A 72,089-nucleotide genomic window follows, 5' to 3' on the forward strand; every position below is an offset into this window, starting at 1 on the left:
TAGACGAGATATGCAACTAGGATATATTAAAATACTTTCAAAAATGTGATCTGAGTAAAACACAGATAAATCGAATCTTAGAATAAAGGTGAGCTCTAATTTACAAACATTCACGATGACAGCAATTAATGAAAATAAAGAACGATGCTCTAGGACAATTTTACCAAGTACGCAACAGTCAATTGTACCATCGAATTCTGAGGCTGAAATGTTCCAAAACTAAAATTCGTTTTCCGCATGAATTCAGTTACCCAAAATGGTTATTGAATTGGATCTTTTTTGAACGAAATTTCGGCCTCAAAATAAGTACTTAGCTTTTTCATCGCTTTGTTTTTAAATCTATCTTCAGATGCCGCTCTTTTACCCAAACTTCAGCAATAATATGCAATCATGGCTGCAAAAATATTAAGATGTGTGTTGATGTTTCAGCTAAGTACAGATGGATTTTTTCAATAATCATTTGTAGGACACACATTTGCTTGCATTTCAGGCGAATCATCCTCTTCGTTCGGTATCTGCAAGGATATAGTCGGGTTGTTTGTCGGACTTTCCAGAAAACTCTCAAATGTGGGCAACTCCGAGCCATTCGAAGTCACACTTCCTTGATGGTTGCTGACGACTTTTAAAGACAGTGGGGGAGTGTGATTGCTAAAATTTTATATTTTTAATGCTAAAATTTTATATTTTTTTCGAGTTTATATTTCTTATTTGATTTTTATTTTTCAAAACAAAGACAACGGACAGTTGGAAAAACACAAACATAAAAAACATGAGAACTCGGAAACATGTTGAAAAAACTAGTTCCATCAAAAATTAAATTTTCGTATGTCTCGATATAAGTTCATTCTAGGCAAACATGCCACAAATTTGAAAATTAAATTATCAACAGAACAAAACTTACCAAGAGAAAATAAAGCCGGCAACCTTGAGCAGACACAAACTGAGAAGAAAAAAAATAGATTTTTTATGAGATCTAATTTTTTTCTGCTCAAGTTGTGTCGGCTCAAAGATTGCCGGCTTTATTTCCTCTACTAAGTTTTGCTCTGTTGATAATTTAATTTTCAAATATCTGGTATCTTTGCCTGAATTGGAATTCCATCGCGACTTCGGAAATTTCATTATCCTTCGACCTATCTTTTTAAATTTTAATGGTTAATTACAAGTGATGCGAAGCTCCGCTTCGCCTCTGTTTTATGAAATATGTACTTATTTTAAAATCCAACCTGACAATAGAAAGAAAAACACTTGCATAGTCAACTAAAAAGGAAGTTGCCTACAGCACAAGAAAAAAGTCAATGAAATGACAGCTAAGCCGATAATCTTAAAGACACCCTTTGAGCCGAAAAACAAATTGATTTCATATTTTTAAAAAAAGTTCCTAGTCCACCTCCCTGAACCTACAGAAAACACTTGCGCTTGCCTTGAAAATTGCTTACAGGACAAACAAGATTTGGGATGTGGCAACAAAGCCGACAAAACTTTAGCAGAATAAGGGAAGTCCGATAACTAAATTTTTAATCAATTTTTTTCAACTGCATGTATGCTGAAAAAAAACAAGGTCCGGTCGAGAGTCGAACCTCAGACCTTAGGATACAAAAAAGACGGCGTTAACTCTAGGCCAAATGGGAAGAAGGAACCTGGTGAATGTGAAGGTTTAATATAAAAAGTTATTGGAAAAAGTCTTAATCCCGATTTCAAGACACTTGCTCTCGTAAGTGGTATAATACCTCATTTTGTCGAACACGATTTTTTCCCCACGAAACAACGTAATATATAGTCATTATGCCATAAAATACAAGCTGAAAACGTTTAAATGAAAAAAAAACTATAGAAAAAAAACTATTAAAGTTCAGACTTGGCAAAAGGACACAAGTTACAAACTTTCAGCGGGAGCGAAAAATTCAAAATCAAACGAAAAAACAAGGCCATACAAAAAACGGTAAATGAACTGATGGAAACTAGGCCGAACACCACGAATCCGAATAAAATCAAAGTTTTATCAAGAAAATTATTTGAAAACAAACTAACACCGGAAATGGAATCCACCTATTCCATTTCCGGTGTTATTGAGCATGTCTTAAATTTACCATTCCTACACATTTGACTATTCTGTCGCTAAAGCTATTTCCGGAAAAAAAGTTTAGTACCCGATTGCAATACCCTTGCTTATCGCAAGGGTAATAAATGCAAGGAAACAGAAAAAAAAAAGAGTTCAATTTTCGAAACCAAAGAAAAAAAATATATGGCCTGACACTCATTGAATTTCAACAAGAAATAGTGATTGATAAAATTAACAAAACTTGCGAAAAATAAATCAATGTGTTAATTTTCATTCCTTTGGGAAGTCTCAAAACTTAATTCCACCTTCAAAACTGGAAGTCTTTCACGTTCTTCGCGCCAGTTCCGCCATCGTATTTGGAGAAGGCGTGTGGCCTACCTTTTAGGAAAGAACTGAAATTGAGCTCAGAAAGTGCAAATATACTTATGTGCAGTCAAAAAACATTAATACGTACGAATGAACTTCGGTAGATATTAGAGTAGTTAATCCTTTTAACTGAAAAAAAAACAATAGACAAATCACAACGTTAACCGACTAACGAAATTAAATGACATCTATACAGTGCAAAAAAAACATAGTAATGAATGCAAGTAAGCATAAAAAACATACTTTATTGAAAAAATCTCAAATTTCAGAGAAAAAAATAGATGAGATTTAAGCTATTTGATTGTCTAGAACAATGGCGCTTTTTCGATAACATGAACATAACTAGAAAACTGGATCAATAGATAAAGTTTTTATTCTGCTGGAAATCTAAAGATTAAATTCCACTTTCGAAACTAGAAATTGTTCACGTTTATCGCGCAATTTCCACGTTCGTTTTTGGAGAGCGCTATTTACGTCACTTTCAGCAGATGAATTTCAATTGAACTCAAAAAGTGCATATATACATAAGTGCATTCATAAAATCACAAAAATGTATGAATGCACATCTGTAGTTATTAGAGACTTTTAAGACTTTTCCTGAAAAAAATCAGCAAGACCTAGATAAGAGTATTCACTAAGTTCATTACTCTTAAAAGAAGAAAAACGCCTCGAGGTTAAAAAAGATGCCTACGTATCAATCGAATTCAATCTTCGACCTAAGGATTATGAGTCTCACGCACTAACCACTCAGCCACGGACGCTTAATAAATCAAAAACAATAGCCATAAACAAAGCAGAGATTAGATGCTATGAAATTTCTAATGCTACAGATTGTGATTATAACAACAGTGCCACCAAACAAAAGAATAATTTTATCAACATTTTTATTTGCGAGTTAGCTTAGAAAAAAGAAGGCTCGTACTAATACACTTCGCTCGCAAGTATAAACAGGCTCATTGAACAGTCAAGTTAAAAAAACGAAGGAAAACGAAAAGCGGAGCTTTTAAAATTACCACAGACGCAAAACCGAGCTTCTCACTAAATGCGAAACAAACTTGAAGGATTAACATAAAAAAAAACAGCCAACAGACAGTTGAAAAGAATCAATGACGGCAAAGAAATAAGAAAAACACTGAGTTTAAATTCCTCTACCGAAATCAGAAATCGAACACGTTCTTTGTGACCTGTAAACGTCTGCTATTTGATAGTGGAGTTTGCCGTCCTTTCAATAGAAACATTTAAAAATATCAAAAATTAAACCGCGACAAGAGTGTGAACTACGCTCATCGCCTCTTATTTAAAACAATCTGAAGGCTTCCACAATAAAACTGCCTGTAATGCACTGAAAACCATAAAACCAAAACATGTTTAAATTATGCATTTTAAAAAATGCGAGATATATTGAGTTTGAAAATTTGTTAAATCGAGTTTTTTATTTTGTACTGTTGTTTGAAACAGCTTTTTCGCGGTTCATTTGATGATTGAAAAATGCATCAACTGTATAAACTTATTACTAATCGAATTTCCAAGCACATTCTATCAAAAAGTTGCGAAAGTGGCACCAAAATTTGCGACGTAGATTGGAATAAAGAATAACCGTACAATTACACAACGCTCACTAAATCTGGCCAGTGTAAGCAATAAATTTTTAAAATATTTAATCTTTCCTTTATTCCCTGTTTCCTTTTCGAAATTAGAAATGAGTCACATTTTTTGTGACCTTTACACTTTTCTTATTCGATAGTGGAGTTTGATTTCCTTTTAATAAAGTAGATTAAACGTCAACTCATAAATAAATTGAGCTTGAGCGTGAAAACTTTTCAAGACTTATCCTGAAAAAAAAAACAAAAAAAAAAATCAACAAAACCTATATAAGAGTCTGAACTACGTTCATCGACTCTTAATAATGTGCATTTTACAATTTGGTCTTTTGGTTCTTTGCTCCTAATAACCAATTAGATGAGATTGACAAAAACAAGAGCCTAAACATTTCATCACAGACTCGCAAGCAAGACGACAGCTTTTACAAACAGGACCTGTTGAATTTAGGGTGTTGGTGAATCTGATCGTTAAACAGAAAGTATTTTTTAAACGCATACATGCCTAACCATTTACATAAAACTCTACTCCAAATCACACACCCCAACTTAAAGTTGGATCAGGATCACAATCCTGAAGATCAGGAGGGACATTTGATTGGTTATCCATTAAGACGCCCAACACTTGAGTGACTGGTCCGCTTTGGTGTGAAAGAGCCATCAAACCCGATAAAGACTGTAGATTTGAATACTCGTTTCCTCCAACGCCCATTTGATTGCCATTGAAGTTATCCTGTTGGTCAATTAGCGAGCTCATGAATACATCTTCATGCCCTATCAACTGCACGCCTAACGAAAAAAAAAACAGCAGACAGTTAACAATTGCCAATGATCTCAAGAAAATCAAAACAACTGCAGCTGCTGAAAAATGCATAATCTTTCAATGAACAATTTTTGGTAAAAACTAGCTTGAGCTTGAACAACTCGAAAAGCGTGAAAAAAGCGAAAAAAAATCACTGTCTTCACTTGGTTCATTGAAAATTGACTAACATGAATTTAAAACTACGTTACAATTACATATAAAATAACCAGCTAACATATTCATTACCAATTGAATCCAGCCAGGGGCGGATTTAGGGGGGCGGACGCCTCCCCCCTCTTCAGGGATTCGACCCCCAGCCGACCCAAAGGGTCCCCCCTTTGGTACTTTTTAAGAAATCCATTTTTTGCCGACCGACCCTAGAATTTTTCTAAAGGCGCCTTTGGCGCCAATATATACTAACTTTGAGGGGGAGCGCGCGCCAAAAAAACGCGATTTTTTTCTCAAAACTTTTCAAAAAACGGCTTTTTTTACCTATTTTTTTCACAAAATTTCCTGTTTTTGCTAAAAAAAAAGGCGTCAAAATTTTCGAAACTTTTTTGAAAATAAGCCCCCCCTCGAAAAAATCCTAGATCCGCCCCTGAACCCAGCAGAAATTAATCTTTTAAACTGTTCACAGCCGATATCACTAACCTCCAGTTGGGCTAAGCATTTGCGATCCGACAGAACCATTGACACTACTTGTCGATGGAGTGGGGCCTCTGCTTAGATTCATTCTGGCAAGTGTGAGAGATAGCTGATTTCCGTCTTGATAAGTCGGTTGCATTTTAGATCCTGTCGGTTTGGTTTCAGCAGAATAATTTTTCAGAACTGATATTGGCGATATCGCAAATTCGTCTGATTTTCGTGACAATACTAATCAAAAAATTTACAAATGAGAACCTTAAATCATTGAGCCTACGAGCGGGTGAAATGCTTTCGTGGATGGTCTTACGTTCAAATACGAAAAGCTAATTTTCAGAAGCTGATTGATTTTACAATGATTTAACAGAAAACTTAAGCGAAAGTATTTTTTTCAACAGACATCTGTGGTTCGCAAACAAAAGCAAAAAGATGAAGCACGTTGAAGTGCTTGATTTTAAAGAGTTGTTTATGACTGGCACTCTTCTTTTCAAACTATCCCGTCAAAAGAAAAGTGGAACAATAGGCAATTTGTTCATCCCGCTGGGAATTTAGTAAGTTTAAGTCCATTTTTGAAATACATTTTCCAGAAAAAGGGGAAAGAATTATAACAACCTACATAGGTGACAATAATTTTGTTCTTTTACACTTAAAAATACAAAAACAAAGCTTGGACGAAAAATCTCACGTACAGGATTCGAACCACCAAACCCTGAGTTCGAATCTAAGGTCTCCACATTTGCACTGATCGCTTTCCAGCCACCAAAAAAAGCGGATATAACACATGCTATTAAATTACCGAACAATAAGAGCAATATACAGATAATGAAGTCGATAACTAATTATTCGTGCTCTAAACTGTGCAACTCAAGTTTGAAATCAAAAGTTTTTTTTTGGCAAATTTATTAGAAGAACTTACTGTTGAAAAGGCAAATAACTTTGATTTATACGTGCACCAGTAGCCGTTCAAAAGAAGTCCAAAATAGTAATGCTCATACCAGAAAACCGCTTGATTCAGAGAATGACAAACCCAAGAACCGCTCCTATATTTGTCATAATTACTTAGAATGGATGCTGTAGTTTAGCGCTGTGATAACACGTCATATTTGAAGTCCAAAAACTAATATTGAAACTGTACTAGCACTCGGCCAATTATGTAGGAAAGTTTAAAAAATTGCCTCGTACTACAACACAAACACTCGCAGATATTCTCAAAATTTTTGATTACATTGTTTTCTAACTTTCTCCTTAGTTTCTGGTTGAAAAAATCTATTTAATACTGTTCCCGCGATATTGAACTAGTCCCGGAAACTGCCAGATGCAAACGCACCGTCTCTAGAACGTTCACAAGTCCAAAGATTCATAAAACACAACTTTTGTTGCAATTAACAAACTTTTTACCCTTATTGATGTCGGTAAGCGAATCAGTATTTGTCCAAAATTTTTACCGCAAATTTGTAAAATTAAGAACTGTACCATACATTGACAGTGCTGAATCATCTATTTGCAAATCAAAGGTAAGTTGATTAAAACTCAGCGCCCAGTTCATAGTTCTGCAATTGAAGTGTGCGCTTTTCAAACATACCTCCGATAAATCTTATACACAATACGAGAACAAGGACTCAGTGAGACAAATCTGCGTGGTAACATTGCTAAGATTTTGAAAAAATTGTAAAACGAAATGATTCATCAAATTATTTTCAGTTTGACTCGGATCACCAATGTTTCGTACTATAAAAATGGTCACACTGTGTGACTGTTGATGTTTAAGTCATACATCTGTGGCTTTTTGCTGAAGTAATTTTAAGGATTCTAAATCAGATATAAAATATATCTGGAAACTAAAAAGCTCATTGTTATTTTAATAGGGTGGTGAATCCTGATGCGCTATGCACAAACAATACGTTTTTATAGAAACTTTGTAAATTAATACACCAATTTCTGAACTTACATCCACTAGTACTACTAAAGCTTTCCATCTTATTTAGAATGCGAAGAGCAACATTTTCCTGGTTTTCACCCGACTGTGATTGTACCACTGGGAACGAGAAATGTTCAATATCTGCTTCTGCTACAAGCGACAAAACAACCCAGCACTCTTCGTGACACGAGGTACTGAACCGCAGGAGGAATACTCCCGCCTAAAACAAAAGGTACACGTGAGCACTTCGCCAACCTAAATATCTTGTTCCCGCCTAAATTAATGCTACACTCGTTATCAAAATTTACAAAGATGAGTTAGACGTGAGCACAGTGTTAAATTAAAATGAAAAATACCATGCACCTTGAGTCAAGTTTTTACTTTCGTTCTATTTATTATTATGAAAACATTCCAATCACGGATTTATTTTGGGCCAATTCTTATTTAGATTGTTGAGCGTATTAGACGCTCCGAGCGGAAATGAATTTGTAAGCTGAAATTCAAAAAATCTACACAAACAAACATTACCAACAGACCGTTGGAAAAGAGTCAATGAATCCAATTAAACATTTACAAAAACTCAACTTTCGAGGTTCAAAAAAAAGATACCTTTGAAGCCCTTGGTAGAACAAATTATGATTGGTACTTTTTCGATAAAAAATTAACCAAATTTGAGAAAACTGGAGGGTTAATTCTAAAAATTAAATTCCAATTTCGAGACTAGAAATCATTCACGAATTTTGCGCCATTTGCACGTTCGTATTTGGAGAGTGCTAGTAACGTCACTTTCAGCAGATGAATTTCAATTGAACTCAAAATGTGTATATATACCTAATTTCAACAATATTTTAAGAAGGTTTCATGGAAAAAAATCAGCAAGACCTATATAAAAGTCTTCACTACGAACATTACTCTTAAAAATGCATCATCTGTGTTGACTTATTAATATTCGAATGTCAAAGCACATGCTATCAGAAAACTATAACGGTGCCCCAAAAGTGGCACCAAGATTTGTGACTTAGATTAGAAAAAAAAGGTTCTTTAGTGTAATAACTTTATTACAAGCATGCTCGCCTCGCTCGCCTAATCGCGCGAAATTAGAACAAATGAAAAATTTCTAACGGGCTTTTCTCGATATTGGAACAAATTTTTGAAAATTTTTTGATGTTCAAATCATATGATATACGACTCGACCCATTTCAATGGTTATTTGTGGGACCTGATTTGCGTAGTAAGCAAAAACTAAACACACCCGATGACAAAGTTCCACCCCCAATTTCAATGGTCAAAACAAAATACAAAAGCTTGAAAACTTGAGAACAAACATTTGCTATGAGACAAAAAAACACACTCACCTTAAAATGCGCAATTTTGTTCATTAACACTTAAAATCATCAGAACATAGCCAGTGTCAATGAACAAGGAAATGAGAAAAAAACATGATTAAACAACGAAAAGAAATGATTGAATGTTTTTAAATTTCGAAGAAAAAAAACCCTTCATATTAAAGCCTTTTGAGTTTCAACAATCTTTTAAGATAGAACTAGAAATAGGACTAACCCAATTAGAGAAAAGTGGGTCATTTTTTTTTATTCAGGGAAATCTCAAAACTGAAGTCTACGTTCGAAACAAAGTCATTCAATATTTTAGCGCGATTTGTTCTTTCGGTACAGGAAATTTAAAAAATTATTATATTGACCGCAAAAACACAACTTGACCGCGGACTTTTTCCTGAAAATAAATAAATTAAAAAGTGGGCCTAAAAAGAGTAATATCACTGCGTTTATTATCACATTAAAAAAACATAAAAACTCAGAAACATCGGAAAAAAACTGAACAAAAAACTGAAAGCGTCACCCTGAATTCGCAAACTAATGACTAAAACAATTCAGAAATCAAAATGAAATCAATTTTTGAAAAAAAAGCAAGAGCCATATACACACTTACTGGTTGTTCAGAGAGAACTCTTTCGGATTGGTCTTTCGTCATTATTCCCATGTGAACTCCGTCTTTGATCATCCTTCCGAAGTTTTCTCGCTTCACTATAGTATCCTTGGTGCTCTCTCGACCCCTAAAAATACCGCATTCAAATAAAATTTAAACACCTCACATCAGCCAATCCTGCAGATTTCACAGCTATTATTATATTCTCTTACAGATAGAGGCAAAATTGAGCTTCGCGCCACTTGCGATACAAAAATGGGCGACTATGATTAGATGTTTCTGATTTTGACTATGATTACAAGCAAATGAAAAAAAAAATCAAAATTTGGAAGAAAAAACTGGAAGAAAATAACTTTACCATTAAATAAAGCAACACGCTTCCTGGAACAAAATAACCTGCACCATTTGAAACTTTACAGAGCTTTCAAAACGCTAACAAATAACCGATTTTTCTGCTGAACTGAGCCGACAAAAGTTAGCAGACATGAAAGTCTAAATTGGCCGAAAATTTTCAGTTTCAGCAAAAAAAACAGATCCCGACTGAAATCGAACTTCCAAGATTTGCCGCCTCAAGCATGGGTGTTACCATTCCATCAAATGCACTGAACACTCCTTGAATTTTTAAAGAAAAAAACTTCCATAATTTTATCATAAACAACATAAAAAAATCAAAAATAGTAAAAAAAACTTCTTTGAACTTTACTTTCCCTAATTCAAAATACAATGAGCTCCCTTTCAATTAAAGAAAAAAGCCAAAATATCAGGCAAATTTGGTGCTGCGGTAACTAAGCCGATAAAAAACAAGCAGACACGCGTTTCTATTTCAAACGTTTTCTATCATTTTCTAATTCAAACATTTTGTCAGGAACGAAAAAATATGAAAAAGATTTGATTTCATATTGCTTCCAAACAAATTTTAGCCGACCAATTTATCGGAAAAATTGACCACAAGAAGCTTATAAATAACCGTAAGCTTATGCTTTTCGCTTGAAATAAAAAAAAATTTTCAGCTAAAATGTCAATCAATATTTGAATTGACAACTTGACTAATGTTCTCACATTTTTCACGAAGAATTTTTTTAATGCAACTTTTGCATGAAGTTTATGCCATTTGAGAAATTTTCAATATCTTTGACACTGAGATTAATGCCATTTGAGACCTAACCAATTTTTTGACGCGCGGACAATTTTTCGTTTGCAAAAAAAAAACAGGTCCTGGCCGGATTCGAACATAAGACCTTTGTCTATACAGGTAGGGCTGTTAGCTCTTCGCCACATGCGCAAATTAACGTCAAACTTGTTATTTCATATAAATAGAAGGTAAAATAAATTCAAGTGATTCTGTTAAGCTAGTTGTTAACCCAAAAAAAATTCTATATTCCGATTTGATAACGCTTGCTAATCGCAAGTGTGGTAATCCATCAAACTCCAAAAATACCGTTCAAAACTTCAGAAAAACGCTACCCATAATAGCAAAAAAATAATAATAATTTAAGCTCTATAACAATTAACCCTGAAAGACGTATGTATTCACTCACGATCTCTGCAAGTCAATGGAGTCACAGATGTCTTGAAACCAACTCCAGATTCTTTTTTTACTTTTTTCTCCTACACTTAGAGGCCCCCCCACTAACTCGTCTGCTGTCATTGAATTTGGATCAAAACTTGTCCGAATATTGGGAGTTCGTCGCTTTCGATCACCTGAAACAATATTGACGTAGGCAGGGGAAGTTTTAGGATTTTTGAAAAATCTGGTCAAGTGACATTTCGAGCAATATTTTTGTCTTTCACAAAAAGTCCCCCTCATCTCAATTTGAGTATAGACTGACGCCTAACTTCACCTTGAGAAAATTTTGTCAATTTAGAGTCGGTTATTCTTATATTGATGACGTTAATCAACGCCTACGGGGGCCCTTTAGGTCGCCAGCGGTTTGAACTATTGCGGGTTTGTGTGCGTGTGTGTGTCGGAGGGGTATTTTAATTGTTATACGATTTTACTTTCAATTGTTCTAGGGCATAATTGAATTGAAAATTCAAAAATAAAAATTTGAAGAAAAACTCAATTTAAACTATAGCCAAAAACTTCCAGGTGAAACCAAACTATTTTTCACCTCGGGATAACATCTAAACATTTCAACCTTTTGGTATTTTTCTCAACTCTTGTAGTAAAGACTTAATGGCGTGGAAGATAGCATCTCTAGTGGACATCGTTATCAAATCATCAGCTTCATCTGGCGTGCACGCTTTCGGCGTTTCATGGCTTCCTGAGCTTTTTATCGCCTGAAAAATTTACATTTAACTTAAATTCAACTTTCAAAATTTCAACTTACAAATTTCAAACAGAGATTCAATTGCCAACATGATCCATTACATCAATTCAAGTTTTTTTAAGATTGAAAAATATAAAAATTTATAACGAAAATCTTCAGACGGCAGTCAGCTTATTTAGATTACGATGATTAACGCGCCATTACTTATTATCAAATCATTTAAAACTCTAAAAAAACAAATTTAAAAACCGGAATTTATGAGCAATTTGGTAGCACCTCAAACGGATTTTTAAACTAGCAACTTCTAAAACGAAGGAAAAACTATATTGACCAGCTGTAACACAAATAAATCAAAGACAGTATGTCGAATTGCATAATCAAAACCAACCTCCAACGCATTTACCAGAACTCCTTTGAATCTGGGCATCAGCATTTTGTCCACAATATCCGAGACAGTCTGGGCCCGATCGAAAGAGCCGAAAGCTAATTTCCACAGATAAAAACCATCAGGATCTATATCTTGTCTGGAGTGAGTTTCAAACACAAACTCGGGAGAGACTGCGTATACTGGATGGTTGTCAAAAACAGCTAAAACCCAAATTAATGAATTGAGTAGATTCAGTATTCACATAATCAAATACAGCTAAATGAAAAACTTGATCTGTAGATTAAAGACGCTTTTGAGAATGTCAAACAAAATTATCTGGCGCCAAAAATAATACCCAATTCTCCTTCATCTGACCAAGGTAGCAAGTTAATTGTATCGTACAATACAACCAGGCATTTGTATTTCATTCATTTGCTACAAAACTTTCATTCATTTGCTACATTCAACTAGCTTATTCTGTGCAATCTCAAGATAGAAAGAAATATCGGCATCATCGGTAGATAAAAAAATTGCCTCGTAAATAAATACGAAGCGGTGGAAATGAATCTCCAACCTGGAGATTAGGAGTCTTTATCACAACGGTATCCAAAACAACGCAGATAAACACATGTTAATAATTTAGCATGGCTTTTGTTCAAGCTAAGCAGCAAACTTACCGCCAAATTTAACCCTTCTACTTGCAAGTTGGATTAGATAAAATCGAAATTTGTATTAAAACAAAAAAATCGCAAGCTTGTTTTGTTTGCGTTACAAATCGAGTTGGTAAAATTACCATCGACATAAAAACCAAGGTTTGCATATTCCGGATGATTAATATGCTTTCATGCTCAGATTTTGACTGTTCGCGTATTTTCAACAGAAGATACCAGGAGATGAGTCCTGTGAACTACGTTTCTTACGGGAAAAAATCAAGTGTAAATATCATTACGAATTACGACTGAAACGGCTCGAGTATGATATATCACCCTGATACAGGTATTCTGATACCGCAGAAAGCTTTTCATGATACCGCATGTTGCCGCCTAAACATAGCTACAACCTTCGCAGACCAGGAAAAATTGAAATTAGCCAAGAGACAGTTCAAAGAGAGTCACTGAGCGCAAGGCAAGGTCGTTTTTTGAAGAAAAAAAATCAAACTTTGAAAAAAAAGTTCGAAAATATATACAACTTTTATACAAAGCGCTACAAACGGCAGCAGCAGAAAAGAAAAAAATGCTGGATATATTTCGTTCTTCCTCTCGCTTGGAGTAATGATTCACCTGTTCCTTCACAGCGCAACAGCGGCAACAACTTAATGCAGAGATTACTTGCTTGTTTTAATCTCCTAGAATTCGGAAAACAAGCGTTGCAATTTTTAAAATAAGTAAAGACTTAATCGGCAGCCAATCTAGTTCAATTAGTCGGGTTAATATGAAAGTCGTTCCAAAGCAGATAACAAAACGAGCAGCTGCATTCTGAGCGCGCTGAAGGTTGTAAATTTGATCAGCAGTCGATTCAAATTAGAGGCTGTTACAGTAATCCTGCATATAAACAACAAAAAATTGAGCTAGATGAGCAGCGTTTTTGATTGATACCTCCTTATTTTTCGGAGGTGCCTAAATTGCCAGTAACATAGTCCACCAACACAATTGATCTGCTCGTTCATTGAAAAATTTTCAGCACAAAACCCTAATTTTCTGGGTTTATTTTCATATAAATATTTTTACCTGAAAATGTTACAATCTGCGGCCAAACAATCCGTCTTGATTTCTTTGATATGACAAGCAACTCAATTATCTTCTCATTATGGGCTGGTGCTAAAGAGCCTAAACATCTTTTAACCCTTAAGCTTTTTCGATCATCACCATTGCGAGCCTCAAAAATCAAAAGAAGGCTGTCGTCAGCATTTTTGTTGTATAGCCGATTCAATTCTCTCGAAACATTGCCAACAACGAGAAGATCAATAATGAACTGAAGAGCTCCCATCACGGTGCCTGATGGCGCCTCTTTTCATTTTTCGCCTGGACGATTTGTCGCCTTCATGTCACTACGTCAGTTCTGTCAGTCAAATAACAAACTTTCCCTTTCATGCCCAATCTCTTTTGCAAAATTGCAAGCAGAGAACTGTGATGCAGAGTATCAAAGGAACTGCTGAGGTTAATATGCACTAAAAGAACAATTTTGCCATTATGAATCACTGCAGCTACATCAGATTTGAATTTCAGCAGTGCAAATTCAGTTGAATGTTAAGATAAATAAGCAGACTGATTTGAGTCTAACAGACAACTACCATGGAGATAAATTATGAAAGGTTTAGCTACATGGTTCTCTAGAATCTTGCTGAGTATAGGAACGTTCCAGACATTTTTTTGAAAATGGCTGAACTTAACGCCTATCAATGATGCATCCTTCAACAATGGGGATGACTGGCCAACCATCAGGAGTTCAGCAACTCCGCCGATGTCAAGTTAAAATTCAAACAAATCATCTGCAAAGGATAGCTTTGAAAATTTTTCAGTCAAAATGAACATCTGCCGCTGTCGACCAGCAAGTCAAGTTTATTTTAAGGTAACTAGCAGACACTTGTTTATACGGCAGATAATTTTTGTGACAAAAATAACCCTATAAGTCTACGAGTCAAAGAAACATAGAAACTATAATGTTAAATTTCCTGAGATGGACTCTCGACCATACCTCCTGGTGTTACCGTTCAATCACATGCTTTATTGACTGGTAGAACAGCTTGGAATCACTGCCGACACTAAACTTTGAAGAAAAGAGCTGCGCTTGTATTTTGACAAAATCTGAGTGCAGCAAACGATTTTCATCGGCCGTTCTCTCTTCCTGTTACTCTCTGAACAACTACATCATCATCAAATAAAAACTGTCTTTCTTAGCAACCGTTTTAACGCAGGACAGTGGACAATCTAAGAACTACAGCATGCCTTCAGTTCCATTTTGAGTGCAATGGCGCTACAAACACATTCGTCTCCACGAAGCACTGATGGTCATCATTGTCTTTTCGAAAATCGTGAAAAAACAAGAGCAGTGATCGCTGAGATTACAATTACCAGCGGAAACATCAGTTATCCTCACACTTAGCGAAAAAAAACTTTGATCAAGTTAATCTCCACGGTGATGGATGAAAAAACCATTTGTTCAATTAGTGTCTCAAGCATGGCGTCGAGGAGCCTCGCTGTTTCATAATCAGGAGAATTGTTGGAATGGATGTTAAAATGAAGAATAATAACTCGCTCGATACACGAGCGCTAAGATTTCACGTGATTCAGAAACTCCAAGAAAACCATGAAAGATTCCGGCGGGGTCGATAAAGGAGGCAAATGATGATCGAATCTCTACCTATGATTTCAAATAGAAGAATCTCTATATGTCATTTCCATAACTCTCGATCTCGGTTTCTTGGTGATTCTGGGAATAGCCCACCTCATCTTTTATCCTTCATATTAGCACAAATAAGTTTACTATTTCTTTTGGGCTACAGCCAACTAAAACATTTTGATCGATCTCTTTATCTATTGCCCATGTCTCGGTGAGAAATAAAAAGTAAGGATCGGAACTCCATGCATGCGAAAATCTTTTCGGAGAGATCTGACGTTTCACAGACAACAGTTGACATTTTGCAGGTTTCAGCTTTTTAGTCAACATTTTCTCCAAAATTTCAACCGTCTTCGCATCTTCACTGTTTCTAAATTTTTGGTATATTACTTTCTCGGGCCCGATAAAACAAGCTTCAACCTTATCTTAAGAGTATTCAGCAAAAACGCAGTGAAAAGCGATTGCTCTTGAGTTCTCTTTTGATACCAATAGAACTCGTATGGGATTCACTCGCTTAAATTTGCAATGTTCCATCACTAATTAACAAGCTAATCCATTATTTCCTTTACCAACATACATACATCTCCTGGACGTAGCTACTCAGTTGACGAGAATTAATTGCTGGTCTTCTCCGTTCCTTGCTTAACTTGGTTCATTCTCAGCTGCTCAAAACCGCAAATAGTTTCGCCTATATCTTTTTTCTCTCCGGTCTTATCTGACAATTATGCAGCATTTGAATTCCTGCGTAAATTTACAGCAGACTTCCGCCGTATAATTTCTCTGAAAAAGGGCTGTTTCTCTGCACTACCCTGGTTTTCATCTTAAACACTGAACCGCTATCTGCTTTTGTTTTATTTCCTCAACATTGATTGCTAGACTTTCAAGCTTTGACAGTCGCTTGTTGATATTATCAAGAAAACCAATGAAGTTGCCGTAAAGCAGATCGTTGATGACCGAGGGTCAATCCATACAAGAAGATTAAAGAAGACCATAATTAAGCAAACTAGAGGATGGCAACATAACTTCAACACATTTCAAATTCACTGACCGACAAGGAAACTGTAAAAGTCCCATTGCATAACATCCATTCGGTATAAAAAGCATCAGCTATATTCACTTGATCTGCCATATTGAGCAAAAACTCCTAAAATCTGACGGACTAAAAGCTTGATAAGGTTGAATAATCTGGCCGCCAGAAAACTTGATAAGGTTGAACAATCTAATGTTATCAAAATAATCAAGAAAATAAACTGTTTCTTGTAACTACAAAATATAAGTTCTACGATGAGAACTACAAGTTATAAGTTTGATGCAGGCTGAATATTCAAAATCAAGAGTCGTTTTAGGGTCAGGTACATACACAGGATCTCTAAAATCCCTTAGTAGAGAAAGGCTGCCAAGTTGAAATATCTAGTTTGTCGAAACAACATCTATTTTTCTTAAGTTTATCACTACAATTAGGCTTGGTTACGAACTGTTAAGATTACAATCAACATTAAAAGCAGGAATCAAACAGGCCTGATAACCACTTTTAAGATCAAAACTTGTCCTTTCTAATACTTACATTCAGAAGATGAGTCCTGTGAACAAAAATTTTTAAGGCATAAAGTCGAATGTTAAAATCATTACGAACTATGACTAAAGCTCTCGCGCATAATAGATCACTCTGGTACAAGACTTTTCATGATATCTCTCGAAAAATGCTAAAACCATCGTGGATAAAAATATTAACCCACAGCTAATAGACGTTTGGAAAAGAGTCAATGAACGCAAATCGACAAAAAAAGAGTCCATTTTTTTTAAATTTTCTATTGTCGAAAATTAAAGTTGAAAGAAAAATGCTCCTAAAGCTTTTTAAATTTCAAGAACAAATTTGGATTGATAATTTTTTTGATAAGTTTAAATCAAATTGAAAAGAGGAACAATAGATTTTTTTACCTCACACAAAAAATCCAAAATTTCAAATCCTTTTTTTTTAATTAGAAGTCAATCACGTTTTTCTCGATCTTTTTGCTGTTCGATAGTGGAAATAGTATCCTTTCAACGAAAAAATTGAACTGAACTTAAACTGAAATCGAAAGTCAATCCCCAACTTCCTGAACAAAACAAAATCATCACAATCTATATAACATTCTTGACTACGTTCACCAAATCAGAAAAAAATACAAAACTGAAAAACGATAGGCACACATGAGCTAATCACCGCGCTTTTGTATGAAACACAGATAATCGGAGATGTGACCTGATAAAAGACCTATAGACCTAACTAAAATGATTTTCAATTCGATTTTTTGGTTGACATTGATATTTGAAAATTAGATTATATTTAAGTGCTGCTGTAGTACATACAATTGCAAGAACTGAAAAAGGTTTCCTTTTTCAATCAAGTTGTCAGCCCAAACATAGCCAACAAAGGCAACATAGACAACATATTTTATCGTAACAATATTTGCGACTTAGGTTGGAAAAAAAGATAGTTCATACAATAACATAAACATTGCTTGTGTAAACGTAAAAAAAATGGTGAAACTTTAAGTTGTTTGATTAGACAGAGGAAGCTTCTTGAAATTTACTCGACTGAATGAAGGAGTTGAAGTCGTCTGCGCACGATTGTAAATTAACTTCACGTGTTTTCGCGCCAATTCGTAATTGAGCGCGCAGTTTGCCTACCTTTTGAAAAATGAACTTGAACTGAACACAAATTGCATATACACCTAAGTGCATTATTATGGACTGCATTGTTATGGACATACTTGCATTATTATGTAGAATGCAATTCTTTATTATTATATTAGATCATTTTAAGACTTTCTCCTGAAAACAACAAACACACAAATAATCAAGACCTATATAAATGAAATCACTCCGTTCTTTTACACATAAAAACCGATTTGATAAAATTTTTTGCATTTAAATAAATAGATTATTTACCTTTCTCAACATTCGGCTCCATTTGATTCGTATAAATGAATTCCTTCCATGGCAAGGTGAACTTGAAAACGAGGTTGTAGTATCTTTTAGCGACCAAATCATCCGTCCTTTTTCGACCGTCATCTTTGAAACTTTCAAAAGCTGAATTGCACTGAACCTGCAGGTCGAGCCATTCTAACCACTCCATAAGGATATTTTGGCCATCATCACAAAGAGAACAAAGCTGTGGATGAAAGCTGCTTTCAGGTACTCCAACTGTACCGTCATTAGCTTTGACCTTCTTCGCTGTTTTTGGTTTTAATTTTGTGGGCTCAAGTTTAAGAACTTCAGTTTCGTTTGACAGAAATGTTTCATACTGTGCTTTAAATGAAAGCAGGCCATATTCATTTTTTTCAAACTGTTTCTTGAAGGAAGGTGGGCCTTTTTCGCTGTAGTATCTTGATGTCATCAAAAATATGTCGCATGATTTGCAGAAATTATCTCTCTCTAAAACAAAAAAAACGTTTTATATCACTTTATTCCAAAGGAACCGTTAATTTTTCAAGTGGTAACGGAATTGAAGATAGTCAACAGATAAATCAAGATTGACAGTAAAACCAAAAATACAATTTTTCTTGCCTGGATCTTTCTAGATCTAACTTAATCACCCAATTTTTTCAATTGCTAGAACGTTTTATGAAAACCACATTTATGCTCAGAAGTTCACACAACACAATTATCCCAGACTGAAAGTTTCACATTAAGTGGTGAAAGAAGGGCTATAACAAAGCAATCTTTAGTTTCCAGTCAATTAAATCTTTGCATTAATATGCATATGTAAGCATGAAGATTTTTTCAATTTACAGATAACTTACCCTTTTTTTCATCCATAGACAGTCCTTCTGTCAGCAGAGGTTTGTATTTTAGTTGAAACACTTTCTAGTATTTTCCAAGTTCGCCAAAAAGTTTATTTACACAATGAAAGTAAGAGTACAATTTCATATCTAATTTGCTAATTATGCTTGATGATAGCCAATTATTTGACTTTCGTCTATTCTTTTTACTGTTAATCCAATATTTTTTTTTACTTCATGATGCATTTAATTAGCATTTCTTTGTAAACCCTCAGTTTTTAAAATTTATTTGCGTCCGAAAGATCACAGCTGACTTTATCATCTTTTCTCATTTCTTTGTAGTGATGATTATATTCAAACTAAAATTTATTTCAGAAAAACTCAACTTTATTCAAACAGTTTTATTTATCTAGTAACTATTATATTCCGGACTTTCTTCAAATTAAATATTCGTAGCCAAAGACTACTCTTCATGGTCATCAGATATCAAAAAGTTCTTAATTAATAGACCGAAACTGAAGTGTAATTATTCATTAGACGTATGCCATCAACACCGATAGCAGGTAGATTGTTCTTAAATCGCAGGCACTAAAATCTCAACTGACTAAAATTGGTATAAGAACATGACATTACTAATTGGTGACAGAAAACGTGGGTACAAGTATGATAGTTGGGTCCCCAGGTTTAAAAAAAACGGCAATTTTGTGAAATTACACAAGTAAACAAATGCGAACCATGTTTTCGAAAATTTTAAGGCCTGGAAATTTTCTTTCAGGGACTCATCTAAATTTAAGGGACCCAACTATCATACTTGTACCGAAAACTTGAATCAAATTATCACTTATCCTTAACTTGTTGTACTGATTTAGTGACAATACAAACCCCTGACACAAAGATTGAAAGCCATTTTAACTTTTCCAAATGAATACAATTTCCCGGCATTACTTGTCTGCTGAGCAGTGAATCTCATTTCGGGCATATTCAAGCTAGTTGATTTCAACCATTTCATGCGGTCCAAAAGTGCTTCCACACACATCTGTCTAGCAGGGTGCTGTTCAGTTGTCAAATTTCTCCTGAGTTGTGTCCTTGAAATATTTGTCAGGGTCTTAATCAGGACATTCAAATCATCTAAACATCACTCATATGACTGAAGACTGTGACCTAATTTTTTATGAATTGAGGACAGGAGTGCTTACCTGATTTCTTTTTCTTAATATCAAAGACGTCAGGTACTGATACTGGTCGGCGGCTTTTCAGAGCCTCCTGAAGTTTGAAGTAATCTGCGGCGTGATGCTGATTTAGAAACTTTTTATCGAAACTTTCAATGAATGATTTTGTCCCATTTTTCAGTTCATCAAAAGAGAGAATATCAGCGCACATTGCGATGAGTATTCTGCAAATGAGATCACTTCATGAGCATCTGAAGAACAAATTCAACTGATATTTCTCCTCGAATCTACTACTCATCATAGCGTTAGGGTAGGGGGTATAATGCAAATTACTCCTTTTGTAGTAACATGTTAGTTTGTACGGATAGGCCAAATATCAACACCCGCGAAGAGTTCAGTAGCCGGGAACCACACTATAGGACGAAATTAAACGCAACTTCTAGATTTTACTCTGTAAAATGACTGTTTTCAGTGTACATTTATTTTGGACATTTCCTATATTCAGTAAAAATTTTACATTGGCCGAAAGCAAATTATTTTTGTTTTTTAAGTTTTCTTATATGATCAGAAGGTCGAAAACATCATAGTAACCGAGGTTACAGTCTTTGACATTCGACCAGAATTTGCCAAAATGCAGATTCGGCGATTTCGAGTTTTTAGCAGCGAACCTTCCGAATTGGCGATTTAGAAGGAACAAGAACGTTATTCGAACGATTGGACAAATCGTGAAGGCCGAGGGATTCGAAAAATCCTAAATTTTAAATTTTCGAAGTGATGACGTTGTAACATTCGCCCGGAAGATACATATCGACGGAAAACAAAACTTAGTCTTAAGACGACTGGCTAACGTCTAAACAGAGCTTTGCATGCTTTTCACCGTCTCTACCAAGCCAGTACTTTTCGGTGGTCTTTTCCAACATCGGGTCGACAAAAACGTTACTGCTTTCGACTTCGTCAAAACACTCAAATTAATAAGATTACATGCAGAAAAAGTGAGCTCATGGCTGGGTCTCAGTATCCTCAGACCACGAGGTCACTCCTAAAAACAGGGCTACTACTATTTATTATATTACTATTGTTTTTGTTCAGTAGATAAAAATCATCATCTCCATCGAAGATGGATCAACCCTTTCCCCCCAACTCCTAGCTTCTCATCCTTATCAAAATGGATCTAGTTGTTAATTAAATTCAAATCAGGACATGACAAGAAGCTAAAAGTTTATATAAAAGGCTAAAATTTTCAGCCCCGAAACCCTTCCGGATTCTTGAATCCGCTGAATCAAGCTCGTTAATCTTGATTTCTTCTTAATCCGGAAGGCTGTTCTCCACCCTTCACCGTTGTCTGCAACGGCCTTGCAACTATTGTAGCGACACAATAGTTGCAACTCGGAACGTTCAGTGCTATTCCTGCAATCTGCTGTTGTTTTTTATCACGATTCTCGTAGTTATCGTCCGCGCAACTAATGCTGTTGTGTTGTTTTCTAGCTTTTCTGCCAAAATGGCCGTTTTTGACGTTTCTCAGAAATGTTACAGAATCACTTCGAAAATTTGAAAATTAGCAATTTCCGAATCCTTTAACCTTCACGTTTTGTTCAATCGTTCAAATAACGTCCTTAATTCTTAATAATCACCAATCCGGAAGGCTCGCTGCTAAAAATTCGAATTCTGCAGAGATCGCATTTTTCACATTCTGGTCGAATGTCACATACTCCCCGGACAGTCCGGTCAATGTCCTCATTGAATCACGCAATGTTCGTAAAATAGATACAGTGTCATCGAACAGAATTTACAAAATGCACGAAATTACTTTTATCCACGTCGCATCGACTCACTGCAGAATGTAAATGGCATCATACTACATCACTATAGCCTTCAAATTCTTCATTAATCTGCACCTTGAGGATATGACCTAAGATAAAACATATTTTCTGACTTCCAATGTCAATTTCCTGATTAAAACTTTTTCTCTTAGATTTGAAAGGTGTTGGCTTGCAGGACAGTCCTGCCAACCAACAAGCTAAAATTATCCTACTATGCTTTCCCTTTGGAAATCTTGCTTGTTATTGTCCTGAATAATAAAACTAAGAAACTCTGTGGTTAGAAAGAACAATGAAACAATCTCCCTCTTCGAGAGATTACTCAAGCTTTCCATGTCACCACAAAGTGATCAGTTCTAGCTGATTAAAAACAGTCACGTAGGCTGGAATATTTAAATATACTCCTTCACTTAAGCCTTCCTAAATAAATAGTAAGTGAGTGTCTCTAAAGCCACTTCAACTAAAATCAAAATGCAAATTTATAAATGCAACAATTTCAAAACTCAACTAAATATTTCAGTTTTCCATTACAACTTGGTTGCTTGGTTTCTCACTTGAGTTTTTTCACACACATAAAACAAATCTGAGTTTTAACTTTTCTTCATCACTCCTTTGTTTTCTTCTTTTTTCGTCGTGTAGAAGTTCTAAAACTTCTAAATTCTTCTAATTTCATCTTGCTTTTCGGTCATTCGTCAATGCTCCAGTTCTTCCTCCTGTGATACTGACTCTGCACTCTCAGTTTCCGTATCTTGTAACACGTCGTTAGCTATCCTGACGCTGCTGGAAGTCGTCCTCCAACACTTCTGCTCTTCTACCCTCTGTTTGCAGCAAGGTACGGGATCCACGTTAGATTCTCTGTTCCTGCAGAAGCTGTTGTGGAGACACAACGTCACGTTTCTCTCCAAATCTTCTTTCAGCATCTCTGCCTTCTCCTTTCCACTACGTTCACTCGTCCTGGAAATTCTTTTCACAGCGGTGGTCACTGCATTCCGATGAGTCACGAGAGCTCGCTTGAAAACTCCTGCTCCAATGTCCAGCTGATATTCACTGTACACTCTGCCATGCTTCGACATATGCTTTTTCGCATACTCGTACAACCATGCAGTCATGTTAGCTCTGAACCATGGCATCAATCGTTTTCTTGCCCATATCTTCTTCACTTCCATCGGAATATTTAGAACTTTGCACATTGTCTCAAAAAGATCTAAATCTTTTAGACAATCTAACTTCCGCAATTGTTCTCTCGTCGGTGCCTCCTGTCTGTTATTTTCTCTCACATGAGCTTCCAGCCATCGTATCGCCATCTTAACTCCCACTATCACTATTGTTACGGGCTGTGATGAATCTGGTAAACCCATGGAGAGCAGCTCTCCAGAGTCCCAGATCAACATCAGATTACTACGCTTGCGATATTACCAGGTCTGCAGCAAGCAGTGGCAAGGAAACTCGTCATGCGTCAACATGATGCTCCTCCAATTACGTTTTCCCGAAGCTTCCAGCAATGGTTCCACTTCCATCATCACTCGGTGGACTTCATCATTCTCATCTACTGCATTGTAATATGTGACAGTTGATCCTCTCTGTTTCTGTCTCTCGAAGTCACTGAAGTTCCCGCTCACATATCCCATGAACTTCTTTCCTAATATTGAATTCAATTCTTCTTTGGTTCTCTCTGAAACTGCTGAGAACATCTTACATAGTAACTCGTAAGACTTCTCGGACATTCTCGCTAGTCTCACATACTTCGGCACTGAGAAGGCTTGATCCACAATCGTTCTTGTACTCTTCACGTCCACAGCTACGAAATGTACACGGTATCTGCTTTTGCACATTGGAGCCAAAGTTGAGCCCACCAAATATCGTGCTCCTGATGGTCTACAATAAGTCTCACTGTGTCTAATGTTCATTTCCGTCTCGATTGCTTCCCTCCATTTTCCTATGTATTTCTGCTCAGTCTGCAGAACTCCTGTGAATACTTCTACACTGATGGCTGTGACCATCTCATGTTTCTGTTCTAGATTCAACAGTGACTCTAAAGAACCAAACATGCTGTAGAATCCTAGTGCAGTCACTAGATTCACCTCGGTTCCTCCATGGCAATCTGCTATCAGTTCCGTTTCTGTTCTTGCTTTCATCACTACGTTTCCAAACAATACCGTCAATTGCTTGTGTTGTTTCTCCAGGGTCTTCACACAGTCCAGACCTCCACAAACGTGACCCTCCAGTCCACATACTTCCGCCAGACAGCTACCGGGTTTGACCCAGTCTTCTGGTCCCCAGCCAGGCAACTCCACTTTATCTTCTCCGTTGCTCTTAGAGGCTGTTATCATCACATTATATATGATGTTGAGGTCACGCAGGTTACAGTCTGCATTCAGTTCCCTCTGTACGTCTTGCGTCGCCCGTAATATTGAGTCAGCGTTGGGACTAGCACACCATGATAGCCTCATCGATTCCCACACTGCCATCAAGCTCGTTCTCAGTAATTCATCTGAGAATCCCAACCCCAACTCCACTCTTTTGTCGGATTTTGGTACTGAAGGTGCAGTCACCTCTTCTTCCAAGACCAGTCCCAATTTGGCCTGTGTATTGTTAACGCTCTTAATCGTTACAATTTTGGACGTCCAGAATCTTAGCAACACCGCCTCGTCATAATCGAAGAAGCAATCGCGTATGTCTTCACTCAGGAAAGGATTGTACGCTATCCCCATGATCCCGGATACGTAGCTATACGATTTCTTCTTGATCGGTCCACAGTATTCACTGGATTTCGGCAAGGCTCCCATAGATTCTTTAGTGAGTCTCAGCTCCTTGTTTGAGAATCTCCTGATCTCGTCTATCTTTTTCATGGGTTCCAATTCCTCGGGTTCTTTCATGTTCACCCTCATGGGTTTACTTTGCTGCATATCCAGCAGTGCTAGCAAGAATAAGGCTTTCGTTCGCTCATCGCCTTCCCTCAACTTTTTAACACAAGTGTTTAATGCAGGTACTGAAATCTGCTCTATCAGGAATCGAATGAAACAGAGAGCGTCTCTCCGCTTCGCACACGCTACTGCTGCTCCCTCCTGGACTATCAGATTCCTCAGGTTCGTCATAAGGAAAACTTTTTCCTCTTTTGATATCTTCCTTTCTTCTGAATCATATTCTTCGCGAGTCAGTCCCATCATGCACCAGGCGAACTTGAGTTGTAACTCTGTTCTTACGTAAGGCACTGCCACGAGAGCATGTATTCTTGGCGTAGTCCTCATTTCTTCTTCGAAATACCTTAATACTACTGCTTTCCTTGGAAGGCTCACCACTTGCTCTATCGTTTCTGCCTGTATGTCAGACGACGCCAAAGTCCCGTACGCCTTCTGCTTGAGGGTGGTGCCTTGCAACATCGTTTCCAGATAACCCTCCATGGCTTTTTCGTCTTCCAGGGCCATTACATACCCTCTAGCCGAGTTTCTGTATTCTAACATCTCCATGTATCCACCGGTGGGTTCATCTATCGACACAGTCTCCGACACTGTTAGTCGGTTGTATTCCACTGGTGTTAGTTGTCCTGCGACACTTCCCTTTCCATGATTCATGGGAGATGGCTTGAAGTCTTTCATTTTGCTCTCTCCACATTGGCTGAGTATTTCCATTTCTAAGGTTGCTCTAGTCAGAGTGCGGTCACTCCTTTTGGATTTATAACCGGTTGAATTTATCCCCGCCATGAGAATGGGTGGCACCATCGCTATATCAGTTAACATTCTATCTGTGCCAGACAATTGATAATCACCTTGCCCCAAATCCATGACCTCCTCAACTCGTTTCCTTTTCGCTGAGTTACCAGCTTTCATCGATATTTCTGAATCCACCTTCGTCTTTCCAACTCTCCTCGGCATCACTCTGCTGCCTAACTTCATTTTCATCGCATTGATTTTATCAATCACCAATTTTGATCGCATGGTCCCTCTCCTGGTTGTTGACAGATACACCACCTCTCCTTCATCGTCCTGCGGTGTCATCTTGATGGGAGAATTCGCTTCACTCTCATCAGTGGCTGAGTCGATCAACAACTCACTCAGTCTCCCTTCACACTCATCAAGCTTGTCAAGTACTTCTCTCATCAAGGGTTGGTTGAGACCCGTTTTCAGAAAAGCCTGGGTCCCATAGCTTTGAACCACGGTCCAGACTTCTTCCATAAACGCCACTCTGTCCAGCTTGCATCCCGTCCTACTCTCGTGGTCGCGGTGATGTACTTCCCATTCTTCTTCGGGCAGCGTTCCCAAGAAATGTATTCTGGCTGAGGCCTCTATTCTTCTCCTCCGAGGTGATTCCATGAGGATTCTCTGGTCGTTATTTCTTGAATTGCCAGGAGAGCTGCTCTCCGGCAAATTCCGTTTCATTTCCATAAAGGCTGACGGAGGTTCCAGCGTCGAGATGCCTTCAACCGCTGGCTCAGTCGTTTCCAACGCATCTGCATTGTTCTCAAGATCACTGAAGATATTGAAATCCAGGCTGGATGTTCCTCCTGTCGATGCCCTGTCGTCTTCCCCACCAGCTTGATCTTGTTGCATGGGTTCTTCGATTTGACGGCTTCCTCCCTGTCCGTCATCTCCTTCTGATTTATCCTTGTTCGAGCTCGAGGGTCCTTGTTCATCATTGTCGGCTTCTACCGGGAATCTCGGTATGAGCAATGTACCGGCCGATTTATCTTCCTCTTCTCCATGGACCACTTTGATTTCTTCGCAGCCGAAGAGTGCTAGGAAGGTTCTCGTCTGCAGTATTCCTCCCACTTTCATCTCCTGTTTTACACTAGTCAGGATTAATGAGGCTTCAGGCAATTCGGTCCTGCCTCTCATCCTCATCGGAGCTAAGCCTAATCCCTTCCATTCCTCATCAAGTCTTCCAGGTTTGGGAGTAGCGGCGTTGCTTATTCGCCTCCTCGTCGCTTGATCCGTGTATGCAAATCGTGTGTACAGTAACACGGCGGCATTTCTCCCCACAAAGTATGGATCCATCGTTCCCACGAAATTCCCTACTCTCCTTTCATTGGTTTCGAATGCTCTCAATCTGAGAGTTTGTACCACGGAGACTGCTCCGAGCAACATCCTTCTTATCAGAGGGAATTCAGGGATTGCCTCCGGCAGCTTCTTGTAATCGCCCCAGTCCTTCGTCTCTTCTCTCTTTTTGTGATGTGCTGCAGTGAGACGAGGCACTCTGGTTATTTCACCATTCGTTTTATCATAGGGTCTCAGATTCCAAAGCTTTGGAAACACCTCGATGTGTCCTCTTTCTACTTCTCCCATGCGATCACGGAAGTGATCGTCAAAATTGATGACTGTCATCTCTGGCTCCGATATTTTCGCAAATAACAGATCTTCACTCATGAGCTCCCGCAATGTGTGCTGCTCACACCAGTTCAGTGTACTAACGTCCACTGCCGATATGAGGTTCAGGTGCAGCACCGACCTCCTATATGCTTCCACTTTAACGTCAGGGAACGCAAACGTGACTGCTGGTCCATAGATCACTGTCACGAACTCCGTGACTCCTCTGATCAGCGCCAAGGGATCGGTTCTCATAGCCAAGCTCAGATCAGTTAACAGCTGCATGCCTCCAACATGTCGTCTAACATCTTCCTCTCTTTCAATCGTCTCGTCTTCTCCCGTTCCAAAGCGATTTTGTTGTAAGAGATACTGGATAAGAGTGTGTCTCAGGTCTCTTATCTTATTCCACGAGTCTGTGGATTTCTTCATATCCAAGTTCCTTACTTTCTCTTTCATTTGCTCCGGACAACGTGCCAGTTTCATCAGTCCTCCCAAGTTTCCGTGGGTAATTGCAATTAATGTCAGAAGTGTGTCTAGCCGCAGGTTCTGTATTCCATCGGTGAGCAGTATCGCCGGTCCTTTCACGAAGCTCTCCGCTCCGAATGTCACGAACAAGGCTATTAGTTCCACCATCGATACTTTCACTACTGCTTGGAGGAATTCTTTTATCAAGTAGTGCGAGACTTTCGGGTAAACTTTCGCCAAGAAGGACGCGGTCCATCCGGCTCCCAACCCTTCCAACATGCTGTCTGTTCTCTCAAAGCCCTCCTGTCCTTTCACTTCCTGGGTCCAGAAGGTTTCCAGAGTAATCTGACACATTCTGTTTACAAACTCAGCGGTCTTTTCTCCGGCATTTTCCGCCAGGTTCACCTCCTTCAACAAGTAGGCATGTATCTTGGTGATCATCACGGGGCCTTGCTCAAAAGCATCTGCACCCAATGCCGCTACTCTAGGGTTCAGGTGTAGCCACTGGTTGGCTTCCGGCTTGGTTCTCAGAACCAACGCCTCCAGATGAGCTCTCGTCTCTAGTGAATTTTTCCTTCTTGTGTTTTCACCTGCCACTTCCATTGCTCGGAACCATAGGTCGTTGGACATTGCCGCGATCACTCGATGGTAGTCGTCTATTCCCGACTTCTGTTTGAGTTGCCGACTGAAATTGGACAGTTCCAACCCCAGCACCTCGTCCAATACTAACATGTGTAGCGCGTGGTCCTTGAATCCTCTCATCGCGTTTGAGATATCTGACCATACTGCAGGCAGTTCAGCCTTAAGTGGCCTCAGGTTCTCCATTTCTATCTTGCGATTCGGGGCTGATATGATCACATCATATTTTCCTTCCGAAAGTAAAGCCACAATCGCATACACGAATTTCAGTCCATCAGGGAGATGTGCATATCCCGGAGACAACGCGAATACTACTCTCAGTGCCACTTTATTGAATGACCCCTCCTTCCTCGCGTCCACCACTTCACCCATCGACTCAAGGATATCTTTTATCGCTGGCCATACAGCGTTCTCTGCTGTTGTAGGATCTCTGAGTCTGCTCAGAAAACCTCTACTGTGTAGATGGTCATTGATGCCAGCAAACACAATCGTAATTGGGTTCATGTCCGTCTGTCTTTGCACCCCTATAGCCAAAGATATTGATTGCAGTAAGTCCAGGTCGACCGCTGCCAACATTATGACGTCCGGCCAAAACAAAGACTTGGAGGTGTACACGAACTCTGAATTCGCTACTACCATAATCTTGGCCTTCCTCATCTCTGCTTTGTCATAGGCGGCGAAGATGGTCTCATCTTTCTTTATCGCTGTCAATCCGCCATATCTTTGGGCATCACCATCTTGATTCACTAGTTTTGAGTACACTCTTTCCTTCACATGACCAGGGGGTGTCGTCAGCTGCCTGAATATCTTCTCGTGTTGTCCAATCGGCGCTCTCGTCGTCAGGAATCTTCCTGGTCTCTCTTCACGATTCCCCTCATCATGATTCAGTCTCACATCTTGCAACGGTCTCGCATTCACTGGTCTCATCGTGTTGTTAGAGGGCAGTCCCTCCAAGTCAGCAAATCTCAAGGCCGTCGTGGAGCTGAAATTTATGCTAGCGGCTATCAACCAGTCTACGCCGGTTATCGAGTACAATCTGCTGACGGATAGCATCGCTCCATTCAGCATCCTCCTTGCATCTTCGATGAAGCTTACTCTCTGGAGATCCAGCTTCATTAGTTCGTCTTTGTATATATGCCAGGGAGACGGTATGGGTCTTGACCACATCAATGAGCCTCTGCTCGGTCGTCTCTACTCTCGACTGGTACTTGTCGTCTCCGATCTAGTGTCCGATCTAGACGTGCCTGCTATCTCTTCGATTGGGTTGACAGGTCCTATTCTTCTCCTAGGATGGATGGTCCTCCTCATCGGCGCTTCTCCCAATCGATCCTGTACGTCTGTCCTTTGACCTGGTTCGCTGGAGCTTTGTTGCCTGTAGTTCGTGACGGCCGGGACCGTACCCAAGCGTAATTCCAGGCTAGGAGGCACAAAGGAGGTAATCACCGCATCACTCACTGTTCCTTCTTCCTTCAGCACTCCTGTGTCAAGGAGTTCTGCTTCCAGCTCGTCCAACCGCTCTTGGAAGACTCGATTCAACCAAGCTTGTCCTTCGATACTGTCGAAGTGGATGCCGTCCGTGGTCAGTCTGGCCTGATCCATGGCTCTCAACTCATTTTCGATGTCCATGAGGATCATTCTTCCGGCGTTTCGACTTGCGAGGTTCCTCAGGATGTTATTCCACCTGACGACTCCCTCGTTTTGCCTTCTTCCTGATACTGTCAGGCTTCTCGTATTCATTGGCACAGTGCAAACGGTCAGTACCGCGCAACTGAATTTCTGCCAGAGGGTCGTAAACAAACACACCATCATCGACTCCCATAGTGCTTCCTGCTCATCTGAACCTCTGGAGATGTCATTCGTCCCAACTAAGATCATCACATTGGGAATCCTCCCTGGATTCATCAGTTCTACCATCCGATATAATTGGGCTATCGTCGCGCCTCCAAAGGCCATCGCCGTGGTGACCCACGAGTTCCTCAAATTCGACAGCACTCTGACTAAGCTGTCTCCCAATATCAGATGAGAGGTCCCGAGTGGTGGTTGCTTCAGGTTTATAGCTGGGCTCCAAGTAGCTCGATTGAAGCAGGCCCTCGGATCTGTCTCCGGAACTCCCGTGAAATTGTATTTCAATTGATTATTCTTTTGCACGTCTATTATGCGAGACACTTTCTTCGCTGGCATCTTCCGTGATTTCCTCTCTGGGATTCTCGAGTTCCCCATGAGTGGTGTCACGTTACTTATCCCCTGTCTAATCACGGTCTGGGAGAGTTGTACTCTGCCCGTGTCGTCAATCGTTCCATAGGGTGCAGTCACCCCGGAACCTGGCGCATTCTTGTTAGCCACCAGTCGTCCAGCTGTCTCTATCAGTTTCCTCACTGTTTTTCTACGACGGGATCACCCAAGGTGTCGCTAGGATCCGGGATTGTTACTCGATTTGTCTCTGCTGGGATCCGTGTCTCCGTTGTTTGACTCATTTCTCGAGGCGTCAAGAGCTCCATCGGGGACTGCCCACGAGGAATATCCCTTGCAGGTATCACTTTCTCCACGGCCGTTGTCAACGCCACCTGCTCCGATTGCTCTTTGTATTCCTGCCTTAAGCGCTCAATCTCTTGACCCTGCTTTTTGTTGCAGTCTTCAAACAACTTTCTCCACATGTCCCGATCTTCCTCCATCTGGAGCATGCTTCTGGTCATCTCGTCCAGTTCCTTCTTCGTACTTTTCAGCTCATCGTTCACCTCATCCAGATCTTGCATGGTTTGGTTCGTCTGAACTTTCTGTCCTACTTTCGCCCTTTTTGGTGGCACAGCTGCTCTCAGTGGTGAACCAGACGAGGTCGCCTCGCTGTTCATTTCCCGATGCATTCTCGTCAGCCCAGGTTTGGTCTTGGAGGGCATTGGCATCTCACCTGGTTGGTAAGTCCTAGAACTTCCCAGTCCAGGCTCATTCGCCAAGTCACTCCCTGAGAGAGCCCCGTTTCTCCACCTCATCACTCTCATGTTCGGGCGGTCTAGTACTCCTCTTTCTCCATATGCTGCCATCAACAGGACTTCCGTGGGGCGGTCCCCACGGTTGTCGTGCCCCAATATGTTGATCAGGGCGGTCAGCAACATGACTACCTCTGGGTCCTCCAGAGCGAAGTCTCGGTCGATCAGCCGACGATAGATCGCATCTATCATCGGTCCTACATATGCCTAAGCCAGGTCCATCAATTCATCCATGTTGAAGTTATCCATTCTATTCTTTCAAGTTTGATTTGATTCGATTCGATTCCAAGGTTTTGACTCAAGTGAGTAATTAAATGATCAATCAGGATCTAGAAAAGAAATCACAATTATCACACTTGTCAGTTTCACCTTAACATATATCGTTAAAATTTGCTTAAAAACAGTTCAGATAAAAAGATATTTATCCTAAAATTTATTAAAATCAATTGGTCTCTAAAATTTTGGAAATCGACCTAAGATTGGACAGTTCAAACTTTGGATCTATTCCTAAGATCGTCATTTAGTTGTTCATGGTCACTAACCCCTACTTACCCATGATCTTAATAACCTAACACATAACATAACATAACATAACATAACATAACATAACATAACATAACATAACATAACATAACATAACATAACACATATTCCATACAACTTAGTCTTTGGCCTAACACTCTCTCGCACATCACTCAGCCTATACTTAATTAATATTTCTTATATAGATATACTTGTATATTCGTATCAGAGAATATCACATGTACAAGCGCGTACAATTCCCGAGGATGCAGTCTTCCTCTGTTTGGATCGTACACTGGAAGCGAGAGCTCCTACACGTCCATTTCCACAAGCAAGTCCCTCAGCCTCGTCAAGGACAAGACTAGGTTCTCCGGGTCCACGTGCTGCTTCTCCGTCGCCCTCGTTACCAAGAAGCATAAGTATTTTCCCGGTATCTGCGACGCCGCCGGAGGTAAGGCTGCTACGCCCCCTATCCCTGGTCTTTAGTTCCAAAGGAACTCCACGTTTTTGTATTCTCTCTTAAAATCTGATACTAATGCTGTCCTAAAACTCATGTCTGCGAAGATTGCTATCCCACATGTTCTGTTTGTGAGTATGAAATCACTGTCCGTTAGTATTATGTTACTTGAATATTCATTTGGTAAGTTAAAATATGATTCAACCATCCTGCCTATGTCAGGTTTCTTAGGTTCTTCGCCTGTTTCTGCTTCTAAGTCTCCTGTTTCTCTTGCTATTCTTAATTTTTTTATTATCAAGTTTTCAGTGTGGGTAAGTCCTACCCCCACTCCCCGGACAAAAATATCCATCGACGTCCCCGTCGATCGCATACCGGGTATCAAGTCGAGGTTAGAAGCAGGAATGAGTAGTCGTCCTTCCTGGGCAGCCCAGGAAGGATCATCTTGTTCGGTCTTGATGAATTTCATGCTTTCATGATCTACGTCTTGAATCGTGACGCTGGTCTCCTCAGGATCCGAGGTCGTTCCATTCAGCCATTCTAAGACACGCAGGTTCGTCAAGTCTTGTTCACAATGACGTGCACACAATGCTGTTGCTCGTCGTCGAATTCTACCTCGGGTTTCGACCAGTCGTCAACCCACTCATCGTCGTGATCATCGACTATGTCAATGTCTTGTGACACAGTTATTTCCTCTAGACCCACTACTTCCTCCACTATCTTCTTTAGATCTATCCTATCCACTACAAAGTCGTCACCGTAAGGATTGTATTTCTTTCTTGGTCTCGTCCCGTCCATCTGACGATTCTGTATCGTGAACGGAAGATTCGGTTCCAAGTTCTTGGGAGCCTGTATCTGTTCGGGATCCTGCCAATCTTCCTCTGCGTAGGGTATGGTTTCATCGTCCGCTTCAATCTGTTCGTTTGGATCCAGGTCCAGCGGTGTATCCGTACCTTCCTCTACGACTTCGTTTCCATTGTCTACTCCCTGGTACCTTTTTCATTGACCTCACAAGCAGGATTCATAATTAGATAATCCCCTTCTTCCATGTCTGCAGGTATACACCAGTCTTCTGTCGATGGATTGTGTGGCTTGATGTTCTCGTAGTGGGCGGCTCGGCCAGTACTCAGTCTATAAAAGCGTCCTTCTTGGTGCACCTCTGTAATCATGAAGGGTCCCCTCCATTTTTTTAGGAGCTTCTTTGTCCCTTTCGGTGGTATAACGTTCTGAAATACCCATACGTAGTCTCCCACCGAGTAAGCCTTTGCACCAGCTGCTTTCTTGTCGAATTTTTTCTTCTGCCTTGCCTGTGCCTGCTGAGCATTTCGTCTACACAAATCGTTCAACTCCTGTTGGCGTCTGATCACATCCCTCACGTAGACCTGTGGGGACGTTTTCTTTCCCTCATACTCCGGGTAGAAGAAGGTTAAGGGTAAAGACTTTTCGTGTCCAGTTAGCATCATGTGTGGACTGACTCCGGTGTTGGAGTGTTGCGTGCTGTTATATGCCCCCATCACCTGTGGAAGGTATCTGTCCCAATCGGTCATGTACCTGGAACAATATACTCTTAGCATCGACACTAACGTCCTATTCTGTCTTTCCACTAAGCCATTCGTCTGAGGGTGGTATGTCGTGGAGTGAGCCTGAGCGACCTGTGAGCGTCTCATTAGCTCTTTCGTAAGCTCTCCTACGAAAGCTGTCCCATTATCCGTTTGAAACGTCATCGGACAACCATGTCTTGCTATCCACGTATTGATCAGGTGGTCGCATGTCTCTTCCGCCGAGGCAGTTATGCAGGGCACGGCCTCTGCATACTTCGTAAAATGATCTATCATGACCAGCACCTGATTATAACCATTGTCTGTCATGCATATCTTTTGGTGATCTATTTGCACCACCTCGTTGAATTCAGACGACTCGATCGATTGTAAAGGAAAACGCAACTTCCTTGGATCCTTGATTTGTTGGCATGACAGACATGCTGTTACCCATTTCTCGCATGCCTTTTTCATCCCAGGCCACTCAAAGCGCTTCAGGATCCTCTGAAATACTTTGTCGATCCCCTGATGGCCCATCTGATCATGTGACTTGAATAATAGTTCTGTCTGATAGAGTTGCGGTAACACTATCGCGTTATACTTGTTAAGGACTCTGTCTTCCTCCCTTCTTTTGCAAGCCACAATCCCGTCCTTGTTCAAATATAACCTCCCTTCCTTCCATGAAGTATTGTCTCAGGATGCGATAACTATCTTCCTCGAGGTCCCCTTTATCCGGCGAACCATTCTCGATCCACCTTTTCAGGTTGCTTGTCATGCGATCATTTCTCTGCGCCCTTAGAAGGTCCGAGAGTCTGTATCTCGCCTTCAAGTACGTCTTCATGACCCTCATCTGACTATTCAGCTCGTTGGGTTGATGTGTGTCTTCTTCCATCTTAACGCACCAAATCTTCGCCAACGGTTGTGTTTCTTGTTCAAACGGCAGAAGATTAGTCCTGACTACCTCTTACTGCGGCAACAGGCTTATCGAGCGTTTCGATACCGCTATTACCTCCAAGTCATCCACTGCGTTGTCAAAGACTCTTTTGCTTGGTATAAGGTAGCGATCACTGTCAGGATCCTGGTACACCTCTCTGTCCAGGTCCCTTGCCCGAGTTTCCACTAGTAGCGTGTGTATCGCTAGTTCTGACAGTTCTGATCCCGAGCTCGAATTCCTATCTGAATAGGTGTCCATTCCTGAGCTTCGGGAATTATCATCCGTCGAAGAGGTTGTGCTGGAGACTGCACGCTCCTCCAGATCATGTCTGTGCTTTCTTCGCATCCATCTGAACTCCCCGGACAAAACCTTGTTCTCTAGGTCCTGTTTCTCATCAGGAATTTTCTCGTCTATCTCAGACTCCCCGGACAAATTTTCTTGTCCCGGGTGTTGATCTTGTGATCGCTGGTTCTTCTCTTCATCCGTCTCCCCGGACAAATAGTCTTGCAGCAGGTTTTGTTCTACCACTTCACCCTCTTTATCCCGGTCCACAAAGGTGACGGTTTTCTTTCGCTTGCTGCTCCCCTGTTCTTTCTGTCCGTGAGAAGTACTGGTTAAAATCTCTTGGGGTATTGAGGATACTAGTTGCTGAACTATTGTCCTACAATCCCTCTCGTTCTCTTCGTGCTGTCATCTGGACGGCATGATCTTCACCTTTTCACTGACTGTTAGCGATGCCACTGCTGCTGTCCACTCGGGGTCATCTCTGGTCACTTCTCTTTCTGATAATCCACCCAGCATCCGCATCACTTGCGGTGTGACTTGCACCGTCTTATCCAATAATGAGAGGCTGTTTATGTTCATGCGGGAGAGTTCTTGCTGGACCAGGTTCGAGCGCAGCAACAGATCCAAGGGGACCGGGTCCTCATTGGATAGGATCTTTATCTCGGCTGCTTTCTCTACAGGTAACTCAGGGTGCCCTGGAATTGGATGTCCAGACTTATCCAACCATCTCGTTAAGGGAAGCGCTTCATAAGTTTCTTTGTCCAGAAACGAGAATCCCTCCTTTATTTCCGCCTGATTGGCCTGCTTCTGCTCCAATCTTTCATAGAACTCAATTTTCTTGCTGAGGCTGTCAGCATTCTGGTGTTTATCACGCATCCTATGTTCGATTATCATATGGTAGCCATCCAATCTTACTATCCATCTACCAATATAACTCTGATCCATCGAGTAGGTTTTCAACCAGGATAACGCTCTGTTGTCCACGCGTAACTTGAAGGGAGCGCTCCCCAAGTATGCACGGTACTTTTCCACGAAGGTGACCACTGCAAACATTTCTGCTTTTGATGCGCCATATTTCATCTCTGTGTCACTCAAGACCTTGCTGCCGTATGCAATGGGACGGAGAACTGTTCTTCCGTTCCATTCTTGCTCTTGATGCAAGATTCCTGAGATGGCCACCACCGATGCGTCTGTGTCGAGAACATACATGCCCTTTTCTGTAGGCATGCCCAGCACTGGCGCTTCGCACAGTTCCCGCTTTATGTTCTCGAAAGCAACCTGTGCCTCATCGTTCCATTCGAACTTTTTCCCCTTGTTGCGTATCAGCTTCTGCATCGGATACACCTTGTCCGCATATCCTTTTATGAATTCTCGGTAGTAATTGGCAAACCCTAGGAAGCTCAGGAGCTGTGTGTCCGTTCTGGGGACTTCCATGTCAACACTGCTTCCACCGCTTCCGGGTCCGGCCTCACACCATGCCTATCCACCATTCTTCCCAGGTACTTAATCGAATCCTTAAGGATTTCACATTTCGATGGTTTGCACTTCAATCCTGCTCTTTTCATGCATCCAAAGACCTCATCGAGCCTATCAATGGGGTCTTTCAGGGTCGGTGTCGCTCTGACTACGTCATCCACGTAACACATCACGAGATTCCCGTACTTCTTGGTCACTCTCGTCAAAGCCTGAGCCATCAGTCTTTGAAAGGTGGCCGTTGCATTGCACAAGCCGAAGGGCATCCTCTTCCACTGGTACAATCCCAATTCGCACGCGAATCCGGTCTTCTCTCTGTCCTTCTTTCGCAGAGGGACCTGCCAGAAGGCAGAACCTAAGTCCAATGTGGTGAAGAACTTGGCATCACCAAGCTTAGATAGGCTCTTGTCTATTCGCGGTATCGGGTACGCATCTTTTATCGTTACCGCGTTCAAGTAACGAAAGTCGCAACAGAATCTAAGCTGTCCCCCTTCTTTTTCGCCATTACTACCCCGCAAGCCCATGGCGATTTCGAGGGTTCTATCATGTCGTATTCAAGCAACATTTCTATTTCCGCTCGGCACGCTTCCAATTTGTGTGGCGTCATTCGCCTTACGCCTTCCCTATGGGGAACGGCGCCCTCTTCTAGTTCGATTTTGTGTTCGACGAAATTATAGCAACCGATATCCGCCTTATGTTTTGAAAATACATCTGCGTTCCGATTTAGGAGGTCCCGCAATTTTTCGAAATCTCCCTCACCTATTTTCCCTTTTACATGTTCTATCTCTGGCAAAACCGGTTTGTCAGATTCTAGTTCATATGACGAGGGGCGTTCCGGAAAATTCGAGCAGCTTGATAAGCCGTCGTCGGTTTCGGATTTCATTGAAAACAATTTATGAATAGATTTTAATTCATTAATCCTCTTTAAAATTTTATCTTTATTGGCATGATAAGGACAGTCTTTCACATTATATTTCTTCAAGTTTTGTGTCTCCTCATAGTCGGTCCTCATCGGCAAAGCGTAGCCAAGCTTCTTTCCACGCTGGATTGAAACCGTGGTGTCCAGTGTGTTCAACAACACACTGACACACAGTCCGTTTCGCGTTACCGAGAAGCTCCGGCCTAAAATCACCGAACTCTGACTATTTGGATTCGGTACTAAAGAAACCTGTTTACTATCACTTAACGAATTCAAATTTCTCATACTAAAAATTGCTACCACAGATTGTCCTGGTTGTAATTTTACTTTTCTATCCAAAAAAATTGGTACCTTTTTTTCGTCTGTTATTATCCTATTAATTGGTCTCTTAACATACTTTCGATCCGGGTTCCTAATCCGTATCAGACCGTTGTTCAAGTCAATCATCACGTCAAAATTCCTGACCAAATCTCTGCCCAGGATGAATTGGTCGGCGTCGGGAAGCTCATCCAAAGATCCCGTCCTCCCATGGGGCCACGTAGATAGCTCCTCGATTAGCTGCGGCCAGTCGGAGATTCGTAGGAATCAGATCTTCCCGCGTGAAGACCATTCTTTCCCAAGTTTTTATCGGCATCACACTCACTACCGCTCCTGTGTCCAGAAGCCCTGTGACTCCGATTTTTGTTCCGTTGGTGTCGAGCAGTTGTGCTGTCACATCTGCTTCATATCCAATGTGTACCGCGTCTTGTTCCATCATGGCGTCATGGCCTATCCTGCGGACTTTGAGTTCCTCTTCACCCAAATAGATCTGCCCCATTTGGTCATCATCTGTTGTTACATAAGTCCTGGTGTAGATACTGATTCCATCCACGTTCAGCATTATTTGATACGGCCCATAGACCTCCAGGTAGCGTCCATGAAGTTTCTTCATGCGAGGGCCACCCGTCGTTAGTAGTGCTCGCACAGCCCTCGACTCGGTGCGTGGCTCCACCTGCCTCAGATAATCTGCATATGTGTCTAAATGCATCAAAGTGAACTCAGATGGTTCACTCAGATTTCTTTTTACCTGGTGTCCAGCCACTGAGATTATCGACTGTATCTTGTTTCCTTGCGGCACCATGCCGAACCTCTTACCGGAGATCACTTTAAGTTTCATGTTCAAACTACTTGGTACTTTCGTTTCTTCGAACTCCGTTGCTTCGAAGGTATTCAGTTGCTCCTGAAGTTTCTCATTCTCCAGTTCAAGTTTCACTTTTTGTTCGATCTCTTTCGTCACTAGTTCCTGCTGCACTCTATTTAAAGCATCCCTCGCGGCTGCCCTATAATCGATCTTGAAGTCATCAGCCGCAGTTGCTGGTTCCGGCTCAACTGTCTCCTCTGTTACCGCTTGCATTTTCTTTGCCGCCAGCTCTTGAGGTTTATCCTTTCTGCGTGTCTCCGCTTCACTCAAAAGTCGAGCCTTGCTGGCTTTCACTCCTGACAAAGCTTCTTCATGTCTTGGATGCTTAATGTCTGCCACTGTATCCCAGAATTGCGCACAATCTGATTTAAAATGACCTTCCAAGTTGCAAAAGAAACACCTCGGGCCGAATTTTGCAATTACTCCTCTCATGAAATCCTCATGGTCCAATTCTGACGCATCTTCGTCCTCGAGGCTAAAGCCTATTGCCTTCATGCCTTGTTTGTAAGCTGGGCATGCTGACACATGATGGTCCGTTGAACTGCAATTGGCACAAGAGCGTCTCTTGTCCATATCCTCCCTCGGTTTGTACCAATTGTTCCCTTGGTTTGCTGGTCCGTTGTTAAAATTGTCATAATTGTTCTTGTAGTATCCAGATCTCGAAGGAGGTTTCAACAAAAAATACTCTTTTGACTTGAGCCTCAACTCCTCTGGTGTTGGCGCATTGGTTGATAGTGGTGTGTAATGCGTTACTAGCATCGTACGAAGTTCATCATTCTTCACACCATCGATGAATTTTGAGGCTACGGCCAGGTTCATCCTTCGGTTTGACTAATCCGGTTGGCTGCGTCTTCTCAGCATTTCCAGATCATCGAGAAACTTGTCTATCGTTTCATCTTCTCGTTGCCTCCGTTTCTCGACGCGCATCATCGCCTGGTGCCCCTGCACCCTGATCCGAAAAGAGTTAACAAGATTTCGAAGATTTTCTCGGCAGTGTCACGTTGATATTGCTTCTTGGCCATGACACAGTTCAGGGCTGTCCGTTCCAAGTTGCTGGTGAGCGCGCTGCATTCCTGTCTCTCCGACAAGTCCTCTTCCTCGAAATGCAGCTTCATTACCTCTATCCAGGTATCAATACAGCCATCAGATTCGTCTTTATAGCATCTTGGTTTCTTAAAGACTCTTCTGGACTTCTCACTGCGTTCATTGGTTCTGGATAACCTTGTCAGGAATGTCTCCAAAGACCTGTTTAGGGGTTCAAATGCTGTGGCAATTGCCGTAGCATCTCTCGAGTGTCCCGCTTGAGGGTCCTCACACCTCGTCAAAGGCTCCGTATGCGGTGCATCCCAGCAATCCGAATTGCCGTGAGTGTTTCCCGCTTGGGTGTCCTCATGACCCCTCCTCGGGCTTGCGTGCCCCCTGTTACCGGAATCACTTCTCCCAGTCGCATGTGTGCCTTGCGTTGGTCGTTCGTTAGAGGTTTGTTTGTTCCCCATTGAACTTGCTCTACTGTTCGGGCCCCATGCTCCATTACCCCTTGTGGCATAGCCTGATGAACTGCCACTGCCTCTAGTGGATCCATACGTCTTCCTTTTTTGATGTTCATTGAAGTTCACCCTCGGTTCCCTGCTGGGACCTCCCGAGTTCGGTTCTCCTTCTTTTGGTCCACTCTTGCTGCTTAGTAGCCCGTCCAACCTATCCATGATAGCCTGAGTTCGCCTTTCCATCATCGCGTCTATCTTCGTGTCGAGAGTCCCAAGAGACTGCTCTTGCTGAATTCTTAACTTCTCCATGTCGTCTCTTAAGCGTAACTCTCGCAGTTCCGCCTCTCTTGTCATTCGCGACAAGTTCTTTGCCATATGCTCGTCCGTTCTTTCTTTCAAGCGTTTTTCGCTCCTGTCAACTTCTTGTCTATTGCGGTTTATTTCTTCCCGCAGACTTTCTCTTTCAATGTGAACTGCTCTTTCTAGTTCACTCATTCTTATGGACATCTGTTCATTTTGTTCTCCTAAACTGTCCACTATGTTGTTAAAGGCTTCCTCTAGTGCTGCCCCGTTATCCACGAGTGGCGTCACTAGTGGTGGTGTAACCCTGTCGGTCCCAGGTAGCTTCGTGCTGGTCGAGATCCGGGCTTTGACTCTCTGCTTCGACGTCTTTTCATTATCTACCTCATGATCCGCCGATGCGTTGCCTAGCCCTCTGTTTCTACTCTCCCCAGCTTGCAGCTCTGAACTTGTCATAATCGCGAAGTCTTTTGACTGGCCCGGTGTGTTTGGCTCTTTGCTTATCGTTGTCACTACACCAATTTTGTCCATGGTTCCAGTCTCTCTTCCGACGTATGCCTCATTCTCCTGGGTCGAACTATTGAGGCTGACTTGAGACCCAAAGTCCCCTTGCTCTTCTTCGTCCTCTTCCTTCTGGGATTCACCTTCATTTCCTTGCGCCTCCTCCCATGCTGAATGGAAAGATGTTTCCAAAGGTGTTCTTCATTCTTTCTGAGAATGATGATGACGTTATCTGTTTCCCAGTTTCGCCTGCCATCATAGTGTTGTCTGTCGGAGATCTTCTAGTTGCCGCTATTTCAGTCGAGATGTCGGACAGTTCCGACATCTCTTCTCGATCCAGTGTCCCGGTGGAAGTGGCAAAATCATGGCCTTGTTCTACCGGAGTAGATTCACTCGCCAGTCTTCTGCCTCTCCCTTCCAGTCCATGTACTTCCTGGTCGTCGTTCATGGCATGGTCCGTATTGACCTCCACTTCTAATAGTTCTTTACGCTCTTCTGAGATCTTCTGACTTCTCGTTTCAACCATTCTGCCTGAAACCGTCTCCCCTTTGTCGGACCGGGATCGCTTGATCCAATCCACAAAAGGAATGGTCATCGTTTTTCTTTGCTCCTCAGGTATGAATTTCCTAGAGCTATTACCTCGTTATGGTATCCTTGACTTGTCTAGACTCATTCTCTATTTGTCACTTCTTAATGCCTATACACTTCACTCGATTGCTAGTGACCTTATAGTTTTATTAACAATAATAATGACACAACACAATAACTTTCACAAGATTCTATTAAATAGTGACCACGAATCCCTGTATGTTATCAGAGTACAGTTTGTATAAAATTTATTCACACTAACCGATTATCGGTCGTAAGATTTGAAAACTAGCACAAAATGATGTTAGTAGTCAATTTAAAAGATAGTGTACTCACTACCCAATCATGCACAGTTTATGTTGATTTAAAATGAAAAACAAAAAAAATATATAATGACAGAATATGAATATCTCTATAAAAAAACGTATGTGTAATGTACTCTTAGTCGGTCGCAGTACAATAGTCGAACTTGTCCTTTAAAGAAAAAGCTCTCCTTACTCGGTGCTGCACCAATCAGACAAAACTTTGAAGGCAGTAATTTTCTCAAGTGGGCGTCTATTGCACCCACCGAGTACTGTGTTACCTATCTGCCTTCGTACTGCCCGAGCTAGACTTACTGAAATCCTCAGGGCAGTCTCTTTTCACAAAAACGTAATATGTTACAATCCACACCAATGAATCACGCTTTTTTTAATATAGACTTAGTGTCGCGAATATCCGAGTTCGGACCTGTTTTGTTTTGGTCTGGTTCTTATTGAAAGGCAAGTTACCAGTGCAGTCACTGATACGTAGCCTGTGTGCTAATAACTTAATACCTCTCACTTTAGTCTTTCTTTCGACTACCTAAGTCCTTTAATAAAATAATACCCCTCCGGATTGGCACAAATAGAACCCATCCGGACTAATAGAATCTAGACCCCTCCGGATTGGGACCCCTCTGAGTTAGTTAATATAAGACCCCTCCGGATTTGGACCCCTCCGGATTCGGACCCCTCCTAACTTGAAAAATTTTTGATCCCTCCGGATTGGGAACCCTCCGGTTTTGTAATAATAGCTTTCCGGAGATTTCCTTCTTTCAACCTATACCCCTCCGAATACGTTCCCCGATGCAATTTTGCTTTTTCAATTAACTAGGAAAGGTATTTATTACTTTCCTAGACCCTTCCGGATTGAAGTTAAGCCTCTTATTTGACAATTCACACTAACAATCTGCTAAATTTGCTAAAAACAATCTCAAAAAATTTTCACGCTTACTTTTCCGAAAAACTTTTGTCCCTATCAGTAAGCTCAGCTAATTTCTGATCTATTGGTACCAAGATCAACTCGATATGCCCAGTAGTTCCAAAGTTATTAGCCAAAACTTCTTTTTTCTAAACTCAAAAATTTTCTCTCTTATAGGTTCCGCCTAACTTTTTCCGCAAATCTGGTCCTTTCGACCTAAAAATTATTGATCCGAGCTCAGAAGGCCTATACTCTTCTAGTTCAATGCAAAAGACCCGATCTAAAACGCTTTAGTTGAAAAAATTTGCGAAAAACTATGCTACCTGTACCCCTCCGGATTGATGAATCCACCAAATCAAACACGTTAAGTTCGATTTCTCTGCAACCCGGAAGGCTTTCGGGTAGCGGGTTTTAAAACTTGTAGATTCACCAGTGGACATTGTCCGAACAACTATTTTTACTGTTGTAACTCAAAAATTTCAAAAAATTTTCTGAATTTATAGTGTTTCGTTTTTTCAAAAATCACGAAATTTCGGTTTTCGGTACCAAAATAGTTCCAACCACTCTCGACCTAAACTTAACCGGTTCTATCTATTATGGTAGTGCAGTTACGATGTAACACACTACTTTAGCGCTTTTTTTCGTTTCAAAAAGTATAGATATCTCAAAAATCGCGACTTGTGGGGGGATCAAAATATCGCTAAAAACCGGTCTGTTTTCGTTGTTTTTCAATGAAAAACGATATAGGACTATTAATATAGGCGATATAAGTAATAATAATAGTAATACTATATCCCTCCGGGTGTGTTTAATATCCGAATTAGGGTGCTTAACTCGGATATTCGCAGTTCGGTGAAGGGTCACTACAGTGTAGCACTGTCGAGCCCCCCACAGATTACTATCTTATTTTTTGTACCAAAAGGGATACAAAACTTGTTAACGATACCCAACAGTCGATTGTTGTTGTCGTTGAGCCCCTTCTTGTTGCTCCTTGTACTGCTTGCCGGATCAGTCTTCTCCCAAGACCCCTCCGAATTGAGCGCAAATCAGCTGACCCTTCCGGATTGAGCGCAATTTATCATTCACGTGCTTAAATGCTCAAGTAACCCTACAGTACAAGCCTCACAAACGGGCTATAAAACTGATCGTAACAATCCTGACTGATATAAATACCTGTAAAAACAATATATCTATCAACAACAAACGGGGGGGTCGGATCACATCTTGTCTGGGGGGATGATTTCTACTGATTTTTTTAAAACTTTTTTGCTGTTTTTGGTTTTTTCGTATATTTTTTATGTTTTTTGTTTTTCATGGGTACTATACTACTTTTTGTTTGGTTTTATATATATCTTTAAGTGTTTTTGGTCGCAAACCATTCAGGAGATGACGGGACCGCCGCGAATCCCCCCACCCTTCCTGGTTCGTGAACTTTCGGTCTTAACTAAGTTAAAAAGCTATTCACGGTAATCCGGAAGGCTTCCGCGTTCCGAACTACCCTTCCGCCCCGGTGGTTTCGGCCTAATAAGGAAGTTAATGTGAGCATCCGCTCGGCGCGGAGTGCTCGTTAACGGTTCTGCCGGTCATGATGTTAAAAAAAAATAACACCCAGGAGCGCCATAAAAACATGTATGTAACATTCGCCCGGAAGATACATATCGACGGAAAACAAAACTTAGTCTTAAGACGACTGGCTAACGTCTAAACAGAGCTTTGCATGCTTTTCACCGTCTCTACCAAGCCAGTACTTTTCGGTGGTCTTTTCCAACATCGGGTCGACAAAAACGTTACTGCTTTCGGCTTCGGTCAAAACACTCAAATTAACAAGATTACATGCAGAAAAAGTGAGCTCATGGCTGGGTCTCAGTATCCCCAGACCACGAGGTCACTCCTAAAAACAAGGCTACTACTATTTATTATATTACTATTGTTTTTGTTCAGTAGATAAAAATCATCATCTCCATCGAAGATGGATCAACCCTTTCCCACAACTCCTAGCTTCTCATCCTTATCAAAATGGATCTAGTTGTTAATTAAATTCAAATCAGGACATGACAAGAAGCTAAAAGATTATATAAAAGGCTAAAATTTTCAGTCCCGAAACCCTTCCGGATTCTTGAATCCACTGAATCAAGCTCGTTAATCTTGATTTCTTCTGAATCCGGAAGGCTGTCCTCCACCCTTCACCGTTGTCTGCAACGGCCTTGCAACTATTGTAGCGACACAATAGTTGCAACTCGGAACGTTCAGTGCTATTCCTGCAATCTGCTGTTGTTTTTTATCACAATTCTCGTAGTTATCGTCCGCGCAACTAATGCTGTTGTGTTGTTTTCTAGCTTTTCTGCCAAAATGGCCGTTTTTGAAGTTTCTCAGAAATGTTACATAATCACTTCGAAAATTTAAAAATTAGCAATTTCCGAATCCTTTAACCTTCACGTTTTGTTCAATCGTTCAAATAACGTTCTTAATTCTTAATAATCACCAATCCGGAAGGCTGGCTGCTAAAAATTCGAATTCTGCAGAGATTGCATTTTTCTCATTCTGGTCGAATGTCACACGTAACGATTCTCAGAAACGTCCAAAACGGCCATTTTGGCAGAAAAGCTAAAAAGCAACACAACAACGATAGTTCCGACGACGACAACAGCGAGAAAATTGAGAATAAGAATCAGAGAAAAGCAGAAGTAGCAGAAACCACTCCAAGTTGCAACTATTGTGTCGCTACAATAGTTGCCAAGCAGTTGCTAACAACAGTGAGGGGTGGAAACCAGCCTTCCGGATTATAGAGAAATCAAGCTTAACGTGCTTGATTCAGTGGATTCGAGAATCCGGAGGGGTTTCGGGACTGAAACTTTTATCATCTTATGTGAACTTTTAGCTTCCCTGTCATGTCCTGAATTGAATTTAATTAACATCTATAACAGTCGCCTACTTCGGTCACATATGAGGCTTAAGAAAAATAGGCCCTATAACCATTGGCTCAAGAGTCAGGGACACTATCTCTTGTGTTTTTCTACCTCAAAACGGTCGGAGCCAATTCGGTTCGCTTGCGACATGAGACTAGAACCCGTTACAGCTTAAAGGCTACTAACAAAATATCCCCCCACTCTAAAAAATAAGAACGTCCCCATACATAGGTCTCGAAATACCCAAAATACACGAACGCCGATAAAAACATGGTCGGAACAATCTGTTAAGTTACTTTTTATTGGACAGTGGAACTTTGAACCTTTTCAGATGGATCAACCTAAAACTCGCCTTATCTCAACAAAACAATCATAAAACACACTCGAGAAAATTAAATTAGGGACTCACATGTTGATGCACTCGATTACAAGGAGTAATTAAATTGATAAGCAACTCGAGAATTAGAGAATATAACAAGTTAAGTTCAATACCAATCAGTTTTGATAACAGAAGTAAGTTCTGACTCTAGAATTGGAGTTTTTGTATGAACCATTGGGACACTCAAGCTGTCCACCTTTCCATTGAAGGTTCACTCTGGTTCGTTTCGAATAGATGTTCTCTCTTCTTTTTTTTATCTCTCCTCCTATTTCGGGATAAGACAGCTCTACTCGTGTCTTATTTTGTATTTGGAAATTGCGAATAGCTGATAGAAATTCTGATTTTTCACTTTGTGTTTTCAGTTGGTGCGAGAAAACTGAGCATGACAGGCTCTATTCGAAATTTTGAAAATTAAAACTTCACTCCAAAATTACGTATTTTCGTGTCCCTCAAGGTCAAACTTCCAGATATGACCGACTGGCACATACTCCCCGGACTCAAGATCGATGTCCTCATCGCGTGCTGTCTCTGTCAGTGAATCCCCAGAAGCCCGAGTGTCACTCAAGATACAGTGCCAGTGGTCATTTACAGAAGTTTGCAGCAGACTTAAGTTTATCTACCTTCCAAAATTCACAACCATATAAAATTTTCACACTATCGCTAAACAGCAATCAAAATCTGCACACACATGCACCTATGATTTCTCGCTTTTTAAGCTGGTAATTTAAAATTTCTTTTGTCCTATTCAATCAGGAAATTGTCATGCAGCGTTTTGATTTATATAATAGATCTAGCATATTAATAACAATATCTCATTTGTTAAAAAAATTTTCTTTTTCGTGAACCCAGATTTCATCCGAGTTCACCCTCGAGCCCCCTCCCTCTCAAGACTCAAAACTCTATAATTTTCCTTTTGAGCCACCGGCTCATCTCGTGTTCTTCGCCCTCGAGGTACCCGACCCAGATATGTTTGACACTGATCTGTTTCGATAGTGCCTCTTCGTCATCGGAGCTGATAACCATCTCCTCCCAAGCCTTCAGCTGTTCATAGGATCGCATCCACTCCCTTTGCTCTTGCAATCTCTTCGCTTGATTCGGTAAGCTCTTCATCTACGACTCCCGGTTCAAACAGAAGGAATTGTGAAGACTCAGGCTTACATTCTTCGCCAGGTCCTCCTCCAGTATCGACTCCTTCGCTCTAGTGTTGTCTCTGGATACTCTACCCACTCTTTTCCACCCCGTCGTGATCGCATTTCGATGGGCCAGCAGAGGTCTCTTGAAGGCATCTGTTCCTATCTCGGCCTGGAATCGTCGATATTGATTTTGATGTTTCCACATATAACCAGGATGTTAACGTCGCGCGAAACCAAGGAAAAAATCTCAAGCGGCTCCACATGTGTCTGACTTCCATTGGTATGGCGAATACCTTGCATGCGGTCTCGAACAACTCAAGTCTCCTGCTGTAATCTATCGCGTGAATCGACTCTGCTGTTGGCGTCTTCGATTCCCGATACTTTGCTATGTTTTCTTCCATCCATCGTAGAGCCAGCATTGTGCTCACCACCAAGATGGTCACTTTTTGTTGATGCTCGGGTAGTCCCAACGACCTGATTTCTTCTACATCCCAGATCAGGCAGAGATTGGCGTGGTCTGGGTACCACACTGTCTGCGCCAGACAGTGGCATGGACAATCCCCGTGTGTGAGGTCGATGCTCCTAAGATTGCGTTCTCCCGAGGCTTCTAGGAGAGGCTCAAGTTCCATCATCTTCTCGTGTATCACGTCGACTTCTTCCAAGTTTGGAGCACCTACCATGGGTTTCCCAATCACGTTTTGTCTCTCGTGGTCACTTGTATTTTCGCTCTCCAAGCCTAGAAGTTCTTCACCCCAGATTTCACTCAAGTCTCCCTTTGTTCTTTCGGCACTGTTCCTCGGATCTTCCTCAACAGCTTGTGTGAATGATGTGACATCCGAGCCAGTCTTACACATTTGGGCACTGAGAAGGCTTTGTCTATCAATATCCTCTGGCTGGACACTTCTACCATCGCCATGTGTAATGGATAGTGGCTGCCACATAGGTTGGCCATCACTGAAACCACTAGGGACTTCGCATTTAGAGGCAGACCATAGGCTTCGCTCATGGGAAATCCCATCTCCGCTTCGAGTCCAACCTTCCAACTCTTGATGTGTTTCTGGGTCACTTGCAGTACTCCGGGCCATGACTCCACGCTCAACACGGTCACCAGGTGGTGTTCTGACTCTAGCCTCTCCAGTGACTGGAGACTGTACATTCTTGAGAAGAATCCCAGAGCTGTTGCTAGGTTCACCGTGGTACTCGCGTAACATCTGTATCTCACTTTTCTCCCTTTCGGTAATGTCTTCAAACCAGGTGACTAGGTCTTCTTTCTGGAAAGACTGTATCCTGACGCATGATCGTCCATCGCAGGTGTGCTCGCCATTCCCACACGTCGAGTCAAGACAACTGCCCGGCTCCATCTTCTTTACCGACCCTGTTCCACTCGTCATCTCACTTGACTCCTTCACATGAGGCAGGATCAGTCTATGTACTATACTCAAGGTCGCCAAATCTTCATTCTCTGTCGGCGCTAGTCTCACTCGCTCCGTGACCTCCTCGATCAGGCTCGCATGGGGATGTGGACACCAGGAGGGCCTGAGCAATTTCCACACCACTCTCAGATTAGTGGTCAACATGCCGTTCCCGTTACCCATTTTTAAATCGACTCTTTTACTTGAGCGCGGCACACTTATTAATTCCGGTGTTTTCTCGAGAATCAAACCTAGGCTAGGTCTCTCTCTCTCCACAGTGTCTATCTCCATTATCTTCTCTGTCCAGAACTTCAGCAGCTCCGCCACTTCGTTATTTCTGTGGGCACCTCCAGCTTCCAAGTCCAAGAAAGGGTTGTATGCCATCCTCATCACTCCAGACACATACTGGTACTCTCCCTTTTTGTTGGGTTTCAAGTACTCTCCTGGCGAAGCCAAGTTACGGTGTACATCGTGTTTCTCCTCGAACTTCTTCTGTAGAATCTCCGTATCTCATCTAACTTCCTCTGGCTCTCTAGAGACTGCCTAGAACCATCCTCCTTTTCTATCCCAGTACTCTGGTACACGTTCAAGACGACTGCGGAGACTCTCCTTTCCAGCGTCTTGCTTCCGATTGCTCTCTGGTGACATGCTAGGATGGTACTATCAGTCATCATCGACATTATTCACCTCAAGAAACAGGTAGCATCTTTCCTCCTTGCCAGACTCAAGCCTGAGTTATCCCTAGCAACGTGTTGCGTTAGCACTCGATACACCTCTAGATTCTTGCCTCCCAATTTCAACTTGTCGTACGAAGTCAGTGTCTCCAACTCTATTCCCAACAGGCTCCAAGCGAACATCAGTTGTCCTGCGGTTCTAATGAAGGGATTCGCCATCAACGGCGATGCCGACGAGGATGTTCTCATCGCTTCTTCAAAATGATCCTTTAACAAGTTCTGCCAAGTTCTCTTCAGTTGGCTCCCCCATTCCAATTTGTTGATGTCAGCCTTCTGCTGGGTAGCCCAGTTGCGTCGTTTGCGTGACACTCCACTTTCGAGCTTCTTCAGGCAGTCTTCCAATTCCTGCAATGTTTCCAGGGCCACCCACCACGGTCGGGAGGTGTTTCTCGTTTTATTCTTCTCAAGAGGATCGCTAGTCACTTGCTTCCCAGTAGCCTGGTGTTCATTTGAGACCCATTGTTTGCCGACGTCCACTTCCCAGGTCTGCCCGCTCGTCGAACCTCGCTTCATTTTCGTCCTCTGAGGCTTGAAGTCTTCTTCCGTTGTTGAGCTGATGGGGGTTTCCATCTCTCTTTCTACGTCGAGCAGTTTCCTTGGCTCGTAGCTACTCTTGTAGGCCGCTGTCTTCCATCGTGCCAGAACCATGGGGGCTGTCTCTCTCAAGTTTTTCTCCGAGACCGCATCCGCTGAAGGACTGCCCAATCCCTCCACGTCTATCTTCCTCTTGCGAGACCTCACGTCTTTACTCGGGGGCGTTGTCGTTATCATATCTGATTCGACTTCCTTGTCTCCATCCAACCCTTCCAACTCTTGCTTCCCCCTGCTCGAGCCTTAAGGATATTAGTACTTTTAATTATGTTACTAGTTCCGACCTTATCCCCCCTTACATGTTCAATTATTTCATTGTCAGTTTTTTGTTTCAGAGTAGAGCTGTCTTTACATTTGTCTTCCTTGGTCTTTCGTGATGCCTTCCTCAACTCGACCATCTTGCTCAGCAGCTCTCCTCTAGCTTTCTCCTCCAGACCTGTCCCCATCAGGACAGGCTCTCCGAATTTCGCCACTGTGTCCCGCAGCTCCTCCTTAAAATCGTCCAATGTGGTGTCGTCGTCCACTTCTCGATTAAAATTGCTCAAAAATTATCGCCAAGCATCCTCATCCAGAAGGCATCCCTGTTTCCCTCGAAGGTGTTCTTCTCCCTCCTCTCCGCACTAAGAAAGATCATTCCCCTGTTGGGCTTCTCGCTCGTCAGTGGCAACTCTAGATTTTTGCGGGGAGATGAGGTCAGAGGTGGCGTGGGGTTGTCTGCCTAATTTTCTCCACTCAGATCCTTCAACAGTTCTTGCGTGGTGAAATCTTCCTCTGATGGCTTCTGCTCCGGTGAGTTTCCCACCTCCATATCCTCTCCTGCCTCACTGAGAGTCTCATTCATGCTCTCCTCTCCCGATTCTGCTTCTCTTCTCTCAAGAATCCTCCTGAATCGATCTTCTACGGGACCACTCCTTTTATCCCCAGGGGTGTCCACTGATAGGGGTGATGATGTCGCTGGACCCGTTTTCTTAAACTCTGTCAGAGCCACATACAATGGGCCTGCTGCATCCAGCTCCTTTCCCTCCTGTCTCATTTCCACCTGCTCCAGTCCGTAAGGTGCCCGGTATCTTCTTGTGGCAAACACCATCTCGTCTCCTTTCAGTGCGATGTGTCCTTCATTCACGATCATCCTGCCATCGTCCCACACCGGCAACTTATTTTTCAGACCTGCCCGCTCAAGTGTTCTCAGGGCATCTCGCACCTGGAATTTCGGGGGCATCGAGCCTCTCATTTTCTTGCTTGAGTTGTCCATGAATTTATTTTCGCATCGCTGGTATGAAAATAAATCGCTGCAGAGTAGCCGATGAAGAGAGGATCCCAGCCGTCGATGAACTCCTTCTGCTGTTCTTCGGTTGCTGCTCTCGCGATAAGGGACGGGACCACCAGGGAGCTGTTCATCCCCAGGGTCATTCTCCTCACTGTTGGAAATTCTGGAATGCTTGCTGGCAGGACTTCCTTCTCCAATATCGCCTCTAGCTCCCTTTCACCAGCTCGAAGCTTTTCTTCCATGCGGGAATTCTCAAGAACTCTTGTCCATTTGCTGTCAGGGGATTTAGGTTCCAGAACTTGGGATAGGTTTCGATGGGGCCTTCGCGCTTGCCTCCCATCCTGCACTGCAGTTGTCCTGGGAAACTGTATATCACCAACTCCGGATCCTTCACCTTTCCGGAGAGCACCGTGTTGCTCATCTGTGCCCTTAGCACCTCCTGCTGAAACCAATTGAGTATCGTCCCATCTAACGTGGGTCACTGAGTACCGATAAGCTGTCACCAGAGGATCTGGAAACGCGAACGTGACGGCCGGTCCATAGATATAGGTTACGATCTCCTCTAGCCCCCGGATCATCCCCATGGGGTCCGATCTCATGGCCAGGCATAGGTCCGTCAACAGAGGCATGCCTCCATTCACTTTCCTCCACTCATCTCTTGTCTTCGGGCTCTTTTCTTCACCAGCCAGGTGCCGGTTTTGCATCAGTAGGTACTGCACCAGCAGCGTCTTTAGTCCGGCAGCACACTTATACGAATAGATGTCAATACTCGAGTGTGTTCTCCCCATCGACAGAGGCTCTCCGTATTTCATCAGTCGGTGAAATGACACCAGTTCCCCGTGGGTTAGAAGCACCAATGCCAAGTACCCGTCAATCCGGACTGTGTCCACGCCCCGGCTGGGCCCATATTGAACAGGTACCTTGCGTAAACCAGGTACAGTGCCAGCAACAGACTGATGGGCATATTCAAGATTTCCTGTATGAACGCTCCAAAGATGGTCTCTTTCGCGCTGTACACTCCAGCCAGGAACTCCTTTCCCCAACAAGGACTCAAGAGCTCAAGAATCTCGTGATCCCTCCTCGTTCTCAGCTCACCCCTTGCGTGCTCCCTCCAGAATCCTCCAATCGTGACTTCGTTGGCTGCTGTGACGAACCTGCCAACCGTCATTTCCCTCTTCTCGGCCACTTCCAGCTGCTCCTCAAGAAAATCCCAGATCTGCTTTAACCAGAAGTGGGGCACCTTCTTTTGTCTTCTCCGTGGCGTTCTCCAGCCTTGGTGTCAGGAAGGGCCACCTGCCTCTCTCTTGTTTCAGTCGATACACCATCGACTCCAGCTGCTTCTCCGCTGCGGCCACGTTCTTCCTCTCGTTGCTCGGCCCTCTAAATTTACTGGTGGAGCTTGTGATGGTCAACTCCATGCTTCGAAACCACAGACTGGGCGTCAGGTGAGTCACCACTGGATGATTATCCCCTATAATCGGACTGAGCTTGAGTTGCCTAGCGAAGTTGGATATCTCTAGCAAGAGGACCTCGTCCAATACGATGAGGCTGTCAGCCAACTCGTAGAAGCCCTCAACGCGTGGGACACATCCGCCCACGCCGCCGCCAGTTCTGATCTGCGAAGTCTCAAGTTCGTAGGTTCCAGCTCCCGATTGGGAGCTGCCATCAGAATACGCCACCCATTCCCTTCTGCTATCAAGATCAAGATCGCATGCACAAATTGCAGAGCGGGAGGCATGCTCGCGTACCCGGGGGACGTCGTGAACGCTACTTTTGTCTTGGAGCCAAATCGTGAGGCAACGTTCTCTTGTACTTCATTCATGGCTGCAAATAATGTCCGGGTGGCTTCCCAGATTTTCTTCGGTGCCGGTTCATCACCCTTGAGCTGCTCAAGAAACCCCGTCGCATGCAAGTGATCGTTCATCCCTGCAAACAGTAGTATCTCAGGCTCGCAAGGCATCTCAGATTTTATTGCCACCACCAGGGTTAACATCTGGTTTAGCTCCGCTCTCGGCAGTGAATATATCAGAGTTTCCGGCCAAAATAACTTGGAAGACGTTCCCTCAAAGTCCGATCCCGCCACGATGACCACCCTCGCAGCGGCTGGGTCTTCCCTGTAATAAACTGCCAAGGTTTTGGCCAGCTGCGTATTCCCGCAGGGTTTCCGTATCTGGGGTTGTCGGCTAATCTCGTACCTTCATACGCGGCGTCTGGTAATTCCATTTCTCTCGGATCCATCAGTTTGTCCACCACCCTCAACTGTGCTGGAGTGGCCACCCTAATCCTGGCAATGCTGGTTCGGTGCTTGGGAGGCTCCACCACGAGTCCCGGACTCCCCAATGACTTGAGAGGTCTGTAGTTGATAGGTCCCATCACCGATTTTGTGGGAATCCCAGTCAGATCCGCCGTCTCCATCATTTTCGCTCTCGAGAAATGTGTCTCGTGAGCCTTCAGCCAGTCCACGCACTGGTGTCTACCCAAGTCTTCGTGCGACACCCGCTCAAGACCCAAAGCTTTCGCTAACTCTAAACTGCATTCCAGGTCTTCCAATTCCAGCTCCTTCATCTTCACATATCTCGACCTGCTGGTCTCCGCTGGTCTCTCCGGTTTCTTCTTCTCCGCCACCACCACCGAGGATATTACTGATCCCTGAGGAGTTGATTATGTTGCCTCCTCAGCCTCCATGGGCGCGGCGCCCGGCAACTTGGTCCGGCTGTTCCTCGAACTGTCTCTAGAATCGGCCATCGCACCCAAGCGACTGGATAAAGCCCTCGGGTTGAAGAAGGGTGGATTTGGGGGTGGTCCGAATGTGACCTGTGCCGTCTCTAGCAACTCTGCCTCCAATGCGCTCATGTGCCTTTGGAAGACGTCATTTAACCACTCCACCCCTCTGGGCCTATCAAAGTGAATCCCATCCGAGGATGCATCGTCAGGGAAAGCAGATAGCTCAATTTGCTCAGCCACGTCCAACAGCCCAACGGGGAGGACGCTTCTTTGGTGTATCTGCCTGATTATTTCGTTCAGGTTTCGCACTTTTGTGTTCATCTCCATTGCATGTTGGTCCGCTTTCATGTTGTAAGGGATGGTGCACACTGTAAGAATGGCCGGATCCATTTGAATCCGCAATTCCTCAAGAATGCAGCTCATCTTGTCGTGCAGCCTCGTCACCTTCCTTGCTTCCCCCCTAGACACGTTATTCGTCCCGACCATCAGAGTCACCGTGTATACTCTTGCCATCCCTAGCATCTCAAGTGTTGCTAACATCTGCGGCGTCGCAGCTCCAGCGAAGCTCAAGATCCCCGTTTGCCAATGGGACTGGATCCGGGTCAGCACCCGCAACAAGCTGTCCCCTATGATCAGGTGGACCGCCCCCTCGGGCACACGTGGCTGCGTGAGGTATTCCACCCAAGCCACCTCATGGAAGCAATCTCTTCTGTCTCTCTGCGCCGTGCTCCAGTCCATCCGATTGTGCCTGTGGTATCTACCTTCCGTATTCTTCTTGTAACTTGAGATCACCACACTCCTGTCAGGTTGCTCCCCCCACGTCGAGGGTAGCTCCACTCTTGCTGGACTCTCGCGACTCCTTAGCTGTAGCCGCTCGTGCAACTCTTTGAGTCGTGACGAGCTACCACTCACCTGACTACTACTCGGGGTCGAACTCGGTGTATATCCAGGCAGCGCGACGTCCATCAACGGGCGTATTACTAGTGTCTCTAGACCACGCAGGGAGGACGCTGATTCAGTCGTATCCACACTTCCAACCCTTCGTTCATATGTTCTTGAGACGCGCGATCGAGGTTAAGTCGTCCTTTCGACCTAGGAGCTTCATCCACCTCCATACGTGACTCTGGTCTTGAGCCGGTCACCACCCGCTCTTTGGGCCTAGCCCCTTTCTGCATGTCGAGCTCGCGTTGTCGTTGCTGGATCCTTTCAAGCTCCGTCTTCAGCTGCTCGCAATTCGCGGCATTCTCTCGCACTCTTTCTGCCTCTAGCTGTTCAGCTCTCAACATGTCCAGTTCCCTCCGCGCTTGATCCCTCTCAAGCTTCGCCTGATCTCTCTCGAGCTTTGCTTGATCCCGGTCGAGGTTCGCCTTGTTCCTCTCCCGCTGAGTCCTCTCAAGCTCTCTCTTCATGATACTGACATCCGGATACGCTTCCCCCGTTTGCTGCGCCCGTGTCATCGATGGTGTCTTACTCGTGCTCTGGCCCGTGGATCTGACTGATGGTCTGACTGGCAGTGGGAACTCCCCTGCACCATCCTCAGTATTGTTACTCAAGCCAGGGTTCCTTGCCGAGTCGAACCCCCTTATTGCTCCATCCACGTTCCAGGACAGCCACCTGGTTTGCTCTTGATTGTATATTCCATCGGTGGTGTAGCCTACCATCAAAACCGCTTCTGTCGCAGACTCCCGGCACTCGCATTGTTCCTCCAACTGGAGGATGGCATTCAACATCACTGCCATTCTCTCATCCACTTGAGCATAATCCAGGCCGCTCAGACGTCTGTACAACTCGTCAAGTGTGGGTTTTTTCAAAGCCGATGGCTTGGACTTCCAGAATCGATCTGCCATTTCCGTAATTTCCAAGTGATCTTGAGTATTAGCAACTTGAGTTTTACCTGAGCAACTTGAGTTGTACCTGAGCAACTTGAGTTAACTTTAGCAATTTGAGTTTACCTGAGCAACTTGAGTTTTACCTGAGCAACTTGAGTTTACTTTAGCAACTTGAGTTTACTTCTTGAGGTGTCGTTCAATTTCCGTTCTCTTTCTTCAATTGAATACAGTTGGGTAGTCAATTTGACTTTACCAAATCGATCTGAAAATAACACCCAATTTTTAGACTAACAGGCTGTGTTCCTAACCTAAAAATCCATTTCACTACTATAGTTAAAACCCTTTCCTTTTCGTCCTACTAAAATAGTTTAATTGAAAATTTTCTAAAAACATGCAAATTCATTTCATGTTTTAGCACCATCAATCATTTAAAATATTAATTGTCATGCCAATCACCTCTAAGATTCCTTACCTGTTTTGTACCCCCACACCTAACTCGAGATTCTTCCCTCATGCCCAACTCGAGACCCCCGCGTACCCGACTCAGGCGATGCTCAAGTAGTATTTCTTGTGAAGATGCACCATTATCTCAGTTTCTGCGAAGACCACGTGTAGGATAAGGTACAATTCCCTTGGACTCAATTTGCCCCTGTTTGGGTCATACACCGACATTGAGACCTCCGTTATCCCTCTTTCAATCATCATGAAGTCTCGTAGTCTTGTTAGTGCCAACATCACGTGTTCGGGATCGATCGTGTTCCTGTCATTGACCCTGGTCACTAGGAAGCACAGGTATTTTCCCGGGACTTGTGCTACTGATGGTGGAAGCGCGGCCATTCCTCCCAGTCCTGGTCTCTGTCTAAACAGAAACTCCACGTTCTGGTACTCTCTCTTGAAGTCAGCTTCCAGTCTTGATTTGAAACTCATGTCCGCCGTGATACAGATGTCCGCTAGTCCTGTCTGACAGAATGAAGTCACTATCCGTTATCAGTATATTTTCTGAGTATTCGTTTGGTATTTCAAACTTCGTTTTGAAATTCCGTCCTATGGTAGGCTCGGCCTCCTCCCCTTCCAGTTCCAGTCCGCACTTTTCTCTCACTTCTCTGAGTTTTTTTATCATCAAATTTTCGGTGTGGGTAAGTCCTACCCCCACTCCCCGGACAAAAATATTTATCGACGTCCCCGTCGATGATGCTGGGTCTGAATTATCTGGCGGAATGTCGAGCGGGCTGTCTGTTGCCGTCCAGCCGAAAAGAGGATCCTCCGTTTTCATCTCCTTCCCCGCTGAAATGTCAACTTGCTGTATGCTCTGTCCTTCCTCGCTTCCGTTCTTGACATCGCGCATCCATTCTAATATCCTCAGGTTCGTATTCTCCCTCCTCTCCATCTCGCTCTGTTCTAATCCGTCTCCAGCTCCGGCGTCGAGTAGTCTTCCTGTGGGTAGTGTTCATTATCATCGATGATCTGCCATTCACCATCTGCCTTCAGCTCGCCCACACTTATTAGTTCTTTGCCTAGGTCATCGGGTTGTATCTTGTCGATCAGAAAGTCGTCTCCAAACCTGTTGTACCTCATGCCTGTGCGTTTGCGATTGCCACTCCTTGTCCCCGCTGGTATTGACAAGTCTGGTTCAGTCCACCTCGGCACCTCACCTTGCTCCGGATCGTTCCAATCTTCTTCCAAAAAAGATTCCGCTTCAGAGTCCGCGTCTATTTTTCATTGTCATCCAAACTCAAGTTCTCATTGCCATCATTCTTATCTCTGGTGCTTTTTTCGTTCACTTCACATGCTGGTTCCACCAGTAGGTACTCTAGTCCCTCCATGTCCTTTGGTATACACCAGTCCTCTGGGGATGGGACATGAGGCTTCAGGTTCTCATAATGTGCTGCTCGCCCAGTACTCAAGCGGTAGAACCGTCCTTGTTGATGTACTTCAGTTATCATGAATGGTCCTCTCCAATTCTTGAGTAGTTTCTTCGTGCCTTTGGGCGGTATCACATTCTGGAAAACCCACATATACTGGCCCACTTCGTATGGCTTCGCCTGTAATATCTTTTCATCATATTTCTTGCGCTGTCTCATTTGTGCCTGCACAGTGTTCCTCCTGCATAGCTCGTTTATTTCCTGCTGTCTCTTGATCGCTTTTTTCACGTAAGCTTGAGGCGACGTCCTCTTCCCTTCATACTCCGGGTAAAAGAACGTCAGGGGCATCGCTCTCTCTTTGCCTGTCAACATCATGAATGGACTGATTCCCGTCGTTGAGTGTTGAGTACTGTTGTATGCCCCTACGACTTGCGGCAGATACTTATCCCAGTCCGTCATGTGTCTAGAGCAAAATACCCTCAGCATGTTCACCAACGTTCTATTTTGTCTCTCTACCAGCCCGTTGGTCTGAGGATGGTAAGTCGTTGAGTGTGCTTGAGCAATGTGTGACCTCTTCATTAATTCCTTAGTCAAGTCCCCACAAAGGCCTTGCCGTTGTCTGACTGAAAAGTCATTGGACAACCATACCGCGATATCCAATGCGTTATCAGATGATCACATGTCTCCTCGGCTGAGGCTGTTTGACACGGCACCGCTTCTGCCAGCTTTGTGAAGTTATCAATTATAACCAGTATCTGGTTATACCCCGACTCCGTCATACAGATCTTCTGATGGTCTATTTGCACCACTTCATTAAATTCAGATCTTTCCACCGACTTGAGTGGGAATTTCATCTTCCTTGGGTCTTTCACTTGCAAGCATGCCAGGCATGCATTCACCCACCTCTCACAGGCTTTCCTCAATCCTGGCTAATCGAACCTGTGAAGTATTCTTTGTTGCACCTTGTCTATCCCCTGGTGACCCCCTTCTTTATGCTGTTCCAAGACTTTCTCCCTACTGTCCCAAGACTATTCAGTGTTGTCCCAGTACTTCTTGTTAGTGTCCCAAGACCACTGTCCCAAGACCCTTGCCCTAAGACTACTGTCCCAAGACTACTGTCCCAAGACTACTGTCCCAAGACTACTGTCCCATGACTAGTGTCCCAAGACTACTCTCCCAAGACTAGTGTCCCAAGGCCACTGTCCCAAGATCAATGTCCCAAGACCAATGTCCCAAGACCACTGTCCCAAGACCACTGTCCCAAGACCAATGTCCCAAGACCAATGTCCCAAGATCAATGTCCAAAGACCACTGTCTCAAGACCAATGTCCCAAGACCACTGTCCCAAGACCAATGTCCTAAGACCAATGTCCCAAGACCAATGTCCCAAGACCACTGTCCCAAGACTGTTTCGTACCAAGACTTCTCTGGTCCAAGACTGTCCCAAGGCTGCACTGTCCCAAGACCAATGTCCCAAGACCACTGTCTCAAGACCAATGTCCCAAGACCAATGTCCCAAGACCACTAAGTACAATGCATTGACCCGTAAATACAGTTTAATACAAGCTAAATAGTCATCAGTAGTTTGATACGAACAGAAGTGAATTACCAGTACTATTACAAGTAATCTGCCAGTTTACATTTTGCTGCTTTTCAATAGATGTCAAGCACTCGTCAGGGAAACCGGGTAGTGAACGACCAAATCAGGGAGCTTGAAATGGCTGTAAAACAGCATCTCCAAAATACTTGGATACTTGTATACTACTTCGCAGATAGAAGATCTGGGCCGATACATGCCCTTGACCAAATACAGGATCATATTGATATTCGTCAATCATACCAGGTTTCAATTCATAGACCTTTGATTTTTGTTCTTTTTTCTCAGGTTTGCTTTCATTTTTTTTATAGACGGGTAGAACAATCTGTATTCAGTATGGTAAGGATATGTTCTCAGCGAGAATAGACGCGATCGGTCCAAAGCCTTACATTGACGAGTGTTTGAAGAAAAGTTCTATTATATGCCGCAGTGCAGACGATAACGAACATCCTGTGATAGAATTTGATCCGCCAAATGCTGCACCAGCAGTGACCATGTCACCATTGGCCTTCTCTCAGCCGCCTCCAAATGTGTACACCGAATTACATCCGTCTCCTCAACTGCAAAGATCATCAAGTGATCAAGCTTCAGCTGTTGAAATATCTCCGTTCATGCCGACCTTCAGTGATATTCAAAAGCAAATGGTAGGACTACCACAAACTCTTGTGGCACCACCGGTAATCATAGTTTTTGGCTTTGATAATGAATAAACCAACTGTTTTCTCCATTTTTTAAGTTTCTTAGGCTTCAAACTTCAATCCGACAAGTCAGTTTGACAGTTTCATTCCTCAGGAGATACATCAGGCTAGTGAGGACACAAATGCTAGGACTGTCAATCCAGCTTCAAAAAGGAGGAGAAATTTGTTCCATCCGACAGATATAAACGTGGATTCGGATCAAAATCATCAAAGTAGTCACCATTTGACTACTCCAATGCATGTGAATACCAGTTCGCCCACGACTGTCACGATTGAACTTTCATCGGTATTTTTTTAATTTTTTTATCTTATAAAAAAAACCTGATTACTTAAAGATCATTTATTATAGGAGTTTAAGGACTTTGTTAACTCGAGTCTAGATCGGTTTGATGGCATTGCTCAAAAGTTTGATAGGGGAACTTCGATGCTCACTGAAGGAGTAGGCGCCATGATCAAGACTCATGTTGATCAAACTGTCCGTATAGAGAAATCCTTGAAATCCCTTGTAAGTTTCATTTCTTTCATGAAAATTGTGTGTTTTCTGTTGTTGCATAGCTTTGTTATTTTTGTGAGGTGGTAAGAAGCAAGGCAGCGTCCGGGAAACCTGTTGCAACAACCAGTGCAGCTGAAAAAGTAGAATGGCAGGGTATCAACCTGGTGGAAATATCTGCGTCCTCTGTAGGGAAGTTTGGTCGAAAGGTTGGAAGTAAGATCTGGTCTGATGCTGAAATCATGACTCTTATGGTTTCACCAAAGAAGATTCGTGGATCGCATTGCAGACCTCCGTTCCCGGAGAGTGAGAAACAAATATGGGAACGTAAGTTTTTTGAAAACTACAGAACATCTGATTGATCAAGACATAGAGTAGATTCCTAGCCCAATTTAAATTTGAAATGGAAGGAGTTTGGAAAAAATAAAATTTAGGAGCCATCAAAACTAAGTACCCAAACCATCCAATGGAGGCATACGAAGAAGCTAAAGAAAGCTTCAACCGGCTCGGCCCCGAAATTGTGGCAAAGAAACGCATGGCGGCAGCTGAGGCACTGGCAAGAGCTCAAGAAACGTTGAATTCTCTTGATAGAGAAAATATTGCGCCTCAACAGCTAGAGTGAAGGTTAGAAACTGAAAAGAACTATCAAACTCACGTGTTGTAATATTTGAGATAAAACACTAATTTGAGCTATTTATATTTGAAATCGTTGTTGCTGACGGCGCTTTGATTTATTTTGAAGCTAATTGTTGCGTATGCTATGTTATCTCGAATGTCCCACTTTCTTTTTGGATATCGTTTCCAATAGCTTCATTAGATTTCGTTTCCAATCTGTTTCATATTCAAATGCGGAATTTATTATCTCGACATGTTGAAGCTTTTTTAACGTGGTATTCTTGAATGCACAAGGAAATTTTTTCATTCTGACGCTATATCCTGTACTTGGTTGCTGTCGAGTACTCTCTGAGGCTGCAGATGCAGAGTATAATTGATAAAAGATTATTCGTAGATGCAACTGATGAAAAGGATAAATATTACGGTTTTCAGTTAGTTATTTCAAATTTATCGTTGTTTCATACGGTTTATTTAAACTTTTTTCGTTCTTTTAATTTATTTGAAGCCTTGGAGGTGCGTTACAGGCTAGTTGCTTTTATTTGCTATTTGCTCCAATCCTCAATTCAGGAAAATCCAGCATTCTAATTGTTGCTCAATTATTGCTGACTGTTTGGTTTTCATTGTAATCTGATGAAAACTAAAAAACCTCAAATAATTAACCAGTCTTAGTTTATCTATATCGTGTTGAAGTTTGATTTGCATCCAATTGTTAATAACGGTGCTCATTGATCTCTTGAAACGCTTTCGATTGTGACGTCTTTTTTATTTGTCTCATTTAAGTATGTTGTTATGTAAATGATAGTGATCACATGCTTAGTGGCCGCTTTTCTTTTATGAAAGTTTTCAGAAATAAATATTGGTTATAATGCCATTTTGTTGATTCTTATTTAAATAAGCGGATTTGATTTTTGAAAAATCTTATTTATCAAGTGTGTGTTTTTTTCAGTATGTGTTTTGTATTATCAAATCGAGAATAAACGATAACCTTTGTCGTTTTTTCATGTTACCTGAGTTACTCAGTTTAAAAAATCAAACTAAAGCAAAAGTTTCGTCTAAAGAATGAAAATGACTAAGCAGTAATTAGCCTTGATATAATTTTTTTCGTCTCGCATCATTTTTGCACTCCTTTGCCAGAACGGATTTCTCACACGTCAGATTTAAAATAGTGTAATTAACATACATTCTTGGTTGTGTTGTGACAAATTAGAATAGAACATGAAAAATTAGATTAAAATGAACACTTACTTATATAATACAACGAAGATGCCTTCGTAGAAAATTGAACAGATATATGAACATTTACATATCAAATTAGTAGATAAGAATGATGATACATTAAAAATTAGATTTAAACAAACAATCATGTAAATATAATTTTAACAAAAATGGATACACATGGAGACTCAGGTGTATGCCAAAATGCTTTGACAGAAATGTAAATTGTTGAAAACGTGAACAAATTCATAGGTTCTAGATAAAAACATAGAATATAAAAAATATACTTGGTAAGTAGAACTACTCTTCTTATTACTTTCACTGAAAAAACCAAATGTGCCTAGGACTCTTCACCCTGATATAGATTGGACAATCTTGGGACAATGCGATGGGCAAATTGTTCGCCAAACTATTGAGTATGGGTGTAGGCCTGCTCAAGTTACCAATCGATTGCAAAGGGAACGAGTGTTTCAAAAAACAATTGCTGAAGAAAAGCTGTTCGATGAATGCTACAAATTCATGCTTAACCTGTATGGGTCTATAGAAGGCGAGTTCAGTATCAAACACGACAATTTTGGCGGCTATAAACTCTTATACTGTGGTAAAAACACGATACCGAGTCGAACAGTTATATCGAACGGTCCTAAGGGCGTTCTAAGGCCCATTCCGCATCACGCGACTGATCTGTCAGTTATTTACAAATTTTCAGATAAAAAGAAAAAATCCATCATAATGCTTGGACCTATAAGATTTATTAATTCTGACTGCAACCCAAATTGTGAGTACAATTTTTCTTCTCTTGACAAGACTCTCGTTCGGGTGAGGACCTTGCGAAAAATTAAGCCGAACGAAGAAATTTTAGTCAAATACGGCGACGATTTTTTTGAAAACATGGAATGTGAGTGCCAAACCTGCTCCAACAACAGAAAACTAGCCAAAAAATACCAAATGACTGAACAGGCAGAAGCAAAAGAACTGTCGGAGAACAATAAGCATGTTGAAATAGATAATCTAACGCAAGACCAAATAAGTAACTACGTGCAAACTCATACTCCAGGTCAACCAATGGACAATGACAGAGTTCTTCTGGCGGATCTTGTTACGGAAACTAATGAAACTTCAAGTTACATGGAGAGATTCACCAACACGGAAAAATCGCCAGAGGTTGTTAAGAAAAAAATGCGCATGCGCCGGCCTTACAAATCTCGGTTGTATGAAAATATCATCAAAGACATAGCTGAACGGCAAGCCGAACAAGTGCTAGATTTAAAAAACTTATCTGCCGAAGAGCTTAGTTTGCATCAGGTTGATAGTAAAGATCAGACTTCTCGTTCAATAAATATTTTGGATGATAACACATCTCCTTTCGAAAATAATCACATGGAAGGCGATTCAAGTTATCTAGAGCAACTTCAACTTGTGGTTGACCCCCCAAGAACTAGTTCACCTCTTCCAAGTGCTTTTCAGCCGTTTCCACCAGAAAATTGTCAAATTCTTCAGCACTCCATTGATAATTTCAACTTGGTAGGTGAATCAGTTTCGCAAATGAGTTGGAAGCATTTTGATTCAAATCAGTTCCTTTCGTTCGGAAGTGAAGAAAACGAAGAGAATTCTGTCTGTGAAAGTTATAAGCCGCTCTACCCTAACTGCCGAGTCGGTTACCACAATACACAACTTCTGATAAGAGCCTTTACCAATTTTTACAAAATATCCGATGCTTGCCAGACAGATCTTTTGAAACTAATTGAAGCAATCACACCAGGACCTAACTTGCTTCCAACTGCTTATACTTGTATACAGAAAGTAAAAGCTCGCTTTTGAAAGTTTAACAGCTAAAGTGCTGCGCTCTTCTCATAGTGAAACTTGTGTTCTGAAGGTGTCTGAGCTTCTGAAGGATATAGTTCAAAGAAATATCATTAGCCTTCTAGAATATAACATCAAACGTTGTCGAGGCAAAGCACCAGACATGCCACTCGATCTGATTAGTATTTCTGAACAGCCGAATGAGTTCTGCATAGATTTGATTCTTTCCACCGATGGAGTTTCATTTGTCAGTTCGAGTGAAAATCATCAAATGTATCCAGTATGGCTTGCGGTAGCACAGCTGCCGCCTATTCTACGCATGTCAAAGAAAAATATTGCGCTTGCGGCTTTGTTTGTAGGAAGAGGGAAACCATTATGGTCTAAATTACTACCACAGCTGAAAACAGAACTTCAAAGGAGCGTAGTTGTGCAAATGCCGAATGGAAGTTTATACTTTCTAAAATTCAATGTGGTTCTCATTGTAGCAGACCTGATTGCCAAGCCAAGTCTGCTGAATATGTACCAACATAACGGCTACTATGGCTGCCAGTACTGTGACCATCCGGGTGTCTCATATGGATCTACTCACTGTTATTATCCGCTGAATTTAGTTGTTAACAATGAGGTGTATAGAGTTAAACGTAATATACGAGAACCCTCTGATCACTAACATCTGGTCGAAAAAGCCGAAAATTTTCTACGTGAAGGAAATAAAGCAGTGAATATGGCGGGAGTGAAAGGTAAAAGTCCATTCAGCTCATTGGTCAAAGGATTGCCGTTGTCTGCACCAGTCGACTACATGCATTGTGTTTTGCTAGGCGTGTTTTCCAGCTTACTTTCCAGACAATTGAAATTACTGAAGCAGAGAGAAAGAGACGAATTGGATGACCTTGTCCGTAACTTGTCGCTTCCTGTTGAATTATGCCAGCACGGACGAAAACCGAGACCCAGCTCTGAGATCACTCAATTTAAAGCAAATGAATACTTCAACTATTTGTTCTTTCTTGCTCCTGTAATATTTCGTAGTTTTCTGAAGCCTGGTGGTTTGCAGTATGAAAGTCTGCTGCGTCTGTCTTTTGGGATCAGAATTTTACTCCAAACCCAGCAAGAAGCAAATATTACCAGGGCGGAAAAATTGTTAATGAGATTTTCCGAAGACGCTGTTAAAATTTTTGGGGACAAAAAATGTGAAACCATCAATGTTCACTGCTTACAGCACCTCCCTGATCAAGTCAGACGATTCGGTCCTCTTTTTGTTATGTCGGCCATGGCATTCGAATCAGCCCATTCTTTTCTAGCTCATTTTGCCACCGGCTCCCACGGATTTTGTCAAATCATTAGTAGGAGATATCTGGAGTATCATGAATTGCTAAAAGCTAGTGTTGAAAGTGATGACTTAACTTTATTGGCACGAGCATGGACCAACCAAGAGGAAGTTTCTCAAAATGAAAAAATTTTGCAAAAGCAACTCCATGAAACTATCCAAGTTTCTACTGCTCGTCTTCTTCATCCAAACGCACAAATAGTGTCAAGCTGCCGTTTAGGTCGTCGCTTTTTTGATTCCCTCTGTTACAAGCGAAATTTAAAGGGCCCGAATAGTCACGTGTATTGTCAATTAAATGAATCATTAATTTTTGGTCAAATCGAGTACTTTATTACGTTCGAAGATAGCGTTGATCAGTATGCATACGTAACCCTGTACGAAACTATCCGAACTAGTTTGTCAGATGATATCGACCTTAAGTTTCGAAATTTTTTTCAGGTCGTTCGATCGAACCAGACAATGTGGCTACCCGTAAACCAACTGAAAAAACTTGCACTTTTGGAAAATAAAACTGAGAAATGGCTGGCATTCGTGCCAAAGTTCATTGATCATAAGTAATAAGTTGTTGATATTTATTTTTTGCAAGTTCCCCCATTTGCTATGCTTGAATTTATAGAACTATATGTAAAAAATTTTCGCAGCTTCCCTCTTTTTGTATCTCACCAGTCGCGATCTTGAAGAACTTCAATTTTGATATGACTTATACTTTTTCGATAAAAGTTGCTAGGCTAGTTGTCTGAAATTTTGAAAGTTGATTTTAATTCTGGTTTCATTAGATTAGTTTTTTAGATGAAAAAAATCTTATTTATTGGAGATTCGAATTTGAGGAGATCAATCTCCTATATTGATAGCCCTGCTATCAATAAATTCAAGTTAGTATACAGTCCTCAGTTTTGCTCGATTTTGGTAAAAATGTAGCATGATTTCTTGACTGATTATTTTTCTATCATTATGCTACTGCCGGGAAATTGACGCAGAAGAAAGGCGCACTACCATGAAGCTGCGCTTCTTGGTCGAAAAGGCAAACAGTTTTGACTGTGTCGTAATTATAGCCGGCAACAACGATTTGAACAGCAAAACTGATCAGCAAACAATTCATAATTTGAAGCAATTTGAAGGGGCGTTGAAGCATCGCATAAAACTTAAAATTTGCGGCTTTCTACCGAGGCGTGATCACCCATGGGAGTATAATGCAGAAAAAAGATTATGGGAAAATCCCGTAACCAGGATCAACAACAAACTACGTTCGGCTTTCCCAAAAAGTTATGCATCGCCGGGAAAGTTCAAATTGGAAGATTTTAAAACTGATGATAAATGCCACCTAAATGATCTGGGCCAAAAGCACATGGCGCACTTTGTTTATAAGTGGTGCAAGCTGTTAATGCGCTGATTGTACATAATTCATCGGTTCTCGTTTCCGTTTTTGGAATTGATTCTGTGCTCCATTTTTTTCTTCATTTTTTTAGTAGAAAACATTAAGAAGGCTATTTTTCTCTTCAATTGTTTGGTACAAGCCATTCAGAAGACAATAATTAGAATAATGTCATTTAATCTATTATGATGCGGCTATCTATCAGTGGCTTCACTATCTCGCATTGTTTAAGCTTATTCAACGTATCAGTTTTGCATGTTTAACAAAAGAGTTTTCCAAGTATACGCTATATCATAATTTGCAATGGTTAAGTTTTTAACGATTTTTCAGTTTGATTTTAGTGTTCATTTAAACGAGTCAACGAAAAATTTGGATGCTGTCAGGTCTTCCCCAGGTTTTGCGATTTTGGCCTTCATTTATGAATAAACAGGTTTTTAAAAGAATTAGAAAAACTTAAATTTTATTAACTTCACAAAAAATGAGTTTCTCAACCCTGTAGTTCTATGCTGCCGGGGTACTCTTAAGGGTTGCGCATTTTGACTCGAAACCTCACTCTCAAATCCTTGTAATTTTTGAGATATGACGTTTCTTTCAACTTTTTCAAATCTTCACAAAACTTAGGTTTAAAAAATTGAATAATTTGAAATCCCAATCATGTAGTTGTAAGTTGTGAGGGTACTCACAGTAGTTGCAAATCTTGCCTCGGAATATGACTGCCCAAAGCCTTGTAGTTTTCGAAATATGACGTGTTTTATGATTTCTTTTTAATTTTTCAGAAAACTTAGAATTTAGAGTAACTTTTAAATGGTTTTTAAATTCTGATGTTTTTTAAGGTACTCTCAGAAGTTTCATTTTCGAATTTTGCGTTCTCAAATGCTTTCATTTTCCGAAATGTGATGTTTGTGATGTCTTTTTTTCAAATGTTCAGAAAACCTATTTATAAAAGTTTTCTGAATAATAGAAGTTTCTTTCTCTATAGTGATGCTCTGTCAGGGCACTTCTAAGAGTTGCGAGTTTTTCTTTCAAATATGACTGCTTAAACCTCGTTTTTTTCGCGGTATGGCGTTTTTGCCATTTTAAAAAAAATCCTGAATTTGATTTTTGCAAAATTTGGAATTCCTAACCCTGATTTTGGGCGCTATCGGAGTACACTCAAACTATATAAATGTCGTTTCCAATATTTGCAGTTTTTCATTAGTTCTCATAAATCCGAAGCACCGGAGGTGCGATACACGCTAGTTTAATATAATGTTAATACAATTTATAATAGTCCAAATAACAAAAGTCTTTTTTGCAAGGTCAAATTTTTTTTGCAAGTCACCTAAATGAAAAAATTGGCAATAAAGTAGTTGCAATGCAGACACTGATATATTTTGTTTTGTACTTCTATTGAAATTTTTCTGTTTGTCTTTGACATGATTTCTGTAATTTGCCTGCTGCTTGAAGTTTTAGTTATAACTATCTAACTCCTAATCAAACTGAATGTTGAAGTTAAAAACTGGTGTTTCGAGACGACAGATACCCTAATTTTGCGATCAAGTACTCTCCGTTGGTCTGTTGGCTCTGGACATCTCGTGTTAGCTGTATTTGCAATTTGGAACCCATTGCACTAGCCCCTATGTTTTAGTTTTAAAATGGCAAGTATTTTAGTTTGTCTGTGTTTGCCATTATTTGTGTATGTGTTCCCCAATGTGTCTCTATAAAAGCCCCTGTGTGTCTGTATGTGTTTCCCTATGTGTGTCTGTAAAGGTGCCCCTGTGTGTGTGCCACTGTGTGTCTCTGTGTGCCCCCATGTGTGTCTGTATGTGTGCCCCTATGTGTGTCTGCATGTGTGCCCCTATGTGTGTCTGTGCATGTGCCCCTGTGTGTGTCCATACGTGTGTCTGTATGTCTGCCCCTACGTGTGTCGGCATGTGTACCCCTAACTGTCTTTGTCTGCCCTTACGTATGTCTGTACATGTGCGTCTGTATGTGTGCCCCTATGGATGTCTGTATGTGGCCCCCATGTGTGTCTGTATGTGTGCCCCTACCTGTGTCTGTTTATGTGCACCTATATGTGTGTGTAAATTGTGCCCCTATGTGTGTCTGTACATGTGCTCCTATGTGTGTCTGTATGTGTGTCCCTACGGATGTCTGAAAGTGTGCCCCTACGTGTGTCTGTCTGGGTGCCCCTACGTGTATCTGTATATGTGTCCCTACGCGTGTCTGTATGTGTGCATGCATGTTGCCCACAGGTGTGTCTGTGTGTGTGCCGCTATCTGTGTCTGTCTGGGTGCCCCTACGTGTATTTATATGTGTCCCTACGCGTGTCTGTATGTGTTTATGTATGTGTGCCCCTTTGTGTGTCACTATTTATGCCCCTATGGATGTCTGAATGTGTGCCCCCACGTTTACCTATATATGTGCCCCTACGTGTGTCTTTACTTGTGCCCCTATGGATGTCTGTATATGGAGCCCATGTGTGTCTGTATGTGTGCCCCTACCTGTGTCTGTATGTGTACCACCACGTGTGTCTGTACATGTGCACCGATGTTTGTCTGTACAAGTGACCCTATGTGTGTCTTTACCTGTGCACCTATGTGTCTGTATGTGTGTCCCTATGGATATCTGAATGTGTGCCACTACGTGTGTCTGTGTGGGTGCCCCTACGTGTATCTGTATATGTGCCCCTACGTGTGTCTGTATGTGTGCCCCTATGTGTGTCTGTGTGTGTTCCCCTATGTGTGTCTGTATGTGGCCCCCATGTGTGTCTGTATGTGGCCCCATGTGTGTGTGTATGTATGCCCCTACGTGTGTCTGTATGTGCACCCCTACCTTCGTCTGTATGTGTGCCCCAATGTGTGTCTGTTCATGTGCCCATATATGTGTCTGTTTGTGTGCCCCTATGGATGTCTGAATGTGTGTCTCTATGAATGAGTGTCTGTATATGTGCCCCTACGTGTGTCTCTATGTGTACCCCTATGTGTGTCTTCATGTGTGCCCCTACCTGTGTCTGTACATGTGCCCTTATGTGTGTCTGAATATGTGCCCCTATGGATGTCTGTATGTCGCCCCATGTGTGTCTATATGTGCCCCTACCTGTGTCTGTCTTTACTTGTGCCCCTATGGATGTCTGTATATGGAGCCCATGTGTGTCTGTATGTGTGCCCCTACCTGTGTCTGTATGTGTACCACCACGTGTGTCTGTATGTGTACACGTAGTGGCACACATTCAGATATCCATAGGCACACACATACAGACACACATAGGTGCACATGTAAAGACACACATAGGGTCACATGTACAGACAAACATCGTTGCACATGTACACACATACATATAGTGAATGTGTGTACATGTGCACCGATGTTTGTCTGTACATGTGACCCTATGTGTGTCTTTACATGTGCACCTATGTGTGTCTGTATGTGTGTCCCTATGGATATCTGAATGTGCGCCACTACGTGTGTCTATGTGGGTGCCCCTACGTGTATCTGTATATGTGCCCCTACGTGTGTCTGTATGTGTGCCCCTATGTGTGTCTGTGTGTGGCCCCCATGTGTGTCTGTATGTGGCCCCATGTGTGTGTGTATGTATGCCCCTACGTGTGTCTGTATGTGCACCCCTACCTTCGTCTGTATGTGTGGCCCAATGTGTGTCTGTTCATGTGCCCATATATGTGTCTGTTTGTGTGCCCCTATGGATGTCTGAATGTGTGTCTCTATGAGTGTCTGTATATGTGCCCCTACGTGTGTCTCTATGTGTACCCCTATGTGTGTCTTCATGTGTGCCCCTACCTGTGTCTGTACATGTGCCCTTATGTGTGTCTGAATGTGTGCCCCTATGGATGTCTGTATGTGGCCCCATGTGTGTCTATGTGTGCCCCTACCTGTGTCTGTATGTGTACCTGTAAGTGTGTCTGTATATGTGCCCCTTTGTGCGTGTTTTTGTGCCCCTATGGATGTCTGAATGTGTGTCTCTACGTGTGCCTGTTTGTGTGCCATTACGTGTGTCTGTATGTGTGTCCCTATGTGTCTGTTCATGTGCCCATTTGTGTGTCTGTTTGTGTGCCCCTATGGATGTCTGAAAGTGTGCCCCCATGTGTGTCTGTATATGTGCCCGTACGTGTGTCTCTATGTGTACCCCTATGTGTGTCTTTATGTGTGTCGGTACATTTGCCCTTATGTGTGTCTTAATGTGTGCCCCTATGAGTGTCTGTTTGTGGCCCCATGTGTGTCTATGTGTGCCCCTACCTCTGTCTGTATGTGTACCCCTAAGTGTGTCTGTATGTGTGCCCCTTTGTGTGTGTTTGTGTGCCCCTATGGATGTCTGAATGTGTGTATCTACGTGTGTCTGTTTAAGTGCCCCTACCTGTATCTGTATGTGTACCCCTAAGTGTGTCTGTTTGTGTGCCCCTATGGATATCTGAATGTGTGACCCTACGTGTGTCTGTTTATGTGCCTCCACGTGTGTCTGTATCTGTGAGCCTATATGTGTATGTATTTGGCGACCTTATGTGTCAGTACATGTGCCCCAATGTGCGTGTCTGTACATGTGCCCCTGTGTGTGTGTCTGTATGTGGGCCCCTGTGTGTCTGTATGTGTGCCCCAACGTGTATCTGTACATGTGCCTCAACGTGTGTCTGTATGTGTGCCCGTATGTGTGTCTGTATGTGTGCCCCTACGTGGGTCTGCATGTGTGCCCCAACGTGTGTCTCTACTTGTGCTCCTATGGATGTCTGAATGTGTGCTCCTATGTGTGTCTGTTTGTGTGCCCCTATGGATGCCTGAATGTGTGACCCTACGTATTTCTGTATATGTGCCGCTACGTGTGTCTGTATCTGTGACCCTATGTGGGTATGTATTTGGCCACCATATGTGTCAGTACATGTGCCCCTATGTTTGTCTGTACATGTGCCCCTATGTGTGTCTGCATGTGCCCCTGTGTGTGTATCAATGCTTCTACGTGTATCTGTATACGTGCCTCTACGTGTGTCTGTATATGTGCCCCTATGCGTCTGTTTGTGTGCCCCTACGTGTGTCTGTATGTGTACCCCTACCTGTGTCTGTATGTGTGCCCCTATGTCTATGTGTGTGTCTGTATGTGTGCACATATGCGTGTCTGTTTGTGTGCCCCTATGGATGTGGGAATGTGTGCCCCTATGCGTGTCTTTATATATGCCCCTACGTGTGCGTGTTTGTGTGCCCCTATTGATGTCTTTATGTGTGCTCCTACGTGTGTCTGTACATGTGCCCTTATGTGTGTCTGTATGTGTGCCCCTATGGATGTCTGTATGTGGCCCCATGTGTGTCTGTATGT

At 42.1% G+C, this 72,089-nt stretch overlaps 3 protein-coding genes across 8 annotated transcripts in view; 2 read left to right on the forward strand and 1 right to left on the reverse strand.

Annotated features, from left to right (window-relative positions):
* Nucleotides 1-300: 300 nt before the first annotated feature.
* LOC134853997 (uncharacterized) lies at nt 301-20,482 on the reverse strand. Of its 6 annotated transcripts, none has more exons than XM_063870050.1 (12): nt 20,263-20,482; nt 19,949-20,194; nt 19,088-19,111; nt 18,234-18,719; nt 11,988-12,187; nt 11,468-11,609; nt 10,868-11,030; nt 9,333-9,456; nt 7,416-7,605; nt 5,477-5,698; nt 4,567-4,812; nt 301-619 (listed from the first exon to the last, which is right to left on the reverse strand). In XM_063870050.1, the coding sequence occupies exons 1-12, from the start codon at nt 20,444-20,446 to the stop codon at nt 450-452; spliced, it is 2,397 nt and encodes a 798-aa protein (XP_063726120.1). In that variant the 5' UTR covers nt 20,447-20,482; the 3' UTR covers nt 301-449. The 6 variants fall into 6 exon arrangements, with proteins under 6 accessions (XP_063726120.1, XP_063726121.1, XP_063726119.1 ...); XM_063870051.1 differs by having other exon boundaries at nt 4,573-4,812; nt 19,088-19,114; XM_063870049.1 differs by having other exon boundaries at nt 19,088-19,114.
* Nucleotides 20,483-70,174: 49,692 nt separating this feature from the next.
* On the forward strand, nt 70,175-71,165 carry LOC134854759 (keratin-associated protein 4-3-like). The gene is made up of 2 exons (XM_063871117.1): nt 70,175-70,891; nt 71,133-71,165. Exons 1-2 carry the CDS (start codon nt 70,175-70,177, stop codon nt 71,163-71,165), a joined length of 750 nt encoding a protein of 249 aa, XP_063727187.1.
* An 852-nt stretch (nt 71,166-72,017) lies between these two features.
* LOC134854760 (uncharacterized) overlaps nt 72,018-72,089 on the forward strand; it is a 1,518-nt gene continuing 1,446 nt past the window's right edge. The window contains exon 1 of the mRNA XM_063871118.1: nt 72,018-72,089. This exon is cut by the window's right edge and continues 361 nt beyond it. Within this exon, the coding sequence (XP_063727188.1) occupies nt 72,018-72,089 (72 nt within the window).

The sequence above is a fragment of the Symsagittifera roscoffensis genome, chromosome 9 (assembly GCF_963678635.1).
Source record: "Symsagittifera roscoffensis chromosome 9, txSymRosc1.1, whole genome shotgun sequence".
Lineage (NCBI taxonomy): Eukaryota > Metazoa > Xenacoelomorpha > Acoela > Convolutidae > Symsagittifera > Symsagittifera roscoffensis.

Excerpts from the sequence above, each read along its gene's own strand:
- LOC134853997 (XM_063870049.1), bottom strand. The coding sequence starts at position 20,446 with ATGTGCGCTGATATTCTCTCTTTTGATGAACTGAAAAATGGGACAAAA. Across the intron at positions 20,195-20,262 it reads TATTAAGAAAAAGAAATCAG|ATGATTTGAATGTCCTGATT; the intron begins GTAAGCACTCCT and ends AGTGATGTTTAG. Across the intron at positions 7,606-9,332 it reads GAGTTCTCTCTGAACAACCA|GCGGGAGTATTCCTCCTGCG; the intron begins GTAAGTGTGTAT and ends CTTTTGTTTTAG.
- LOC134854759 (XM_063871117.1), top strand. The coding sequence starts at position 70,175 with ATGTGCACCTATGTGTGTCTGTATGTGTGTCCCTATGGATATCTGAAT. Across the intron at positions 70,892-71,132 it reads GTGTGTCTGTATATGTGCCC|TGCCCCTACCTGTATCTGTA; the intron begins GTACGTGTGTCT and ends TGTCTGTTTAAG.